This window comes from Osmerus mordax, chromosome 12, assembly GCF_038355195.1.
Source record: "Osmerus mordax isolate fOsmMor3 chromosome 12, fOsmMor3.pri, whole genome shotgun sequence".
NCBI classification, from domain to species: domain Eukaryota; kingdom Metazoa; phylum Chordata; class Actinopteri; order Osmeriformes; family Osmeridae; genus Osmerus; species Osmerus mordax.
The window spans coordinates 11973989-12045322 of NC_090061.1; the positions used below are offsets into that span (position 1 = coordinate 11973989).

The window sequence follows — 71334 nt, forward strand, 5'->3', positions numbered from 1 at the left end:
GGTCCACTGAATAGATGTTAAAGATAACATCTCATCATTTGCTTAAAGCTAACATCCATCAAGCAAACATGTCTTGTTAAACTACTCTGTGATCTAAGGTTAAAACTCAGGGGAAGAGATCAATTATCGTGTTTATAGAAACAGTTTTCTGGGGGGGCTTAATGTACATGGAATCACACAGGAAACCATCTGGATAAGATATAAACGTACAGATGAAAAACAATAAAGCAAATCCTGCTGAGGTCTTGGAGGCTCAGAATCCAAACAGCTCTTTGGAGTAACCTTTTAGAGTGAAATGTTATTCCTAACGTGGCCCTAACGGCAGGAAGCTGCTTTACATGGACCCCCTCCTCATCGGCGTTGCTGAGTTATGGTCGTCCAAGATAAAGAGGGGATCATTTTCTGGAAAAGAAAAATAATCTGTGGGAGAGCGATTGCACTGTCGTCAACAGACATGTTTTGGTGTCTCGCATAAGAAAAGAAAAGAGGAAGAGAAACGTCTGGGTAGGAAAGAGAGAGAGAGAGAGAGAGGGAGAGCAAGAGCGAGAGAGAGAGACAGAGAAAGAGAGAGAGAGAGAGAGAGAGAGACAGAGAGAGACAGAGAAACAGAGAAAGAGAGAGAGAGAGAGAGAGAGAGAGAGAGAGAGAGAGAGAGAGAGAGAGAGAGAGAGAGAGAGAGAGAGAGAGAGAGAGAGAGAGAGAGAGAGAGAGAGAAAGAAAGTGATAGATACAGATAGAAAGCTAGATGGTTTTGAGTTCGCTTTTCTGCTAGATTCACAGAAAAGCACATCCCAATTGTGAAATATATTTGGCCGCCGTCCATGGGAACTGGTCCAGGGTGCTCCAGCGCAGCGTCTCCTGGGAGGTCCCGTTAGATTGTGAAGAGCTCCGTGTGCGAGGAGAGAGCCCTCCTCTGTTGAGGACCTGCAGGAGAACACTTCCAGGGATTACTGCAGAACGGAGCTACGTGACTGGCGGCCGTCACCCGGGTCATCTGAGCTGCTCCCTCACGGCTTCCTGGTCGTGTGTTTGCTTTTCCTCTCCGTCGTCCTTGCTCTGTGTGCCAGAAAGGACTCGATCCTCCCTGCGCACTCTTAAACAGTGACCCTCCCTTGGAACGTACACAGCTAGAGAGGGCTTCATCTGACCAGGGAGGAGGGGACTGCTCCGGACCAGGACCGGACCACCTCAGCAGGACACAAGCTCTCCCTGAGAGCAGAGGCAGGATATTGGGACAGACATGGAGACTGAGAGGGGGCACATGTCTGTCAGGAGGGGGGTAAGCTGGAGCCCTGGGGGGCAGAGGAAACCTCTCCAGGTGGGGCAAGAAGCGGTCGACCTTGTCACAGAAAGCAATGCCTCCTGGGACAGGAGGGACTACACAGAGGTCAAAGGGCAGTCAGCTTTGGCCTCGAGCACCGATCAGATGCCTCGAAAAGCAAGTGAGTCTGATGTCTGTGTTCATTGTGTCTGTTTACATTTAGCCCAGGGCATGTACAGCAAACAGCAGTTGCGTGCATGTGCGTTTGCGGAATCTGTTGTTCAATGTGATGACATTACACTCATGAGACTTGTTGACTGGAATAAGTAACTCAATATGAATCCCATTTGTTCAGAAAGCAGTTTTGAAAAGATGACAGAGGCACTTCTGTAACGCAGCTCAGATGTGCAGTAGACTAAGTCATGGAGGAGAAAGGTCATTACTGAGGAGGAGAGCAGGAGGACGACAGTTACAGTGAGAACACAGCCAGGATTTCTAACTTCAGAGAAGTCTCACTCTCAATGAGACATCTGTTTCCTTGCCGTTAAAACAGCCTTCCCTAACTAGTAATGGAAATGCAATCAGCACACCACACTTACTGTAATGGGCTAAATCTTAAATCAGTACATACCCACTGACCCTAATGGACTAAGTTGTGGTAAAAGTACAGAATCCATAATTGATTCTAAAGATCGTTAGTCTCACAACAAAGATCTGAGCGTGTGTAGAAGAAAGGGCACAAACATGTTAGCCGAGTAGGATTGTTAGCTCGTAAAAACCTAATGGTGGGAACACCCCCCTCAGACAGCCATAGCCTGACAGGGTGATTACAGTACATGAAGGTTAGGACAATATTGTCAGAGCAGACCATTAATAGAACCCAACATAGCATTGTGTTTTGAGGAAACTCAGTTCAGACACACCATGGTGATCCCGTACACAGCCTCTGTCACAGGGCATCTATAGGTGGAGCAAAAAGCCCTTTCTCTTGATAAGATCAGGAAACATCTTTGGATTGTTCAATACTTGGCGTATAATTGAATGCTTAAGAAACAACAACAATAATGTTGTTGCAAGCTACTGCCATGGAGCAGTGGCCCTGGCAAATCAGATAGAGCCTCTGCAGTGTTGTTCCATTGTACTGAGGCAGCAGCATGAGCAAAGCTGGGGTTGAACCTCTCGGCTGGGGCTGTGTTCCCCCCGTGGGATTCAGGGGGAGGTGAAGTCACTCTCGGGCCAGTAACACCCCAGGACCTCTGTTAATCCCTGCCTCTCCACACTGCTCCACACATCATCAGGGCCCGCTGCCTTACCCTCTGCCCCCCCCTCCACCCCCTCCTCCTCTCCTCCCCTCCACCCCCTCCTCCTGCCCTCCTCCCCTCCTCCCCCCTCCGCCGTCCCCCAGCGAAAGATAACATCCGACAGACAGAGTAATCTGACCTTTGATACACAACTGCAGCCTCCCCCCCCTCCTCCCCCCCCCCTCCCTGTATGCCTGACTCTAATCCTTCTGCTCTGCTTGCTGAGGTTTGGGGGAGTTCTCCTGTCTGTCTTCATTCCGCCCCGGGGAGTGGAGGTATGGAGATCAGAGAGAGAGAAAGACAGGAAGAAATACAGGCACAGAAATGGAGAGGAAGAGAAGAAGAACAGCACTGATGAATGAGGTGAAAGTGTACAGACTAAGATGGAAAGACAGAGCAGAGAGAGAGAGAGACAGAGAGAGAGAGAGAGAGAGAGAGAGAGAGAGAGAGAGAGAGAGAGAGAGAGAGAGAGAGAGAGAGAGAGGGGGCAGCAGTACAGGGCTTTTGCATCACTGCCAAGGACCGAGTTATGTCTCTGCTGAAGAAAAGGAAATTCCTGTCCCTCCCCTGCATGTAGAGCTCTTGGGGTTCAGAGAGGGCACACACACACACAGACACACACATCAGCCTGACAGACATACTGCCCACTGAGGGCTAGTTCTCTCCCAGTGGTCTAATTCATATGCACGCATGACCCGTGGTCTCCTCTGGTACCTGGAGTTCCTCAGACCCAAAGCCTGGGTCAGGGGTGACATGGAACTGATAGGCTCTCCCACATGTCAACCCAAATACCTATGAGAGTGTAGGGCTTGTTTGACTTGTGTTGGTAAATCTGAGATTGGGCTGGTGTAGATCAAACTTCCTCCTCTACTGGCATCGGTTGATAGTTCAGTCATGGCTGTTTCACTGTCATGGAAATAACCTGAAACCATAGCTGCTAATGTTTATCCTACTAAGGCTCTCACTTTTGCTCTGTGTACATGTGCATCCAGTTTAGTCAGATGCAGATAAAGGCTATCAGTATGTGTGTACTGGCGCTGTACCACCACACCATAACAAGATCAAGGTCGAAAAGTCTGTACAACCTCTGATAAGCGTCCATAGTTCTTTTTAATGATTTTGCTATGGGGCATCATGGCCTGTTCTTGTTGATGCTTTGCTTCTTGGAATGAACGTTAGTTCTAGTTTGGAATTGCGAGGATCATGCGCGTGTGGAGTTGTTCAGTAGAGTGCGGTATTGAGAGCAAGACACTCACCCTCTCCGCGCGCAGTGTGCGCTGGACCAGAGTCGAGCTCGGGCGCACTGTGGACCAGCATTTGCAACGAAAACGAAATCCGATCCTAGCTCTAGATTCAGAAAGGGGGTGTGGAGGTCTCAGACACAGTTAAATTGGAAAAGCTTGTGGAACTGCACAAAAGCGCGGAGTTCTGAATTTTAAAGGTAAGACAAGAAAGCGAGGATGCTTTAATATAGCCCCATTTCCCGACGACCAAACTACTTTTCCGTAGACTGAACATTTTATCTGTATACTTATTTGACGTTTTCAACAATTAAAATGCCTAACGATAAAGTTTGCAATGCCTTGTGTGCACTTGTATTCAACAAGGGTAAAATGTATGGTTTACTAGCTAACTGTAGTGGTTTAGGGAGAGGGAATATTAAGCGACTGCTGTTATATACCCAAATGCGCGTTATTTCATCTGCATGCATACCATCTGTAATACACTTTTAGCGTCAGTATCAGACACATAATTGAAAGTTAATTCAATTCAGTTCGTTGCCAGAAAGGTGGGCACTGATAGCTGATGTCAATTTACTTGGCACTCCGCGAGATCCAATTTACGCACTGGATGACCTGGACCTTATCAAAGCATTTATTCTTACATGTATAACGTATTTATTGATACATCAAAATGTATAAAAACTATGTTTTGTCATTTTTATACTGCCTAATTTAATTGCTTTTAAGAGCAGCTCTCGGTTCCCAACGTCATCTGAACTTCATATCAGACTAATCAATCATAGGATCCGCACGCCAGTGTCATCTGATAGGTAGTCTGCTGTTCACCAGTGGCGGGGATTACCGAACATAACTAGTTCACTGGCAACATCCGTTAAGTGTTATAACAGGACAACATAAACCCCAGGCTATTTGCACTACAAACGCAGGACATCTTATAAAAACGACTTTATTGGGAATCTGGAGTCAGTTACCACCCACAGTGACAGCTAGGCTATCAACAGGTAGGCCTATTGGCGCATGTTGCATTCTGACCCGTGTTTTCGTCAGAATTTTGCAGAATTTCGCTTTTCAAAAATCTTGAAAGCCTATATGCCTTAAGATAGGTAATTGCGACTTTAATAGAAACGTAGCCGAATGTCAATACGTAAACATCTTAATGTTGCTCCATGTCAAACAATGTGATGCATATTTATGATGCAAGGGCATATATTCACATTTAGTTTTCACCGGTTTTTGACGTCTCTACAAAGATCAGTCATGCAGGCGGGAATGCATTCCAGGTGTTAATTGCACGGAGAGGTTTCTAATCCTGCTTTTTAACAAAGTCACCTTAAGATTTTATAAAACAAGAAGTAGTTTGAATAAGGTGTTGTAGTGTAAGAGCTTTTTTTTCAACCACAGACTTTCAACTGCCTTCTGTGGCTTAATTCAATTAAGTAGGCTGTAGATTTCTGTGTCCTAAATCAAAGACAGATGCACTTCATGCCTTCTTGGATAAAGCTATCGTTCTGCCTTTTAATGCAAGTCTGCTCTGAGGCTGCGCCAGGAAAACGATGGATAAACGTTACAGCGGGCATCATTGAGAGTAGGCAATTGATTGGCACATAATTGTTTCAAACTGTGTACCTGGATCCTCGCTCAAGAGAAAGATGAAATTATCGCTGCTGTGCATGCCCTTCTGGGCCGGTGATTGAATTCCATCACGAGGAAACGCAACCATCCACATTCCAACCAATTACAGTGATATGTTGTTTTGGTGCCACTCCTCCCAAATCATGTGCTTTTGAAATCACGGAATTTCACTGATGCGCAAACGGTCTTATCTTTAACGTTGATAAATGATACTGTCTGTTACACAATACATTTTGGAGGGATATGTTTCCCCGAATGATGCAGATGGGCAGACTGTAGTGGCACTTGATAGGAGCACACAGTTCAAGTGTTTAAGCACCAGTCCAGAGGCGTTTCCACTTAAAATCGTGAAGTGCTGAAATGGTTTATTATGCACGAGTGTTTGAGCGATAGCCTTGAAGAAATTACCAAAGGCATGTTGGAAACTCACGCAGGGTATTTTCTCGGCAGTTGAGGAATGCTCAGGGAGGGACTACCGCAGATGGCAGAGGAAATAGTCGAGGAGCGCGGAATGGAGCTCTTAAGCCCAGACAATAAACTACAGACACTTTCAACAAAAGTGTGTTGTTCTTTCACATTTTCAGCATAAGCGCCAAGTCAGTGTTGGTTCACTACTGATAGGGGTAGTTGTTGTTGTTTTAAAGGGCTCTGACTCATGCTTTATTTTCTCAGCTTTACTCAAACAGCTTCTCACATCTTTCTTGAGAAAATGTTTATTTGACAACTGTCCTCGGTCCGGTGTATCCATTTCCGATGCCCCAAATCAGTTTATAAAAGTGCAAAGTGCAGACTGTTCTTGCTATATGCAACATGAGTCATATTCAAATGTACAGCAAAGAGCAATACAAGCCATATGCAGAAGAAACTATTATGTGGTTTTTTAAATTGCATATTCCTCCCCAGACTTGTAAAGACTTTGTTCTTGTTGGTTCATGCTTCTCGAAAATTTACAAGCATTGTTTGAGGAATTATTTTTAGGAAAGCTGCCGAAAGAGCTCGCTATGTTTCAGAGAAGCTAAAGCAGTCCCTGTCTGATTATGAAGTAGTTTTTATCCATTTACCTGGAATCTTAAAGTTTAAATTGAATTCAAGTTCTAATGCTGTTCTCTGTTTACTCCTCTCATTTCGGTCTCTCTCTCTCTCTCTCTCTCTCTCTCTCTCTCTCTCTCTCTCTCTCTCTCTCTCTCTCTCTCTCTCTCTCTCTCTCTCTCTCACACTCTCTCTCTCTCTCTCTCTCTCTTCTTTCTTTCCTTGGGTCCTTCTTTTCTCTGTCTTTCCTCTCCAGACCTGACCAGAAGTGCCAGTCTGTCAGATAAGGATCTGAAGGAGGCTCGTGTGAGGAGTCAGATCATCGCGGCCCAGCTCACCGTTCCCTCCAACTCCAACTCCAGAGGAGTTCAGCTCTTCAATCGACGCAAGAAGCGAGTCAACGCCTTCACGCTAGAGAGTGGCATCGAGGGTGGGACAGGGCGAGGCGCCGCGGAGGATGATAAGCACATTGGGCCTCCTAGGAACAATCTGACATGGGCAGAGAGAGCCAGTGAGGGGAAGGACCGTGAACGAAACTTGAAGAACATTGCCTCCAAACCACCCTGGTCTCCCACTAGGCTAGCATTCAGAGGAAGTGACATCATGGAGGAGCCAAGTGAACCTGTCCACGAGGTGGAGGATGTGGCGGACAGTGTCATACAGGAGAGGCACTTCCTGCCTGTGAACGAGAAGGAGGAGGACGGGGAGGTGAAGATGAAGGAGGAGGAGGAGCTGAGGCAGGAGGTACCTGTGGAGCAGGAGAGTGAAGTCAAGAATGATCTTCCCTCTGCTAGCGACCACAGTGGTGCAGTCCAGTGTGAGCCAGAGCTGGGTGAACCAGAGGTGAACGGAGCAATCCCAGAGCCCGAATCCCCTGGAGATCTCCATAATGGTTGCCATAGTGCCCCTGAGAAAGTGTCCGTGTCCCTATCCAAACAACCGTCTACCATCATCAACAGAACAGCCAGACCTTTCTTCTCTCCAACCACGGTCCAGTCCCCAGACACCCGGAGCCCAGTCATGGACATCCCCCCTGCTCCCTCTTACTCCACCCCCCCTCTCCCTCGGCCCGTGGCCTTCTCCCCTCCCCCTCCTCCCCCATCCTACCCCACCCCCCCTCTCCCAGCCTACACCTGTCAGTCTCCGCAGGCCTTCTCCAGCCCCCTCTGCATGTCTCCCGCCATGTCCCCGTTGCCCCCCCCAGTGTGCCAGTATGCCCCCCCCTCGGCTCCCCAGGTGTCTCAGTATGTCCCGCCCACCCCTCCGGTGACCCAGTACGCCCCTCCCACAGCCCCTCGCCCCTCCACCTTTGTCCCAAAGCCCGCTGCGGATTGGAAGCCGCATGTGCAAATCAAATCGGGCATCCTGGAGGAAGGCGCGGCCAGACGGGGAACCAGGAAGTCCATGTTTACGTTCAAGGAGAAGCCGGTGATGGCTCCCAACCCGGAGCTGCTGTCCCTCGTTCAGGGGGCTGATGAGAGGAAGAAACACGGACCCAGGTGTGTGGTTGAGCCCGCCTCCGAGGAGGAGCTACTGGCCCTGGGGGCGGAGGCCTCCAACTTTCTGGCAAAGGAGGAAGTGAAGCTGGAGGAAGCCGCAATGCCAGAGTGGTCCACCACCCTGAAGAGCTCCAGGACCCGAGCCCGGACGGAGCACAAGCCTGAGCAGACCCTCACCAACGCCACAGGGAAGGGGGCGGAGCTGTTCGCCAAGCGCCAGTCCAGGATGGAGAAATATGTGTTGGAGAAACAGAACGCAGGCCAGCGTAGATCTCCCTCCCCCACCATGTCTCTGCCACCATCTTGGGTGTATCCGTCTAACATGCCGGGGCGGGTCAAAGCCATCGCTACCAACTCCAACATCAGCGATCAGCTTTCACGGACCCTCAAGGCCCAGCAGCCTGTCCAGAGGAAGCCCAGCATTAAGGCCCCGCCCCCCAAGCCTGAGAGCCCCCCTCTGGAGAACGGCTGTACCAAGATAGAGATGGACCTATCCAGGCACCAGCCCTACCAGCTCAACTCCTCCCTTTTCATCTTCAACCCCATCAAAGATCCAAGGAGCTCTCTGCCCAGGGGAGCTCCGCCTCCCAAGCCTGTGGTCATGTCTTACTCCCGGCAGACCTCCCTGCCCACCAGCCCCTCTTCCCACTTCAGCTTAAGGCCTGCCCACTGCCTGTACCCCCAGCACCCTCTCAGCCCCGTCGGAGGGATGGGACCTGTGGACCAGTCTCACCACTATGGGGGGGCTCCCCGCTCCAGGCAGCCCAGGATCACCTCCCCTGTGTCGGCCTTCTCTCCCGAGCGAGTGGCCTCCCCTCGGTCAGGGGCCCAGGCACCAAGGCCCACCTTCTCTGCAAAGAAGGCAGGGATTGAACCACAGGTGTGGAGGCCTTCTATCTACTTCTGATTCTCTGTTTACATGACCAAGGCACAGCAAAGTGAAGGAGTGGTACAATACTGTAGATATTGCACACAGGATAAGCTTTGCATTGATTATTTTTGCACACTAATAGATGGATGTGTCTTTTTTGTGTTTTTGTAGATTTAACAAGTAGATTTGTAGTTGTTGAAGGATTTTTTTGTATATTTTAGGATAATCATGTTAATGTATGAGAAGGCTGTCATGCAGCTGATCCCAAACAGCGATATCCCAAAGTAGTAATGAATCACTTTAAGACTAAATATGTGCTTTCAGACGGGTAAGTCACTGTATCCATAGTCACTAAGTGCACTTCAACAGTCAGGTCTGAATAACTTTGAGATGAGAAATGGCTTCACACATTTTCCAGTGTTTTTCTGCCTCAAGTCTCCAGGCATCCAAGTGACACTGCCTTACAAAGCACTTTAGCAGATGGTCTGGCGTCTGTTTTATGATCTATGATTTGCAGTTTAATATGGACTCACAGACATGAAAGTAGTGGTGAGGAAACTCCCTTAATGTCTTCATTTCTTTAAGGGAATCAGCCTGTTTTAGCTTTTCGATGCTCTCTACCAAATTATATGGTGTGTGTGTGTGTTTCAAATCTATTGATGTTTTTAATTGTCAGGCCGCATGCTATTTGACGTAATGTGCACTGTTTTATGACTCGACAGAGCAGTAATTCCAGGTGGACTGTTTAGTCATGAAATAATATACAGCTAGGAACATGAAGGAAGGCATCAAGACGTAAATCTTGATCTGATTGGAAGGAGAAGGCCAGAATAATACTTTCTCACATGAAAGACATTTTTTCTTCTTCCCGGATCTCTTGTGTACTTCTGCTGTCTTCCTGTCTCCTTAATGGAAGTCTTCTGTTTCCTTGTTTCTTTCCTGATTAAAGCTTTCTTCTAACCTCTTCCTGTGAACTGTCTGTACTTGATGTGCCTCAGCTTTGTTTCCTCCTTTCCCACTTGTACTTTCCCACTTGTACTTTCCCACTCTGTATTCACAGTTTAAGAACCACACGGCGCTCCTTTCTCTAATAACTCAAACTAGTTACTGGACAACACAAGGGACTTTGTGTTCTCTTGATATATTCAGAGAAATATCATTTCCAGCACTAAAAGGGTGCTGTTGTTGATAGGGAAACCCCCACTGAGAGCTTGAGCAATCACATCACAGACCTCTGACCCGTTCCTTTGAATATGGGGATTGGCTCCAGGGTTTCACACCTTTCGAGAGATGGGCTGACCCTAGCCTGACCCTTGCAGTTCTGCTGTGAATGCTGCTCGCTCTACCCTGAGGCATACGTCTAGGCTCCAAACACACCTTTTGTGTCCTAAACTGTCGTTGTCTGGATCCGAGAGGCCCCTGTGTCTCAGGGAGCAAACAGTTGCTGAAGGTGCAAAGCTTGGCAACAGCACCAGGAGAGTAACGGCACACCCCTCTTAAAGGTTAGTCACCTCGGCCAGGCCAGCTGACAGAAACCTGAGAGACAAACAGGAGACCTGTATCGTCTCTGATATCCTGTCTTGAGGGAGGAGTACCCTGAGACAGTAGGTGTTGTGACCTCTTTGTCGTCTTGGCAACGAAGTTGTACTAAATGGAGCAGGGGTCATTCGGCCAAACTTTTGAAAAGGCTTTCATGGACTGTGTGGACAAACTTCTTCTCAAACGTATATTATGTTAGTCATCTCACAATACACTGTTCAAATAATTCCCTGATCTGACACTGTTGTCTTGAGTTTTGTTGCTGTGTATATAAACAGTACTTCTTCACATTAATAGCACCTTGAGGCAAGCATGGCCGGAGTCTAAAACTACATTCTCTTTCCTTTTTATGCAGGCAATAAAGGAGTCCCCTACAACCCCAACCCAGACCCCCACTCCCACCAGAACCCCCCAGTTCACCAGACGTTTCAGCAGCCCAGAAGGACCCAACAGTGGGACCTGGTCCCCCAGCCTCCAGACCAGCCAACTCCCCTCCTCCACCCCCTCCAGAGCCCCCCACACACCTATATCCAGCTCCCCTGTCTGCCCACCCTGGGAAACCCGCTGCCAATCCCCCATGGTGTACCAGACCAGCCAGCCCTCCTCCACCCCCATCTCCAGACCCCAGCATCCATCTAAGGCCACCTCCCCTGTCTCCCTGGTCAGGGAGAACCGCTGCCTCTCTCCCAATGTCAGCAGCCTCGACTCCAAGGCCAACCACCGCATCCTGGCCAAGAACATCATCAACGCCGCCAAGCGCAAGAACAGCCCATCGCCTGGCGCGCTGAGCAACCACAACCTCCCCATCTCGCCACTAGGGGGCCCTCACCATCAGGCCTACGAACACAGCAAGTCTCCCTTCAGCCCCTTCCAGTCCCGGGCTCTGGGGGCCCAGTCGCCCCCCTTCACCAGCCCTCCTCCCACTCCCACCCAGCTGATACGCTCCCCAGTCAGGCTCTACAACACCCGCTCGCTGACCGACTCGGACGCCTCTGTGGAGTCGGAGGACTCTGGGCTGAGGTCGCCTGGCCTGCGTAGCTACAACACCTGCCCTCGCGGCTGGGGAGGCAGCCTGAGGGTGAAGAGGGGCAGTGTCTCTACCGACCTGTAGGGGGAGCCTCTCTCAGTGAGCATCTTCACCTTTCTGAGGAAATTTGCAGAGGGGAAGGCGAGGGAGTGGGAGATGTACAGGATGTGGAGATCATATACGCGACTCAAAAAAACTTAATGGGCCAAATCGTTCAGGGTTCAATCGTTAGGAATAGGAACTGACAGGAACTTGAAGGGACTGATGTTTGGTGGTGGTTTTACCAAATGTGGACTTAGAGGAATGTTCAGGTCTCCATTTACAAGACCAGCAGAGGCATCGACAATGAGGACTTTAAAGGGATACTTTCCTTATATTTTCTCAACTCTGACCCCTAGTTTAATAAAGCGAAAGAGAGACATGTTTTACATTAAGGGAAAATTAAGGGATCTTTATAAACCCAAAGTCGCTCATCATCTGTAACTTTTAATATGGACCATGTAAATTAAATAAATAAATATGCATACAGGAAGTAATGAAATATAAAAACAGCATGAATTTGACTAGGAAAAGCATTCAATTGTAATGTAATTACTGTAGTTAATTTAACCAAAATGTAATAGCTGAAGTATACCAAAGACTATGATCTGGGTTCTGCACATTGGAACAGTGTTACATCATTTCCTCCCATCACAATTAGATTGTAATGCTTCAAAGTAGAACATTTTTTGGCTTTGTAGATATAGCTCAGCAGAAACATTGAGTAGGAAGGCATGTAGTGCTGCCTTGAACTGACATTTTATTTGTAGTTTGTATTTGTAATTTGTAGAGACAAGTCAAACTTGAGGGAAGTTACACACGAACACATAAAGTAGAGATCGCAGGGAGTCAAGAATGTGTAAATATAACACATATTGACAATGCTTTCATAAAAAAAAAAAAAATTGAAAGTTGATGTAATAGTACATTCTTAGAACAGACTATAACAAGCACATTAAGGTTGGAGGTAGACTCGATGAGATTAACTTCCTTCTAACATTCCATAACCTTGCTCATGCAATAGTATGGGTACATTCATTATGGTATATTGTTAGAACAGTATCACAAGGCCAAAACACACATTGCTGTATATCATGTTTTTCACCCAGTAGGAGAAAAAAGCTTCACATGCATAATCAGCACAGTGCAATAATTCATTTATCACCTCTGTGTACTGCGTGTATGTTGCTTTATGTACTCCATTTTTTTTTTTTTTATGAATGTATCGTTCTACAGATAGACTGGTAGAGAGAAGTGTTGAAAGATAAGACGTATGTAGGTATTTGAGTTTGGGACCAAAACACCTATTCAATAAAACCCATGTTATGTTTACAATGAGATATAAGGAAACCAACTGGTTTGAGATATTCTCACAGGATATGGTGTGTTGATCCTCGTGCTTATACTGTCAGCAGTGTTTGGCTGAATAGGGCAGAGGAAACTGTACCTGTACTGTAACTGTCGTGCACCAACAGGAAACGAACTCATTTGTGGACAACAAAGACATTGCTAGGAAATCTATTGTTACTAGTTGTAGAGACAATTGTGAGTGTCTCATGCCTGAGGATGACTCTATTGAAAGCGTTTGACAAAGAATCATAAGGTGGAGGATAAGATGATGTTGCTGTACAATAACTGACTGAATTGAGTTGGGATAAATGGATCCAGTGAGTAAGGATGGGTGGTATTTCACTTACAATACTTTAATGCACACACACTCATCTAGTCTCTCTAGATGTTTTGTTTTTACAATTTTCACTTGATTTTGCACTTCTACTCATTCAGCTCTGATGGCACCGTTTGGTCTGACTTCCAATATCTCAAACAGGTGTCATTCACAGTAAAAGTAATTCTGCCCGCCTCACACCCTCTGTAAAGGGTGACACCGACCACACACTGAACACATTGTCCCATAATGGCCTATCAATGTTTTCAAAGCAATTATAGCAGGAAATGTGACCGACGTTCTTCAACTTCCAGCAGGCTAAGGGGTCACATATGTTGCTCTGCCCCCGCCCCCCTCCCTCCTAGGGGACAGGGGGACTAGCGCACACACAGGAGTGATCGCTGTCAAGCTCCTCCGACACGTACACAGGCGCATCAGCAGATTTCTGAGTGTTTAAACGTATGCGTCTTTGGAGTGACAGGGACACCTGTCCTGTTGCATGGTGACTTGGCACCTTACATCACAGAGGGTTTCCAACTAACCCTGACTCCTGCACTCCCATCACCCCTAGCATAGCTAAATCTATGGAAAAATAAACATCAGGGTTCTTTGATTTTGTTTAGAATGTTTTTTTTTTTACAGGGGGCACCTAAAAAATGGGTTGTCAACCATTAACGTCTCCTTACTGTAAATAAGTCTTCCCATCCTTGACCCTGTGTTGTTTAAATTAATGAACACAAACAAAATAAAAGTGATGACACTCTAATTACAATTATTTTGTGTCTGAGGTGTGTTTTCTCCTGACTCCCAACCGATCATTAAATAAAAACCTTATTCTTAGTATCTTATAATGCTCAAGACATGGTGGTATGAGTTTCAGTGCCTATGCAGCTTTAATGATCAGAATGAACATACAAACACATATTACAGCATGCTGCGCCCTGGAGCAAGGAGGGAACCTATAGGCCAACCAGTTGTGATAAGAGAAGACCATTTCATAAAAGTTGTTTTTGCTGAAACTGTAGCCTAAGCTACCGTAGCTTCAAAATGCTTCATAGAAGCATAACGTGCCGGTTCCCCACTGCTGCTGAGTCCTGCACTATTGGAGTATTACATGGGCATCGCCTGCCACCTGTAGGACTATACTGTAGATCGGTTCCAATTTAATCTGATTTTGTGAGCCTCTATCGTGAATGTTTTAATTGTCCATTAAACTCATAATTGACTTAACAAGTATTAAAGTCTAATTACGTCGCATTATCAGACATAATAACATTACACTTACTGTTATTGCGTTGGCACTGGACATACTATAGTATGTCCAACGCAATAACAGGCTACACGACATGTCAGATCGTTGAGTGAATATGAATACAGTTTCCGTACATATTGCTGAATAGGCTAGTTTAATAATCTCATCCCTTCCCCAACGAGGTGTTATAAGTTTTGTTAAAACTCGTGCATGCTGCATTTACCTGTATTCACACACCAGAGGGACTATTCGACGGGGCAAACGAGACATTAAACCTTGTCCGTGTTCAATCTTAGCTATATAATTAATACTTTTGATACACAAGTTTTAATGCGTGATTTCTAACCCCTTTGCACCTCAAGATTGAGCGTTTTTTGTTTAATTTCTCTTACAAATATATTGAATGTTCCATTTGGTCCAGACAGTAACATCGACACTGCTTCAGAGTTCACTGTTCCAACCTTCCAGCACACAGTGGCTGGGGATGCGTTTCCTTATTTGACAGCGAGGGTTGTTGTCAGAACATTCACAACAAGGTAGATGCTGAAAGAATAAATGAAGCAATCGAAAGGAATTCACGGCAACTCTACAGAAGAAAAAGTGTTTTGATCTCATTTAGCGTTAATATTTTTGCCGCAAGAGTATTGATTCAACGCCGAATACATGTTTTTGTCGCTACCTTTCAAAGCGCCTAAGGATTTGTTTTCAGCCAGCAATACCTACAGTAAGCTGTCTAGCTAACTAGCTAGCTAGCTGGGTACCTCAATGGCCAAGTGTCTCTGATTTTAATAAACTGGCTGGCTGGCTAGCTTGCAAGTTAGCTGGCTAGCTGGCTAGCTAATGTTTCCGACTGAGTGTAATGGAAACCGGTAACACCGTTAGCTTTTTAGCTTAAATGCTACACAAGTGCATCAAAATAAGTTGAAAGTGTATTAATTAGCCTAGCTAGTTTACTAGCCTCGACGCTTGGAAGAATGAGTAGAAAACATCATCATTTCAAAGGAGCAGAAGTAAGCTGCTGTGTGAAATACTTTTTGTTTGCATTTAACATCCTATTTTGGGTAAGTTGACTTTCCGTTGATAAGTTGTCTAATAATAATGGACTTTTTGTAGTTATCCCTTTTATAACACTGTTGTTACATTGTGACTGGGATGAATGACAGTGTAGTGGGTTGACCAAGTCGGTGTGACCATGGTACCAGAAAGGTACCGTCACTGACACCTAGTATGCCGCAGTGAGATGATGAAACAAGGATAAATCACGGTTAAATAATTTATCAGGAAATATAGCTGCGATGGTTTTGGCCTGTGCATTTGCATACTGCAATCTAATGTGGATTTGCCGAGACATATCTCACCATTCTAACATGATAGTAATGTTGGGCTTTGGAAGGTCAATTGGCAATACATCCCTTGTGTGTGTGTGTGTGTTGGAGGAGTCTGTGTCAGAGAGAGACAGAGAGAGACAGAGAGCATGAAGAGATAAAGTCGACAGTGACAGAGAGAGTAAGAGGCAGAGATAGTTGTGTTCCCTCTCAGTCCTTGTAAATAATAGTCCTTGTAAATCTTTTTAAACCAGGGGAGCCTATGTGTGTTGTTGTCGGTAGCTAACGGCCCCTACACATCCTTTTAGTCTCAGCCTTGACTATTAACCTGTTGTAATGACTCCTTGGGGCTTATCTCATCGTAGTTCAACCTCCAACAGCCACCCTAATGACAGTGAGCTATGGGCCACTGGAGCCCCTGGATTGTGGGCATCAACACAAGCCGTGTTATGGAGGCTCACTGCAGGCCTGACTAATCATCTCCTGTGCTCCTAAGAGGCCCCTGCCCTCCTGCTCCTCCTCATCCACCTCCCACTCATCCCTCTTTTTCACAACGAGCCTATAACTCTCCCCAGAGAAGTCACAGATCTCAAAGAGAGAGTTGTGATTGTGAGAAACACAATCACAACTCGCATTCCTCCAGTGCATCGCAAACCTTTCTCCATTTCTCAAGGGGAACTGCATCACACGCCACCCCATACCCACAGGTGTCTTCCAGAGGACTGGCTTGTGTTCCCACATTGTTCACGGTCTGTCTCCTGTACCCTCCAGCCTCCAGCTAGCCACCCTCCTCAGCGCTGGGGTTAGCAAGCCCCCTCCACCGAGGGGGCTTGCTGTTCCCACCACACCCCCACGTCCCGGTTCTCCATCTCTGAAAAGCATCTCTGTTCACACAGCCTCCCCCCCCCCCCGCCCTCCACGACCATGTTTCTTCTGCTCTGCATCAATATATCATGTGTGGGTGATGGAATGGCGTGTCTGGGTGGGTCTTCCCACACAGTGTCTGGGAGGGAAAAGGCCACACAGACTCCAGCGTCATCAGGCTCTCCTTTCCTCAAACAGTCCTTTCAGTGCCTGGGCTGCTATTGTGCTCAGACGCAGCGTGACAGTATTGTTTGTCACACACAAACACACTGAATGTGTGAGAACAAAGGATGGGTGTGTGTGTGTGTGTGTGGGGTGGAGGTGGGGGCTCTGGGTGTGTGTTTTCCTCTGATACATTAGATCCCACCAAGCTCATCAAGCAGCTGGGAGCCTCATGCCCCACTCCTCCATCTCCGCCTCCTTAACCACCACCTCATTCTCCTCCTCCTCCTTTCCCACCTTTAACACTTACTGCTTCTACTTTCTTCCTGGACCACCTCCTCCATCTCCACCTCCTCCATCTCCACTACCTGCTCCTCCATCTCCACCTCCTCCATCTCCACCACCTCCTCCATCTCCACCACCTCCATCTCCACCACCTCCTCCTCCATCTCCACTTCCTCCATCTCCACCACCACCTCCTCCATCTCCACCTCCTCCTCCATCTCCACCTCCTCCATCTCCACCTCCTCCATCTCCACCACCTGCTCCTCCATCTCCACCTCCTCCATCTCCACCACCTCCTCCATCTCCACCACCTCCATCTCCACCACCTCCTCCTCCATCTCCACTTCCTCCATCTCCACCACCACCTCCTCCATCTCCACCTCCTCCTCCATCTCCACCACCTCCTCCTCCATCTCCACTTCCTCCATCTCCACCACCACCTCCTCCATCTCCACCACCTCCTCCATCTCCACCACCTCCATCTCCACCACCTCCTCCTCCATCTCCACCTCCTCCATCTCCACCTCCTCCATCTCCACCACCTCCTCCATCTCCACCACCTCCATCTCCACCACCTCCATCTCCATCTCCACCACCTCCTCCATCTCCACCACCTCCATCTCCACCACCTCCTCCTCCATCTCCACTTCCTCCATCTCCACCACCACCTCCTCCATCTCCACCTCCTCCTCCATCTCCACCACCTCCTCCTCCATCTCCACTTCCTCCATCTCCACCACCACCTCCTCCATCTCCACCACCTCCTCCATCTCCACCACCTCCATCTCCACCACCTCCTCCTCCATCTCCACCTCCTCCATCTCCACCTCCTCCATCTCCACCACCTCCTCCATCTCCACCACCTCCATCTCCACCACCTCCTCCTCCATCTCCACCACCTCCTCCTCCACCTCCTCCATCTCCACCACCTCCTCCTCCGTGTTGTCTAGCAGAACAGTATCATCCCGCAGAGAGAGGGAATCTCAGCCACACACAATGATCTGTGGGCTAGCAGCATCCCAGAACTTTGCCTTGCATCGCAGCAAAGCCCCGTCGACTCTTCCTGGAGGGCTGTGACTCTCCTTATGGGAAGTTCACTGTGTTGTCATTTGGCGCTCATTGTCCTGGAATGACTGAATCACATGTCTGACTCATCTCAGCCCTCCAGTTCTCCTGCAGCTCAGAGACAGAGCAGCGTGTTCCGGCACGTTCTGCGTTTCCGTTGGCCGACGACGAGCTGTGCCTCGTGTGTGTGTGTGGGGGGGTGCTGGGGGTAAAAAAAACTGGATCGGTTAGGTAAACCACAGGCAATATGGCAAAATGTAGGTTACAGTTGAAGCCTTTATGCCGACATCACATCTTCTATTTTACTTGCAAACAATGCTGGTGAACCCCACACAGTCGTTTGTGAAGAGGTTGCATAGTGTAGGCTGGGCTGTATCTCAGAGACCACAATGGGGGATTGAAAGTGGTCCAAAAGGGTGACCACTTTCCAACCCTAGAATAATATCCAGCCCAGACTAATTGTGCAGTTACTGTATTAGCAGCAGACTAATGAGAGCTGTGTACTGAGTGTGTTCCAGTTCCTCTTACTGGAGCTTGTCACTGACACGCACACTCTCGCTCCCATGAAATAACACCTAGCCCCGTGCCCAGAATAGGCCCGTTCCTCCAACGAGTAATTAAGCGTGTTCTCCACTCGGGTTGGTGAGGTGTTTAGGAGCTCAGCACACTGTAATCAAGAGCTTGTTAAGCTCAAACCAAGTGGCCCAGCTAACTCATTTAGATTCAAGCTGTCTTATCAGCCATGGATGGTTCGTTCCTGGCCTGGGTTGTACTGACTGTCTGGGATGTTACTGCTTGGTGTACGCACTAGACCTAGACCTCCATGAACGGATAGGCAGGTATTGTGGCCCTGGGAAGGTAGCAGGGTTACGTAAGCAGCTTGCTGCCCCCTGGTAAATGCATCAGCCGACACAGTCACGGTGTGTGGAATGTGTGGAAATGCAGAATTTCACGAGTTGTTCTGGGGTTTGTTCCATGTTGATTGTCTCTGTGCCAGGGAGGTGTTCTGTGTCACAGAAACACCAGTGTGGCCGTGTTAAAGGACCAGTATTAGCTGTGTGGAAACGGGGGCTTGGAGAGGGCTGTTGTTTATAATTGTGTGTGTGTGTGTGTGTGTGTGTGTGTGTGTGTGTGTGTGTGTGTGTGTGTGTGTGTGTGTGTGAAGTATCACTCATCCTTGGGCAGGGATTGTCCACAGTTCAGTCGAGGTTAATAAGATGGTCTGTCTCAGAAGGACATCACATCGAGTATCAGTAATCCCAGCGGCACCCTTCGCCCAGCAGCCATTACCATCGCTGTAAACACACCTGCACACTCTCACTGTGGTCCTTCAGCCTGCACCTGCGCACACACACACACACACACTGTCATGCACAGCATTTTAAAATTGAATACCCCCAGCTACATACCGCTACACACACATATTCATACACACACACGCACACACATGCATAGCATCCTGATGAGGGACAGACAACACAGTGTGTAGTAGCTGGGACCTCTGTTCTCCTTCTCCCAGGGCTCTTGCCAGGCTTCCTAATCAGCGTGGATTACTTTGAGCTCGCGGAAAATGGGATTACGCCACTGGGTGACCTGCCCTATCTGATCTCTGATTGCCTGATTTACCCCGGCTTTCTCTGGAGCCCCTCAGTCCTAGTACAGACTCCCTGCACACTACCAGTCCTAGTACAGACTCCCTTCACACTACCAGTCCTAGTACAGACTCCCTGCACACTACCAGTCCTAGTACAGACTCCCTGCATACTACCAGTCCTAGTACAGACTCCCTGCACACTACCAGTCCTAGTACAGACTCCCTGCATACTACCAGTACTAGTACAGACTCCCTGCATACTACCAGTCCTAGTACAGACTCCCTGCACACTACCAGTCCTAGTACAGACTCCCTGCATACTACCAGTCCTAGTACAGACTCCCTGCACACTACCAGTCCTAGTACAGACTCCCTGCACACTACCCTGGCTTAAACATTCCATGGAGAGTGACTAGCCTATATGGATAGCAGTGTGTTGTTGTTAGGTATAGTATAGGGCTGTTTATTGTAGGCCCTTGGGTGGCGGTTGCATCATTCTGTTGGGCTGTATGGGACAACGCAAATTGAATTTCTAGGCCTGTGGCTTGAGTTAATTTAGCTCTAACAATGAAGGCCTAATGCATCTTAATTTAAAGATAGGCCTTTGTGTTAGGCTATATCAGGCTATTGTAACACGATTATACAATTCCAACGATCCTCTGCTATGAATCACAGTAAGAAACAAAGAAGTCTGCATTGGCTATTAAATTAGGCTTGTTGAATTGGAACAATTCGTTAAGGTCCATCCATGTGAATGGTAGAAGTGGACCATTAGATTATCTTCATAATGAACCGTCTCATAACGGAGCACACATCAGGATGACTGGACGTGTGTCTGCATGTTTGTGCTTAGGTGTGCTCGCGTGTGTTGAGAGGTGGATTTCATACATCTTGGAAGTGCCTGATTCCCACGCAGGTTAGCTGTGACGCAACAGCCTGAGTCCCAGGCATGTGTCTGGGGCTGGCTGCTGCTGGTTGTGCTAGAGCCTGCAGTCCACCCAGAGACACATGGCACTGGCAAAGACAGGCCTAGCCTACAGGAACTCCGGAAATCACAGTCTTTTGGACGGGAACCTTGAAATTAGGCCAAGAAATCTGTTCAAAGTCCTGACTGGAACCACAAGGCCATCATTAGTCTATTTCTGGGGTCTGTTTGTAGCTCTGTGTGGGTGTATCACTTATAAAATGAGTAGTGTTGGTTTTGTACAGTTTGACATCTAACCAGAGTCTTTTCAACATGATGTGATTGTTTTTCAGTTACTTGGAGCTTCGTTCCTTGCAATAGGACTGTGGGCATGGGCGGAAAAGGTAAACACACACACACACACACACACACACACACACACACACACACACACACACACACACACAGACAGACACACAGGCTGAAATGGGAACAGCCTACAGTAGAATACCTCACATTCCATTGCTTATTATTCTGGCTGTTACCTAAGTAACAAACCAAACTTCTTTGCACAGTGAGTTGAGCTAGAGCCGAGAGAAGCCACTGTACGCCACGGTGAATCTGGGCTGGATCTAATAAACCAGTCAGGAAAGGTCAGGATGGCCCCAGAGATAGCCCACTGTGAGCTCCAGTCAGATAGCATTGTGACAGCAGCAGTAGCATGCCGTTGCAGAAGCGTAGGACAGGGCTGCTGGCAGGATGGGTCCAGGCATGCTCTGAGGTAAAGGTATACTTTATGACCAACGTTTTTTTTCTTCCGAGGCTGTAAACATCTTGTTGTGTTAAGGTAGCAAGCTTACACGGACTTCCACCCCTCTCCGAGTGGGAATGCTCTTGGTACGCTCCGAAGCCTGACATGGGAACACACTCATTTTGGTTGTGGGGCCTTCAGCCTCCCCGCGTAACCAAGGCCCTGTTTACAGTACGGCCGAAAATAAGCAGCCTTAATAAGGAAACACATGCTTGTCATTATACATCATCATTTTCACGCACGCAGACATAGTCGTTAATGTCTGCGTATCTGAGAGCGCCAGTCTGGAAACGGAGATGACATCGCAGTTATATTTGTCTGGAAGTCCTAGTGGTGTGGCGGCTCGCCTTATCTCTTTATCTCACTAGAAACCAGAAGGTCAGACTCTGCCTCAGCCCAGCCCTGCATGAAAGATGAGCCCTTTCAGGCCTCATTCCAACTGATTTAATGATTCCTGAATGGTCAATCAGCTCATTAATTAGCTGGAAATTAAACCAAGTCGGAGCGTGATTGCAGAAAAGGTGTCGCCAATCTGTAATCGAAGGTAATTACCTGTCTGGTACAGAGTCCATCTGTGTATGACTGTAAATGATTCGCAGGGTTTTAACGATCAATCACAATATATTAATTTTCTTGGATCCTTGGGATTAAATTAGTGGAACCCACCCTTGTTGAAACTAGAAGGATTGTGAGATAATGAATTGCCGTATCTATTCCAATCGGCCCAGACCGTCCAACATCAGCCTGCTTTAAACAAGAGAATTTTCAGTAAGTTGTAAGAGAACCTTTTATTTGTCTGGAATCAGCACGGCCAGGCTCTGTCACAACACAGCCAGTGTTGTGGGCAGCAGCAGGGTTCCAGTCCACCTGGGGAGGAGGGCGCCCCAGGTGGAGCCTGTGGCCGGACAGCCCGGCCCAGGCCAGCCTGGCCCGGCATGGAGACCTTGACTGGCACGGCCGGGGGTGCTGGGCACTCGCAAGGAAATGTCAAAAGAAGGTTGTCTTTAGGAAGTGTTGGAATAGGGCCCAAGCCCAGGAGAGTTGAGTGCCAGACACAGTGGCAGGAAGATCACTTCTAGGAAGGGTGTGTGTGAAGGATGGGGGGTTGGCGTGTTGGGAACACGGCCAACGTCTGTTCACGTGAGTGAGAAACAGTGGCTATTTAGAGGAAATGCCAAAGGAAGGATGGCTTGTTTATGTTGGATCCAGGCCCATGTAACAATATGCTAACTCTCTCTCTCTCTCTCTCTCTCTCTCTCTCTCTCTCTCTCCCATCCTCTAGGGGGTGCTGTCCAACCTGTCGTCCATCACAGACCTGGGGGGTTTCGACCCCGTGTGGCTCTTCATGGTGGTGGGTGCGGTCATGTTCGTCCTGGGCTTCGCTGGGTGCATCGGAGCGCTCCGGGAGAACACCTTCCTGCTCAAGTTTGTGAGTCACCTCTCCGCCTCGCTCCCCCGCCTCGCCTCGCTCCGCCGCCTCGCCCCGCTCACGCCTTCTGTCGCTCCCACCTCGGCTCCGCAGCTGTCACCGCCTCCGTAGGTTTATTGATAGCCGTGTGAGGAAGACTCTTTTAAAGAGGGGCTTAATAGCTTCTGGCAGGCCTGTCTTCTTGGCCATTACCCCCCCTCCACCCCACCTTCCAGTCCCCAAGCCTATTAGCGTCCCTGTAGCCCAGCTGTTAGGAGGGGAGGGGGGGGCAGGGTGAACACAGGGAGCTGATAGTGTGCTTTGTGGGCTTGGGGATGTTGTTATAACCCCCCCCCCCCCCCCCCCCCCCCCCCCACCCATACTGTTCAGCAGTGCAACTGTCTCCCCCAGCGTTTACAGTAAGTGATGGCATAACGGTGCGTGCGGGGCCTCGGGGCTGCAGCCATGTTCTCATTCAGTCACACAGGAAGCCCCCCGAGACGGCCCTCCCAAGCCTGCACCCCCATCTGTCAGAGACAAGCTGCGGGCTCCTCGCCTCACAGACACCACAGCCGTGCTATTAGAGTCAGGTGGAGGTGGGAGTGTGTTTGAGGATTCAGGTTGCTGTCTGGGAGAGTGGGTGTGAGTGTGTGTGAGTGTGTGTGTGCTGACCGTTCCCCCCGTCCTCCAGTTCTCCGTGTTCCTGGGCCTGATCTTCTTCCTGGAGCTGACGGCCGGCATCCTGGCCTTCGTCTTCAAGGACTGGATCAAGGACCAGCTCAACCTCTTCATCAACAACAACGTCAAGGCCTACCGGGACGACATCGACCTGCAGAACCTCATCGACTTCGCCCAGGAATACGTACGAACCCACCTCCATATACAGAACCTCTATTAAACATCCCTCTCTTATCTCTGCCTAAGTCGTGGTAGGATCTGGCTCCGTTCCTGGAGCACTGCTGATTGGCTCCTGGTCCAACCAAGCCAATCTCTCACCTGTCCCTCCTGTGTCTGCAGTGGTCCTGCTGTGGAGCTCACGGGCCCAACGACTGGAACCTGAACATCTACTTCAACTGTACTGAGCTCAACCCCAGCAGGGAACGCTGTGGAGTGCCCTTCTCCTGCTGCCTGAAGGATCCGGCTGTGAGTGACCCACACACACACACACACACATACACACCTTCAGTCATAACCTGACAGACATGCGTCCACGTTAACCGCGGAGGCCTGGTCGTGATTGCTCTCCCTGTTCTGTTCCAGGAGGACGTCCTGAACACACAGTGTGGCTATGACGTCAGGCTTCAAGGGGTGGGTATCTGTTCCTTCCCCTGTTACCCGCCATGACGCTCTGTACCGGACCACTTCCTGTCTGTTATCGGACCACTTCCTCTCTGTTACCCGACCACTTCCTCTTTGCTGTCCCTGTCTTCTCCTACATGGCTCAGGGAGGTGGAGAGGGTGAAGGGTTAACTAGCTTTCCCTGGCTCCTATTCCTCAACCCTGCTCCTCCGCTCCACTCCATGCCTCAATAACAGTTTGTTTCTCTGGCAGGGATAATTGGTCTCCCGTTATAGCCCTGAGAACAGCCTTACTACTCTCTTTAATTGGGGACTCCAGTTGGTTATGCCAGTTCTGTCCCTCTCGTTCTTGCTTTCCTTCCTCCTTTCTGTCTATTCTGTGTATTTTCCTCCCTCCCTCCCTCCCTCCCTCCCTCCCTCCCTCCCTCCCTCCCTCCCTCCCTCCCTCCCTCCCTCCCTCCCTCCCTCCCTCCCTCCCTCCCTCCCTCCCTCCCTCCCTCCCTCCCTCCCTCCCTCCCTCCCTGTCTCTCTCTCTATGTCTCTCTCTCTCTCTCTCTCTCTCTCTGTCTCTCTCTGTCTGTCTCTCTCTCTGTCTCTCTCTCAATCTTCTGTGTATGTGGGTGTGGTGCTGACAGCTCCCAGCCCTGCAGTCAGCCTCCATTCAGCCAGTAGAATGCCATGTAAACACTCCCTTCTGTCATTGAACCAGTCTCCACAGCCTCCATGGGAACTCTATCTGGGAGTAGCAGTGAGTTCCTGAGGCAGATGTGTTTGTGGAGGGTTGGGTCTGGTGGGGTAGGGGGCAGGAAAGGAGACAAACAGAGGCAGAGAATAGCACGACAAAGGTTAAAACAGCTCCAGGGGAAGTCGGAACAACACGCAGACTTCCTAGCCTTTCGATTGGCTGCCTGGGGAACTCGGCTGCCCTTTGATTGGCAGAGAGCGAGTTCTCATTATTATTATTTTTTTTTCCTGGGAAACAAAGGCTTCCTTGGTGGAGTGTCCTGGGGGCCAACAAAGACAGCATTGTTAGGAGGTCCCTTTCTCCTCCACCGATCTTAGTGTCAGTGACACTGGCTCTTCTAAAGGCCACCTTGCTGCCGGGGCACGGGGCATGTTCTCCTGCGGCGCTCTCTGGGGGCATCGAGGACGGAGAGAGAGCCTTCCTCCTCAAGTCACCCCCCCGTAAAGATGATTCGATTTGTTCTACAACGCTGTGAAGTGTAGGCTTTGAGTTCGGACTGTCTCTCCGATATGATGCCCTCGTCACTAGCGGTGAAACCAGCAAGCATTGTGTATACACCATGACAGGTGGGGTGTGGGTTTCCTGCTGTAGTGATCACACAGTCGCAGGTTTAGGGAAGGTGTTTGCTCTGACTCGACTGTAGTCCAAAGGGCACTCTCGACTGGGTTGATTTTCTCCCTGATGCTCTCAAATCTCTTTCTCACGCTTTTTCTATTTGTTATTATATCCTGAACAGGAGCTGGATCAGCAGAAGTATATCTACACAAAGGGCTGCGTGGGCCAGTTTGAAAAGTGGCTTCAGGATAACCTCATTGTGGTGGCTGGAATGTTTGTGGGCGTTGCACTTTTACAGGTAAATATCATCCTCCTTCCAGGGCAATGATCGTGGATGGATGTGGGTGTAATCGCTGCCACCTGCTGGTGGAAAAACTCACATCCACCCATTGTCACCGATACCACTTCCTGTAGAGGTTCACAGTGAGTGAGGTGTGATTAACATCACTTCCTGTCTCCCTGCGTGCAGATCTTCGGGATCTGCCTGGCCCAGAACCTGGTGAGCGACGTCAAAGCCGTCAAGGCCAACTGGTGATGTGGTCAGGCTGAGGAGATGGAACCCCATGCTGCCAAGCCCCCCCCCCCATCCATCCCTCCCTCCCTCTAATAGTTCATAGACTCCTAAGAGCACTTGTTTACTGTCTTGCCAGGCAAGGGTTTACACAAACACACACAGAACCACAGGAGCCCTGTGGATGTCTTATTAAGCCAACTGGAGAATCAGACTCCATTTCTAGATCTTTCTTTGATTCCCGTCTTCAGTGAGGTGTGTTGTTGGACAGCTACCAGACCAGAAGAAAATGGATCAGGCCTCTCATCTGAGTTCATGAGTAGCATAGCAGCTTCATTCTTCTCTAAGGTACTTAACACGCCGTTCTGAAATGCCTTTAAGGTCTGGTTCTTAAGGTCTACCCCACTCCAGGATGTAGAGAGATGGGTTCTGGCTGCCTAGCTTGCTCACTGAGTCGTTTGATGTCGTATTGACCTTGTATGATGTATACACCACTAAGAAACAATCTGGTAGGCATGAAGCCACTTCTGCTAAACCCCCTTGCCAGAAAACAGGAGCCCGCTATTGTACATCTCTTCTACCAGACCAGGAGGGAACAGTCCTATTTAAGAATTTCAGATGTGTGTTGATTTCCTTTTTTTTTTGTTTTTTGTTGACTTGGAAATGTTTTTAGCCGAGGGCCCCATTGTTGTCTCACGTCAGAGAGGTGTCGCACTATGATGACATCATGGTATCACCTGGGTGGGCGGGCGCGGGGTGGGAGGGGAGGGGTCCAGTCTGTGTCCTCTCCTGGCCTGAGAAGGTCAAGCGGTCATTTTCATGTCTCTCCCCAGGCCTCTGTACCACATCAGAACCACACACACACACACACAGAAGGAGGACCGCGTCTCCAGTTCCACTCTGTTCTCCATGCTAGGTTCCTGCTGGTTCCCATCGGGACTCAGCAGCACTAGCTGTGCTCTCTACTGTGCCAGGTTCTGGTCGTGGCTAGGGAACTATGTGGGAGAGCACATTGGGGAGGTCCACCTCTGGTTGTTCTCAGAACATCTCTACAGCACAGGGTGGGGCAGATATGGGGGCCTGAATACTTGACCTACTGATCCAACTCTCATGGTGCCCTGTGTCCTCCAGCACCATTTGAAAGCTCGGGGACAAGCCAGTTATCCGTAATCTACTCTTTTTTTAAACTTTTATGTTTGCCTTGGTGTTTTACTTACTCGTGTCTGTACCTAACCTTTCTACTAAAGGTATCTCGTAGATAACTGCTCTTATTTTTTGTAATTAATAACACAGATAGATTATTCTCTTTATGATAGCAAGATATCTCAAATATAACATGAATGCTGCTTTGATGTTGACTTACATACTTTATATATAGTCCAGTAACCAGACTAATCTAACATGGTGATGGTAAAAAAAGAAAAGAAAAACAATGCCATATTATGATAATAGTTACTATGCATAAAGCTGAGGTATCATGTAGTACTTTCTACTCGTTTGTACTCTGTCAGTACAAAGTTGACACTTTGTGTTCCCTGTGTAAATGTCCTCTCTGGGAACCCTCTCCAGCTGGGTCATGTCTGCGTACCTCGCAGGCCAGTGAGGGCAGCTGCAGGCATGGCCACTGTAGAGCCAGGCTGGCTCATTGGTGACCCAGACCCAGAGTCCATGTATGACCACTAAACCCGTAGCTGTTCGTGTTCTGGAGCCGATGTGTAGCTGTTCAGGGATGAGTCGGAGAGAGCTGTGTCGCCCCCCCCACCCCCCCCCCACACACACACACACCCCACACACACACAGACACACACACACACCCCACACATGCACACACCCCACACATGCACACACACGCACACACCCCACACACACGCATGCACACACACACACCCCACACGAACGCACTCCCCACACACGCATGCACACACACACACACCCCACACGCACGCACACACACACACACAGATCCTGGCGCTCGTCTAGTCTGATTGAGCTCTTCACACAGGAGTCCTCACCCAGCCTGATTTCTCTCCTCAGATCAGGTCGGTGCTAGAATGTGGACATACTTACTAGTGGTCACTGACAGCCATGTCTGTGCACTCCACTAACTACAGGAAGGACTGGGACTAGGGCTAGGGCTGGGTGTGACGTAGTGCAAGGCTTGCTCCCACACCGGGGCTGGGTGTGACCTCGTGCAAGGCTTGCTCCCACACCAGGGCTGGGTGTGACCTCGTGCAAGGCTTGCTCCCGCACCAGGGCTGGGTGTGACCTCGTGCAAGGCTTGCTCCCACGCCAGGGCTGGATGTGACCTCGTGCAAGGCTTGCTCCCGCACCGGGGCTGGGTGTGACCTCGTGCAAGGCTTGCTCCTACACCAGGGCTGGGTGTGACCTTGTGCAAGGCTTGCTCCTGCACCAGGGCTGGGTGTGACCTCGTGCAAGGCTTGCTCCCGCACCGGGGCTGGGTGTGACCTCGTGCAAGGCTTGCTCCTACACCAGGTTTCCCCCAGTTCTGAGGAAGCTGTGTTTACAGGCCTTCGCCCAGAGCTCATATCATTGATCCGACTGAAGTTCCTCTCAGAGAGAACCAGAGGCTTCGCTAGGATTTGTTTGTTGAGATCCAGACTTAGCCACACTACCAGACGAAACCACAGACGCCATATTAGTCTGTCTTTGGGGAGACAGATTGTCTGGGTGTGTCCAGGGCCCAGGTGTTGAGCTTCTGCTGCGGTCGAACAAAGTAGACATGGATATGGTCCCAGTGGGGCCTCCACTTTGCTTGATTACGATAAAGACCAAACCGTAGCCATGGTAACAAATCACAAAACGGGTTCCCACACCGCTTATGTGAAACACTACCTGTCAGGGCCTGTATGCTGTATGTCTGCAGGCGGGAGAGATATGGCTCGTTCATTAGAAGGCCATATTGTTGTAGCACCATTCGACATGATCTTATTGTTTCTCTTGAGGAAAGGTTGGGGAGTGGGGGCTGTGGGGGGGGGGGTTGTGGGATAGCTGAATTATTTGTGTCCTTGATGGTGATATTGGCCTTGCAACATGATAGCCCTCGATGGGCTCTCCTCCCCTAGGACCTTCTATTCATTCCTGCGCAGGGGCGTCTTGCATATCATGAATGTATTTGTGTGATCAGGTCAGGACCTGTTTCTGCCCCCTCTCGGCCATGCTCTTCATCCTGGTGTCGTTCAACACACATCACCTGTTACACTTAAGGAATGTGAATCAATAAACGATGACTTTTTGTTACGTGATTACAATTCTTTCAGTTCGATATTTCTTTTCTTGGTGAAAGCAAATGGTACAGTAATCAGACTTTCTGGTTGAAGTGTGTGAGTGAGTGTGCGAGTGAGTGTGCGAGCGTGAGCTCGTAGTGTTTTAAACTTCATGATTATGGACCATCGTTTGCGTGTCTCGTGCATGTCACTTCCATCCTATGCATTCCATCTGTTATCTACACTAATTCGTTTAGAACCAGTGGATTCTCATAAACTGATACATATCCAGCATGAATGTTTTCACAGTTTCATTTGGTTCCCGATGTGCATTTATGAATGATTCATACCAGTTTTACCTTGAACGTGTGTGACATATGGGCTGTCTTGTATAATAAGAGCATGGCTGGTAGCAGCATTGCCCCCCCCCCCCCGTCTACCTCATTGCTAATGCTGGGCTACTTCGGTTGTGATAAAGGAAAGTATTCAGAATGATCTCTGACTTTGGGAGCAGCTCACAGCATCATCACATTTAAGATGGCACTTTTGAAAAGGTAAAAATAAGAAAACAAATATTTTGCATATTCCATTGTCAATCTAGATAAATCCAGTAGCGGTTGATGAGGTTTAAACAGGTGCACAAGACAGCAGCATGTTTGGCACTTTACCAGCTGACAGACTCAGTGGACCTAACCAGACCAAGCATTCCTCTTTAATGTCATATAATAATAGATTCATATTAAAATGTTAAATGAGTGGGGTGATTTTTTTTGTCATTGCTTAATCCCATTTTCTGCCTGAGTCCATGTGTTATATATTCAGTAGAGCAGAATGTAAAAAGATACTATTACCCTTCAGTTGATAAATGTTCTCAGTATTTAGAATTCATTTTCAAGGGTTGCCTTGCGAACTGTTGTGAACTGTCCTGAAAATGCTTTCTGAGATGGAATGGTCTATTACACAACCTATTGTGTTACGAATTTGCTTTTTCATATTGAATAAAGATATGATGCGTGCATTTCATATTTCTGTCTTCTGTTTGGCTTTTCTTCCAAAGTATAAAAATGAGACCTGACACATAGAGATGTAAACACCTATTCACCAAGGAGATATCTGGAGTTCTAGATTGAAGGCTATGAATACACTTCTGTCAAAGTAGAAAATGCAGAGAATTTAATAAAGCAACTATGCTGGAGGAGCCAGGTCCTCTAATACCCCTCCGTTTCAAATGAGCCTATATTGCTGTGTGAACTGAGCATGTGCACCATAATAATCATCCACTAGACGGAGACAAATCGTCACAATCCCTCATCCTACAGGAATTGACCAGTGGAAGCCTCACAACCAATGCTTCTGATCTTCCTGGCAATCACAGTCCTTCTACAAAGATGTCCAGTTTTTTTAACCAATTATGAGTCTCCTTGACCTGTATTTTGGACCGACACCACAACGTGTAGGCCTGATAGGCCACATCCAAGGGCTACTGAAACCTGACTGACTGTCAGTTGTGTTACCCATTTTCCCTGAGATTTTGTGTGGACATAAATTGCCCAACGTGTTTTAAGCAAATAACCAACTCATTTTCATGGGATTCTGTTTTAAGTGTTTTTGAGCTGTTCATGCAGACTACAACCGAGTTAGTTAGCTAAGCCGGCCATCTCATATCCGCATGATATCCTTTCATAATTCAAAACCAGAGATATTAAATACCACTTAAAAACATCATTCACTGACATCCCTTCAAGACACGATTACATTTCCTTCATGTTGTAAGTAAAGCAATTGAATCAACAGATGATTATCGGGGCTTTATGTTATTTTAAAGAAGACCTCACCATAAACAATCCCCCCCCCCCACACACACACACACACACCAGAATATTTTGTGGTGTTTTCAGGCAGTGAGAGACTTAGTGCATGAGCAGAGAGATCATCACTCTGTTCCTCCTAAGCTTCCTTGTGGGCCACGTTCTGCCCTCTGAACCCTCGAGCAGACCGATCATCTCCAGTAACCTTATTCCTGGGCTCACAGCGGTACCACTGACATTTCCCTGAGGTTTACAGGGAATCTGTAGTTGTCCATAATCCAACCCGGGTGGACGTATAGCCTTATACCTTGATTAAAACCACAACGAGAGGAGCGATGAGACAAGACCGAGAAGTCCCACCACATGGATGTGGGCTCAAATGCTGTAGCTTGAGAAAGGGTAGATCATTGCTTTGACAGATAACCTGGTGGGGGAGAGAGAGAGTCTGAATGTCAAAGAGGACCATACAGTTTATCTCTGGACCAGTATAGAGTTTCCTGGTTGGAAAAAAAAAGGAAGTCCGATTAGATTTCGACTGAAACAGTCGTCCTCATGTTGTTTCACATCACAGAGATGATATAAACTGATGTTAAACAGACACGTCCTTATAATGACCTCTTAAACAGACCGCGCTGAGCTGTTTGTGATGTTTCAAACGTAAGTCGGGACATGTCAAGTCTACTCTAAGATTACTCCAAATAATTATCCACCCGCCCTTCTGCCTTACCCTGGCATTTACCTGAGAGGAACAGCAGTTTGTCTGGAGGAGAGGTAAAGAGGTTGAGGTACAGCTAAGGTACGTTCGATAGTCTGAAGAGAACTCAGCAGAGACTTGAGCTATGATCATTTATGCAACGTTCCCAATCCTAACTGGATGCACATGTGCATGCCATCATTGGTGTGTAATATTTATTATGGTGTTGAGCTATGAGTCTGTATCGAGCCAGGAATGTCCTGTCAGAAGAAATTATTTTTTTCTTCCTATTCTTTTATCTTGTGAAGTGTCACCATAAACTGTCTGATAGCCTTAGCCATGTGCACAGATCCTTTTTATTTTCAAAGAGAGGCTAATTATTCAATTCGTTGTTGTTTTATAGCCATATAAGCCATGGTAATATGGTTTATATGATAATAGTCATAAGGTGATATGGATGTGTTTCAAACTTCCACAACAGGTTTTCCCTAGAAATATCAATCGGGACTTATATCAGACGCCTAATGTCTGGAAATTAGTAATAAAAGCAGAAAATATGGCATCTTTGCCATTTCAAATCTCATCCATCCACGTAATAAAATGAGCGGCAGTTTTCGTTTCTTTTTTTCATGTGCGTAAAATGGCAGCTAGGTGACCTGGGAGAGACAGGGGAGGGGATCGAGCAGATTGTCTGATTATGTCTGTCGCTCTTGAAAAGCGATTGATTTTATTTATGAGTCTGAACCGTCCTTGGTGAGGAGCTTGAAAGGCTTCCATTCAGCCTGCTATGTCGTCACATCTGCGTCATTTAACTTGGAGAAACAGCCATCACATGACCGGGCTCATCTTTTCCTTTTCATGTGGTGTGATAACTGAGGAACTCTTTCAGACTGGGGGAGGGAGAGCAAGGAAGAGAGGGAGGGAAAGAGATGTAGAGCGAGAGAGACAGAGATAAAGACAAGAGAGGGAGGGGGGCATGTGTGAGAGAGAAATGGGCTTCTAGGTGTTCAAGTGGCAAGTATCACGATACCAAAATGATATTTCCCTGCCCTAACCCAGCCTGAAGACCTATGGTTGATAGGAAAACAAGAAAGAAAACGGAAAAGCTTGAAACATATTGTTTTTGACAGGTGTGAGAGGACCCAGAGATGAGACGTAGGAGTGAGGTGCTGGGTCTGACACAGGGGGGTGTAACTGTGTCTTCCAGACATGACTGACAGTGCGGCAGGGACGCTCCCCTCCCCAAGACTCCTGGAGGAGGGCAGGGGGAGGCCACAAAATCAGACTCCTGTAGGAGCCCGAGGGGAGGCCCCGACATCAGACTCCTCATGTAGAGCAACAACTGCTGGCCTCCTGCAGAGTGACAGATGGTAAAACAGTACTGACACTGTTGGTGAGGGAGTTCTGTGTACAACCACAAAGCCTGTTCTGACACTTCTTCTTCTAAAGTCTGTTGTAATTGTACCGAAGGAGCATTCCTCTGCAGGATTCTTGAATGGAAGGCAGTGATGCCACATTCATTTTTACGTCACTGAACCTGTTTTGGATCTTTACCCCAGTAACGCTGGCAAGGGAGACCTCCCGAGCAGCTGATGGCCTTAGTGGTGTTGGCCGGACGGGGGAGTGAGATGATGACAGGAGAGACCCAGAGTTCATGGCATTCATTTTGGCCTAATGGGCCTGATTGGATGATTGTGTAATTGAATTGGACTTTCAGTGGTTACCAGGAAGCAGAAATCAATTGAATCAGAGCTGTATTCGATTAATGACAAGGAGGGGGATCAGGGGGTGGGATAGGTTGATGGGGGAGGGTGTGTGTGTGTGTGTGTGTGTGAGGGGTGGATGAGGGTGGGGGTAAGTGAATCCCATTCCTCCAGACTGCAGGCCCATGCCTGTTCTCGCCTTCCCTCCACCTCAATCACAAGGACGTTTCATTGGCTGATGAGCCCACTCAACGGTTAAAGGAGCCTTTAGATAGTTAAGTGTGAGCAAGTGGAGGAAAGTAGCTTTCCACAGGAGACATCATTCACTCTGATGGGCTCTGTTTTAAATAGACCCCAATCACATCGGATGCACAACACGGTCACTGGCAAGAATGTGTTCAAAAGTTTTTAATTTGGATTGGAAAAAATGACTCCAAAGCCAGTGAAGATTCTTCCCACAAAAATTATTATACTAGGCTGCTAAGCAACGGCAACTTGGCAAGGCTTGTTAGCGAATGTTTTGAAACCTGGGTAGCGGAATGCGATATTTTTAGCCATTTCCAGGTGTCCCATCTGACCTCTTAATTGGCTGGAGTGAGAATACGAGCCCTGTGGCTCAAAAAGAGAGGCTCCAGTGTAGTAATAATCTCTCTTCAGAATGACCCCCCTCAAACACACTCCAAAAACTCGCAGGCACCATGAACTCAGGGTTAGACACAAAACACTTGTATGGAAGTGGCCATATTCGTAACAATGTGTAAAGCTGGTTCCTCTAACCTGTCCTTGGGTCTTTCACCTTCGTCACTGAATACAAACAACAGAAGAGGGAAATGAAGGCCTTTCTTCAAAGCGTCCTCCGTTAAGCCTGTTACTTTGACACGGGTGTCGTCAATGACGTGCTACCACTCTGTGACACTATAAGCCAATTATGAAATACTACTTCAATGAACTCTTGGTACGTACTGTGCCGGAGTGTTCCCATGGAAACGTCATAACAACAGACTCTTGCCAAGAAGGTTACCGTCTATGTCAGACAGCTATCAGCTCGCCTGCAGGGCTTCACTGCAGGACTAGCACCCCTTACCAGGGAAGTTTCTCCCAGCTGTGTGTATGAAAGCGGAAAGGTGTTTTTCAGTGCTGAAATTGAATGTGGAAGTCGATGCGCAGGTTTGGTTTTGATGCAGCTCCGAGGTTGTCATATCACATTAAGATGGATGCCTGGTGGGAGGCGTTGCCAGGAACGAGGATGAAGAAGATCCCTGCCTCCCTGGAAGTTGGATCAATATGGCTCTCTCTGTATATCCAACACAGTCTCTCTCTCTCTTTCTCTCTCTCTCTGTGTCTTTCTGTGTCTCTTTCTCTCTCTCTCTGTGTCTCTCTGTCTCTGTCTCTCTTCCTCGCTCTCTGGCCTTCTCTCTGTATGTCATTCTCTCTTGTGCTTTTTTCTCTCTCCCTTGGCTTTTTCCCTCTCTCTCTTTATCTGACTTTCTGTCATCTTCTCTCTCTTTACCTCTCTACCATTTTCTCTCTCTGTCTCTGTGTCTCTGTCTCTCTCTGTCATGAGTTTCAATTCAATCAATACTGTGGTTAATGAATTAGTTTTTAAAAATCAGCTTGACGACTAGATGATACACGAGAGTCCCTTTCCATTGTATCAACACATTCCAACATTGTATGAATTACCCTTGTTTTGCATCTCATACACCATGATAAGCATTGATCCCAATGACAGCAGCAAAACTGCCACTTTCACTCCCTTGGCAAGTGTTCAACAAGCAGAACTCCTGTTTGTTTGACGAACACCCTGTCCATGTCCTCCACTCAGATCATTCACACAGGTTCTCACCAGAGGGTGGGGAGGGGAGGTTGGGCGTCAGGTGACGGACAGAGTAAGGGCCGTGAGGTGCCGAAAGGGTTGTTCTCGGGAGCCTGATCAATATCCCATCGTCTATACATCACCTCGCATTATCGTCCTCCGCCGGTCAGGTCAGAAGCTGGAGGAGGCTCAGCCAGGAGCTGTTTACTGAGGCGGAGACACCAGCTAATCACATCATATGAACTAGATGCATAGTACAAATGAGAGCGCACTAGGCTGGAGTCTCTGAATGCTGTTGTGAGTTATGAGTCGTTTGGGGTGAATCTGTTATGTGACCAACCTAAAAATCGAAGCGTGTCGAACAAGGGGTTTGGACAAGTATCCAACATGTGATGAGTGATTTCATCTATTGTATCTGATACTGTTTGGATGGATTAGGTTGCACAATGAACAACTGTTCTTCTCCGCAGACTGTATTGCTGTTTGGTATGAGGGAATGTGAAGGAGACGGCAAACAGACAAATGTTCTGTGTGTAGGCACCAGACTGTTATCACGAAACACCTCACTGGTCCGTTTCAAACTCTCTGACGAGAGAAGAAATCACACACGGATTCCTGAGACCTTCACCCTTGGAGCTGTTTATTAACAATGGTGTTTCTGGGAAGGAATGGCATGAGGCAGGAATGTACAGGCTTTCTTTGTGTCTTCGTATTCGTCCTCAGTAATTAGGCCTGAAGGAAGGTGTCCAGTGGTACAAAGCCACGTATTATGTTTCACAAGGACAACAAACTGGGTGCACTTCACTTGTTGCCTCATAATACAATGGCCAAAACGCCCGTATGGGATACCGAATAAATATGCTCTCTTCTGGAATAAAACAATTCGGTGTTTTCTATAGCATAATTGGAGAAAAGTAATATTGAAAGTCCATGCTGTTCAAAACAGAGCACATAGGCAATGCCTGTCGTACCACAGAAATCCACACAAAACGGGAAAAACACTTGTAACTATGCAAACGTGGAACACCAAAATAGACATGGTGTGTACACCACAACCCAGCCTGCGTGTGTTCCGCACCTCGTGGCCACATCGTTTGGAGTGTTTTGGCTTTGGGGGGCAAGATGGTGGGCTGGAATCCCCCTAACCCTTCCAGGCTTCTCATCTTCTTCACATAACGTCTCAAAGCAGACACGTTGACATGACTCTCTCACTCAACAAACACGAGTTGTTCTTCTGTTCAAATTCTGTATTACTATTATGACGCATACACTTAAATATAAATATTTATATGGAAAAAAAAAAGTATTCTCCCCTTGTAAAACAGTGGACTTTCTAAACAGCATGGAGACACTTGGATGACTTGGGAGTCCTTCTGAAGGGCAAAACAAGTGATTAATTGGTAAAACTGCTTTTTAGCTTGTTTGTTCAGTTCATGTTTAAGGCAGTCTGCCATATAATTACTTTAGCATAACATTTGGCACAGGCTTTGTGTTATAAATATATGTAAACATTCACTATCATCTATATCAGTGTTCTCCAAATCTGGTCCTTGAGGGGCGCTGTCCTGCATGTTTTAGATGTTTCCCTGCTCCAGCACACCTGATTCAAATGAATGGTCATTACCCGGCTTCCACATAGCTTGATAACAACCCATTCATTTGAAACAGGTGTGCTGGAGCAGGGAAACGTCTAAAACATGCAGGACAGCGGCCCTTGAGGACCAGGATTGTAAAACCCTGATCTATATTATAATGCAAGGAATCTGTGTGTGTGTGTCTGTATGAGTGTCTGTGTGCAATTGTTGTGGAAAAACTATCTCAAGAACCGGGCACAATGAATATGGCTTCAGCTATGGAGCTGGCCCTTTGATATAAATATAATATAATTGAGCTGAGCTGCACTACCGTAAGCGATTGTAATCTTGCGAGCCGCAAACAGGCATGTGACAAGAAACCCCATCTGAATTTAATTGTCAGTGGCAAAACAATTCATACAAACACCTAAAATGGATTACCTGCAAGAAAACCCCTAACCTGCTCAAAATCCATCGTTCATCTCTCAAAGATGTATGTCAATAAACATGTCAGCCCCATTAAAAATGATTAATTGTGAACAAACGAAATTGTCAAAATTAACCATGTCGTCAATATGCCATCACATAGTACTGTAAGTATTTTCTGATGTTCAATATAGATAAGCTTTTGATGACAATGATTGGGTAAGACTATTCAACAGAAAACATATCATGATGTCATGTTGATCAACATGACATCAGCAATTGGTAATGCAGGAAACAGCAGACAATTGTAGGCTAGATTAGTTTGCATGAATGTACAAAAGCATTGTAAATTTGTTCACAAGACTGAGTCAATACTTTTATGATATGCATACATTTCTAGATGGTGTGGAGGTTGAAAAAGTAGTTTTGAGAATTGTAACTACCTGAGAAATATAGGTACAAAAACTGACATAAACTGCAGCTGCATAACACTCACAAAAATCCAGAGTACTGCACTAGTTACTCTAGTACACTAGTAAATCTATAATTCCAGTCTGTTTGTGTGTCGCTGATGTCTTCATCGTTGACTGCATCACTGGCACTGGGGTGTGAGGTGTGGATAACATGAAAGATAACCTAATACATCCTACAGCTGTAGCTTGCCAGACTATGATGTGTGTTATGTATGTGTGAGTGTGTATGAGTATGAGAGTGTGCATGCGAGCGTGAGTGTATGCGTGTGCATGTGTGTGTTTGGTGTCTTTCACTGCGGATGGAATCAGGGGGAGAATGTCAAAGGAGAGCTGCCACTGGTTGAGAACTGTACAAACGACATACCGCTGCTATGAAGAGCCAGGGCTATAGAAGAGGTTTCTAAAAACTTTTTCTTTCACACTCTACTCTGTCAACAGACAGATTACTCATCGAATTTACAATGATAGGTACATGGGGAGTCAGGTGGCTGAGCGGTGAGGTAAGCGGGCTAGTAATCTGAAGGTTGCCAGTTCGATTCCCGGCCATGCCAAATGACGTTGTGTCCTTGGGCAAGGCACTTCACCCTACTTGCCTCGGGGAGAATGTCCCTGTACTTACTGTAAGTTCTGGATAAGAGCGTCTGCTAAATGTAAATGATACTTGAATGTGAGAGAGTTACTGTCTAAAAGGGTTCGTCAAAGTGGTTTGATATATCTGTGAAAGATAAACAAGCAAGGACAAGATACTCCTTCTCCCGGGATAGAAACCCTTTAGTATCCTTCACTCTCTCCAAGGTAGAACACACACAAAGAAATATTGTAGCATACAGAGGTTCCAGTATCTGCTGGTTCCTATGCCAACATTGTCATCCTTGGCCTGTTCTGCCCCAGACTATTCTGATGATGGGCTTTTGTGGAGAGGATTGTGTTTCGGGGCGGTTCCGTCCCAGGAACGCCAGACAGCGTCCTCACCTGATCCTCATCACTCTCACTTGGACAACACTTGGCAGCACTTTAAACTGTATTCTGGTGTCCAGACTTGGCAGAGCTGCTCTGATCATACCCCTTTGTTGAGTAACTCCACCAGTGTTTTCAAAACTCTCAGTCTCCCTGCAGACACCCCCGCTGCAGTGTGATCTAAATAAACTCAAGGAGTGCTAACCAACCGGAGAGCAGAAAATTGCTGGAATGCTACACTTTCATGTTTTCTTTTATCCGGCTTTGTACACACAGCACCCCTGGCATTCAGTCAGCACACGTGCGTGCGAAGCCCGGCACACCGTGTACAGATGTGTGCTTTCAAAATATTGCTCTTGCATGGGTATTTCTAATGCTGCGGGTATCAGATCTGAGTCTGCAATGACCTTGAGGTGACTGGTTGAAGCCACACACCTTGACTGGAGGGTTATTCAAACCAAAACAAGCATATTATCACCCCCTCTGGCTCCTGACCTCTCCAACACTTTCCTTGTGAACTCTCGTCTCTTCCCGGCGACGGCCGTCCACAGAGGCTGAAGGGTTTCCTGAAACCGGAGAAGGTGACATGGAAGGAGACAACCGTCATGTGTTTATCACCAGCACACAATGGGTTGATTCATACTAGCTGGAGGAGAGTCCTACTGGTCACACATTAGTAATGTATCACACGTTCTCTCCCAAAATAACTGTCTGACCATCTCCCTCTGGCAAACTCTCCCCCGACCTGCCAGGGAAGCTAGCTAAAGTGGAATGTCATTTTTGAACAGACAATATTCTGCATTGGAGAACCATGGCAACATATTTTAACTATGACAAATGCTGTGTAATCAGCCAGTTAGACATAAAGTTGAGACATATTCATTTTGTCTCATTTTGTCTTATTTTATTGTATATTTAATTATATTCTAATCCCACTTAGTACTGCTAGTTTATGTACCCTTAGTATAGTTAGTCCACATATTTAAATTTTAGGTATATGTTTATTGTATGCACCTTCCTGCCAAAGCAAATTCCTTGTCTGTGCAAACTTTCATGGCGAATAAATCCCATTCTGATTCTGATTCTGATTCTGATTTTCCAAACTGTCTGACAAAGGGATGAATAAAACACTTTCCTCGCTTGTTTTTCAGTATTTTTATGAATGGTTACAAACACAGTGCCTACACAGCTGCTTTAGGACAGTGAATACTAAGGTCTACCACTCAGTGATACCACCTGAAGAAGTGTGAAATATGATACAATATTTCCAAAACATTATCATTTAAAACATCATGTATACAATAACTATATATACTCCTAATATAGCAGAATGTGGTACAGAATACACATAAGTACAATAACCAAGTGGACTTGTGGATATGGGAAACGTGAACACATTGATTAGTGTATGAAACAATCCTGCATCATTTTACGATACCTTTTAATGAGTGCTACAGTCAGACATCTATTCTGTTTCTTTCTGTCCACTTCACAATACGAACAAAAAAATGCACAGTTGTCCCACTTTCGTTTACAGCTCTTAATTGGTACACAGAAAATCTGACTATCAGTATTCTAACATATTCACACTTTCCCTCGTTAAAGATCTCCTTGCTCCATCATCCTTGTTCAACAAATCAGTCTCCATAGAAGTTCTTCACATATAAAAGACATGAGAACCCAGGGGCAGAAAGTACCACGTGAGTCCATCCATCACCCAGCGATGCAGCGCTCACCTCCACATGCAGCTCCTCCGTGTCATGGTGTGGGTCACAGTAACAACACAACATGTTTTCATTCTGATTTTCCCAAGTGTGGTGCATGATGAACGCCTTCCCCGACTACAAATTTTGGAGTGTTTTCTCCAACGTCAATCTTAATACTGTCCGTCTTCCCAAGGAGTTTGTCCTTGCTGCTTGACACACAGCGGCGTAACAGAAACCCTGGCACCCTGTGTCCAACAATCAAGGCTACGACAATCTCTGACCCCCTGGTGATGTGGACACACACAGGGCTCAGAGATGAGCTGGGCTTGCTGTACAGAATGCTACACAACCCTGGCAGAGAGAGGGAAGGGTGATCTGTCAGGTGTCAGAGGGCTAAAGTTCTGGGTGGATAAAGAGAGGAGGGCTGTCAGAGAGATGGAGAGAGAGAGAGAGAGAGAGAGAGAGACAGAGAGAGAGACAGGAAGAGAGACAGAAAGAGAGACAAAAAGAGAGACAGAAAGAGAGAGAGAAAGAGAAAGAGAGAAAGAAAAAAAAGAGAAAAAGAGATGAGAAAGGAATACAACATCCCTGTTATTATTAGACTTGTATGCAGCAGTGCATACAGCACATACTTCAAAATTATATTAATATCAAAGTTGACCAGTGAGATTCTGCCCATTCACTCATTAGTCCCACTGTTGTCTCAATGTAAAAGCACTGAATGTTCAGCAGTTCATTAGGGCGGCTCTCTATGAGCTAACATACAGTTGGAATTCAGTTGTCAGTCAAATCCTTTTTTGTGGTGGAGGGAGGGGTGGTGGAAAGTGGGGGGAGAGAGGGGGAGAGAGGGGGAGAGAGGGGGAAAGAGGGGGAAAGAGGGGGAGAGAGGGGGGGGAAGAGGGGGAGAGAGGGGGAGAGAGGGGGGAAAGAGGGGGGGAAAGAGGGGGAGAGAGGGGGAAAGAGGGGGAGAGAGGGGGAAAGAGGGGGAGAGAGAGGGAGAGAGGGGGAAAGAGGGGGAAAGAGGGGGAGAGAGGGGGAGAGAGGGGGAGAGAGGGGGAGAGAGAGGGAGAGAGGGGGAAAGAGGGGGAAAGAGGGGGAGAGAGGGGGAGAGAGGGGGAGAGAGGGGGAAAGAGGGGGAAAGAGGGGGAGAGAGGGGGAGAGAGGGGGAGAGAGGGGGAGAGAGAGGGAGAGAGGGGGAAAGAGGGGGAAAGAGGGGGAGAGAGGGGGAGAGAGGGGGAGAGAGGGGGACGGGGGTTGGCAGCCTAGATGACGGTGCAGCCATAGTTGGGGTCGTTGGCGACGCTCGGCCCGTCGGTCTTGACCACGGTGGTCTTGGAGGAGCTCTGCTGGGAGCTGCGCAGCTCCGTCCTGCGACAGAGGCGCTCGCGGTAGTTCTGGGCAAACACCAGCAGCATGAGGGGGTTGATGCAGCTGTGCGAGTAGCTCAGGCAGATGCTGATGTTGTAGGCGTAAATGAAGGCGTTGGTGGGCTTGTTGTTGCTCAGATTGATCACCTGGATCACGTGATAGGGCGACCAGCAGACCAGGAAGAGGGCGATGACCATGAGGACGGTCTTGGTGGCCCGCTTGGCCCAGACGGACTGTTTGCGCTTGACTCGCCGTATGGAGCGGAACACGTGGTACAGGGTGAGGGAGTAGAAGGTGATGATGATGATGAGAGGCAGGATGAAGCCCAGGATGGACTGGTACAGGGTGTACCAGTACATGTCCTCGGGCCCGTCCAGGAACATCATACACATCTCCAGCTGGCGCTTGCGGATCACCTTGGCATACATCATCACGGGCACGGTGAGGAGGAAGCTGCCCAGCCACACCAGGATGTTGATGATGATCGTCCACTGGATGGTTCTCTTCTCAGAGGTGGGGTGGACGATGGCAATGTACCTGGGAAAGAGAGAGAGAGAGAGAGAGAGAGAGAGAGAGAGAGAGAGAGAGAGAGAGAGAGAGAGAGAGAGAGAGAGAGAGAGAGAGAGAGAGAGAGAGAGAGAGAGAGAGAAAATTAGATCAAATCAACCTTATGAGATGAATTATGGAGGAGCAGGGCTTCGACATTAAGAGAACACATATTGATTGCATATAATGGCTCTGGAGTGGGGCTGTGGAGATTTAGTCATCATCCTATTTTATGTTTTTACTCTCTGAAAACGTGATCTGAAAAATGTATCTGCTGGTGAGAACTGGAAAAAGCCAACCAACTTTGGACGAAACAGCTTTCTAATGATCTAGATCCACAGATGACAGTGTTTCTGTCCAAATCGAGGACGAAATTTGGTATTACAGTCAATTTAAATCTGTGTGATTGTGACAGATGTGTTATGATACAGAGAGAGAAGAGAGAGCGAGTGCCCACGCACACACAAATGATATTAATGTGGTTAAAATCTCCTAGCTATTTTGTCGTCAAAGTATAGCAACCCAGTGATGTATCTCAAGCTGAACCTTCCAGTAGATGTAGCCTGTGTAGTGTAATCAGAGATATCTACACATTTCCGCTACACATTACATTTCATTCAAACACAAAGTTATCTCTAGTATTCATACACACGGCACTGTGCCGTATAGCGTATTGTTGAGTCTTACTTCTCACACGTGTGTGTATGTGTGTGTGTGTGTGTGTGTGTGTGGGGGGGGGTGTATGTATGTGTGTGTGTGTGTGTGGGTGTAGTATTTGAGAATCAGAGTCATTGTCAATACAGGTTTCGACAAATGTGTCCTTGTCAAGATCTACCCTCAACTTAATAAAACACTTTCTTTTCATCCCCATTAGCTCAATATTCATCCTGTTTCCACTGTACATGTAATAACCCCAGTTTGGTGACGGCCGAAGCAATGGTCCCTTTATCAAGCAGAAATCAATACTCAGGTCCAGGAGAAAGCTGTTATCTTCAGAGGTACACACTGTAGGTGACCACCCTCCCAGAACCAAACCTATGATCCAGTCAGCTGTCATATGTCATGTACTGATTAGGAATCTCCATGTTAGCCGGGCTTCCTCTCCCAGCTAGCGCTGACATCATCACCACAGGGACTTCTCTTCTTGGTAGCTCTCACCTGACAAGGCACCTATCAGCTCTCCTGAGAAAAGCACAAATGATCCTGTGCAGTACAGACCACGTTCTGAAGCACGTGTAATACAGATATTGTAGATACAGACGACAGATTGCATTATCTTTTGGCTTCGTATGACCATATGTCCATATGACCCTGAGGTGGCTGGGAGGATCACAGGGCTACAGCTGCACTTTGCCTTAAAGGCTAGCCTAATGAAATCTATAGGAAGCGATGTTGGATAAGGTGATGCTGAGAGACTTTAGCATAGGAGGAGCACTCTTTATGGCTTTGTTGACTTAGGTACTTAGAGAGATACATCTCCATTATAAAGCGACTTGAGTTGCTTTATAATAACACACACACATATACACTGCATGTGTGTGTGTGTGTGTGTGTGTGTGTGTGTGTGTGTGTGTGTTTGTGTGTGTGTGTGTGTATGTGTGTGTGTGTGTGTGTGCGTGTGTGTATGTTTGTGTGTGTGAGTTTGTGTGTGCTTGTATTTGTGGGTGTGTATGTGTGCATGTATGTGTACATGTGTGAGGGAGGGTGTTTGAGTGGACACATGTTTTCCTGAGCCAGGAGCCAGGAGCTCCAGGAGCTCAGCATCATGTCAATAAAACTATTTGTCATTTTAATCACCTGTAGGATACATTATCCTTATAGGGCAGTACGACTACCAGTCTACTTCTATGGCTAATTAGAGTATTGACCAAGCTATATTCACTTTGGTATCTAAAAACGATTTGTCTTTGTAGATGAAAGCATGAAAAAACGTTGTATGTGGAGTTTATAGCACAAATGTCCAGCATCTGAACAACTAAGATGTTTTTTATATTTTTTAAATCGGTGTCCTACTTCAAAGATTGGCATCTCATTATCTGAATAAACATAATCAAAAATACGTGTATTTGTTCATTATAATTGTCATAGTTCCGTACAAAATGGAAACACTTTATAACACCTAATAACAGCTAAATCCCACCAGCCATGGTCAAGCATGCAGATAGATATGGAGTTACCTGTCAATACAGAGAACAGTGACGATCCCCACGGTTGTGAATTGGTTGCTCACATCCACAACAACCACAGCCTTGCACATGAAGTTTCCAAAGACCCACTGTCTGTCTCTGACAAGTTGATGGATGTTGAAGGGCATCACTAGCAAGAAAAGCATGTCGGCAATGGCTAAATTCAGCACATAAATGTCTGAAACCATTTTTTTCTTGCAGGTTGCCACCGCATAAATGACCAAGCCATTGGCAATAACTCCAATCGTACAAAGTATACCATATATCGTAGGAAATATATGCATAAAAGTTGCTATGTCGATAATGCTGTACGGCGAAGTTCTGTTCAAACACGACGAGTTTGTCAAGTTGCTGATTTCATCGTTCTGTGTGTGCACAGATATGCACATCTCCGTGTTATTCATCTTCAGATCTTCAGATGTGTGACTAGAGGTACCCTAATTAATAACATATAGGCCAGGATTAGCCTAGATACGCACGCCAGCCCTGCCAGGCGCGCGAGTCATTTCCAAACTTTGAACAGCAGCAAACTTAAGAACAGGGTGTATCCTTTGTAGAGTGTCCCTTTACAGATTAGAAAAAACTTAAATTAGAGTTGCAGATGTGTCGATGTAGACTCAACAGCATCAACCTTGGAAGCAGGCAGATGCCTGTTGTAGCGCACATTTATCTATATAGAGCGGTCATACACCCCCTGTGCGGTCCCGCTGTGCTCCTTGACTCACTTGCGTCGACTCAGTGAACAATATCCGATAGTCCCCTCCCTTCGAAGATCACTTGCTGTGTTGTTTCACACTTGATAGAGCCTTAAAAACTTAGACTATAATGGATTAATGCATCCCTTGCAATCTTCAGCACATGATTTTCGACAGGCAGCTCAATAGCCGGACAAACCACTAGGCTGCATACTTCAGAGCGCACAAATATACATCAAATCTATAGCGCTGTGGTGAGCTTCTTTTGAGATAATATGTCAATAATTGATTTGGATTTGTTTGTGACTGGGTTGCCAGTCACAAACATATAGTGGCACTAAAAACCTTGGGGTGGCGCACCAAAATCACCGAAATCAAAAGCCAAACTTAATTTCAGGAATTTCATTGTGATGTTGTATTATCTAGGCTAGTTGAAAACTTTGATGGTTAAGGAATAGCATAGTGACTTTGGGTTCTTATTTGACAATTAATGTCACTGATTATCAAATGTGCATAGACTAACATGTTGATCAAATAAAAAAAATCCAGACAATATGTGACTCGAGAGGGTGGGGGGTGGCAGTGTGGACTCTAGTGATTGTAACAGGATGACCGTGCCCCCCCTCCCCCGCCCCCCCATGACGCCACACTACCCCCCCCACACACACACACACACACCACCACCAATCACACAAACACACACACCATGTTTCCTTCTTCTCTCTCTCTCTCTCTCTCTCTTTCTGCTTTTTTGTAATAGGACAATGGAGTAATCACAGTTTTATGATTCTGCAAAATTCACATGTTGTCATTATCCTAACACATGTCTATCTCATGTTGTTTATAAAGCAGAATTTTTGGTATGGGATCATGGAACTGGAACTGTAAGATACGCTCCGACATACTGATGTGAAGCACTCATATTATTGAGTAGGAAATATATATCTTGAATGAATCTCCGTAAACCCTCCGTTCAACCTTCAACTGCTTGCACTGCAATCATGTGCTTTCAACAATGCCGACGTAACTGTAGTTACAGTAATAGTTGTATAATCCTTTTCACGTGAACCTTAACAGGAAATACACAAGGTTGCCCCTGTTGGTGTGACCTCTGACCTCCCTGTGGTGCCTCCTTGGTTCTGTTCCACTATGTGGCCTTCACCCTTCTGATGGCTATAGGCCTTTGGGAAATGCAGCACCGCAGAGAACTGCCTTCAATCACAATGTATGTTGACAAAATTCATGTTTTCACATTCTCCGAATTCGAGGTGAGAGGCCTTGGATGAATTCCACCATGTCACCCTCTGCTATTTAGCATTTTCAATTCATGCCAATTATTTGAGCCATAGCCTCATTGTGATACATGAGTCTCAGTGCCCCCCTCCAGTGTTCGTCTAAATACTGACATGTGGACACGGTGCAGATGGTTCCTCTCCATACGGAGCAGCTCAGATTGTGTGCCCTCCCTTACTGTCAGTCTTAGAGCAGCTTTGGCAGGTCAGCTATAGGGTGCATGATAGACAGCTCGATGTTTCACAGCTCGATGTTTCACACGGCTCAGAAAGGAGAGGCAGTCTGGGAATTCTCCTCTTGGAACGTAGGAGGCACGATACCACCTGTGATGGACTTGCATGTGCATATGTATTATTATTATTATTATTATGCTGTACAAATGAATTCATATTTATGATATGGATAAACATGTGACTATTGAGACTGACAATTAAACAATGGGATTCATCCATTGTTTCTACTACTGTTAATGTCAACATTAGTTCAATGCATAGGTGGTCTGTTAAAAGTATATGATGTTAACCAACATGGCTAAAGTTCATTGCTACTCTTTATTGTTTATTGTATAAATACAGTAAATGGTTTTCTCAACAATCATAATACCAACTTATGATGATAATACTGTAAACATTTTTTACATTGACAATACATATGAAAACACAGAAACAATTAATTTAATCAGAATTAAAGTCAGACATTATCCAAGCAATATTATGCTGCCATAACAAAAGCCTTTGAGAGATCCCTCTGAGTCTTTGGAAGTATAATTTCTAAATAAGGGCTGTTATGTGTTTGAAATAGAAATCACAGATCTAGGAACTATATCTCTTAGTGAGAGATATAGGCAGTATCTCTCTTAGTGTACACTTGATCTCGTGTCAGTCCTCTCACAGTAACTGTGTCTCTTCAGGTGGGGTTTTCTTTGTCCCTTTGTGACAAGAGTTCAAGAATGTATGGTTCTAGAATGTATGATTCAACAATGTATGGTTTTAAAATATTTGATTAGAAGGCATGGTTCTACAATTGTGTAGTTTTCAGAATATGTGGTTTCCGACTAACAGATTGAGTTATTTTTGTTCTAGACTGCTTTTCATTTTATAGTCCTAAATTTGTTACATTTACATTTAGTCATTTAGCAGACGCTCTTATCCAGAGCGACTTACAGTAAGTACAGGGACATTCCCCCGAGGCAAGTAGGGTGAAGTGCCTTGCCCAAGGACACAACATCAGTTGGCATGACCGGGAATCGAACTGTCAACCTTCGGATTACTAGCCCGATTCCCTCACCGCTCAGCCACCTGACTCCCCATGTACCTTTTTATTTGTCGCCTGTTTTCCTGGAAGTCTTGCCGATCCAACATTATGGACTTCACTGAGTAGACAGAGTCTGTGTACAATGATATGTAATAGACTGTGGTATGACCACTGATTGAATCATATAAAGTACATGATTAATAGCATGAGTATAGATACAAATAACTGGCTTTTCTCACATTTAGAGAGTCTCAGTGGAACTTTAACAAAAGGAGCATTCTCTAAGGTCTAAACCGCATGTGGGCTAGAGAGAGAGAGAGAAAGAGAGAGAGAGAGATTGAGTAAAAGAGAAAAAAGAGAGCGAGTGGGAAAAAGAGAGGGAGAAAACAGAGAGAAAAAGAGAGCTAGAAAACAAACCCATTAAACAGTAGTGCTGTCTGCTGTCTGGCCCGTGGCAGCTTGGATCCCATGCCAAACTGTCATATGATGTCTCTACATCCAGAAGCATTTCACTTGTTATTTCACATGTAAGTGCAAAAATGTTTGTACTTGAGGCCCTAACTTTCTTAGCCTCCATTGTGCACGCCCACTCTGTCCTCTGGGTTATATGTAGATGACGTTTAAGGGGTTAAGATGTGATCAATTGAAAATCTGCATACTTTCAGAACAGTCAATGGAAAGAAAGGAATGTGTCTTTAAAACTGTCAGTTTCAATTGAAAGTAAACTTTGTTGTAATTTGTACAGCATTTTTTATGTAATGATATTTATTTATGTCATGTAGCAGACGCTCTTATCCAGAGCGACTTAAAGTGACTACAGGGACATACTCCCCGAGACAAGTAGGGTGAATCCATGTAGGGTGCATCGGAATTGAACCGGCATCCTTCTGATTAATAGCCCGACTACCTGACCCCCCATGATAAATGATATAATATCAACAATATCTGTTGATCTAATATCCAACATGAGACATTTAGAGCTGTTGTTTTATTGATTAACAGATTGACCAAATGACCTTGGGCCATATACCTTCGGTCTTTCTGATGTAGGCAACAGTCCTCAGGAAACAATGTACTCTAGAGTTTTGAATGTTTTCTGTTTGAAGGGAGCGTAAAGAGCCGAGGCTAATGTACAGCAGAAAATGTGGATCATAAAATGACAGATGTTTTTTTTTTGTTTCTTGTACATTAAAAGCTTTTGTTTGTCTAGTCAACCATTTGAAATGCATTCCATTTTTATTAACTTCAGAAATGTTACATAACTACATGATTAATCCAGGGCAAGTCATTTCCTTGTTATTCTTTTAGTTTTTAAATGACATTTCCTGAACATCAGTCAGCTTACAATCATATGATTAGCCTGAAACAATTAAATATTTAAATAGAACTGGTCCATGGCCCAGGGAAAATGGCCGCCACTGTCATGACATGATTACAATTATCATTAATCTTGATTGCGATAAAAGCAGTATAAATCTGAGATTAGGCTATGGGCGACATAAAGAAGCTTTGCTGTGGTGATGGAGCCCGTGCATTAGGGATATTGCTCAGTGCACTTGAGTGTGTGGAACCTTCTGGATGGAAGGGATCTGATTAAATGGTGCATCTTGTGATGACTCATGTCCCCCTCGTCTCTTGATATGGATTGTACACAGGTCAGCAGAGGTCACACTTTCTCAATAGGACTCTGAAACCTTCACACAGCTTTCCTGATCACAACCGTTGAAAGCCTTGGTCAAGTCAAATCAATCTGCTGCTGCAGCATTTGGAAATACATCAAATAATGAGTCTTGACAGTCATTTCCCCTCCCCAAGCAAGGAAATAAATCCAATCGTGGGGGAACACTTTGGGTTAACTTGCTTCTGGTTGTTTGGAGTCTGTACGATACGTATCTCTGAACAGACCTCCTCCCTCACGTCCTCTCTACCACAGCTCTATAGGGGATCAAATACAGTGTAATTTGTTATGACAAGATAACATTGCTCCCACTCAAAAAGCCCAAGTCTTTAAAAAGCAAATAGACTTTCAGTCTGAATTTTAATATAGTTGGCCCAGTTCAATATCCACAGGTTTACATTGTATCTTAGTTAAGTCAAAAATAACAAACAGCCTAAGCTTCCGAAAAAGCAGCATTAGACGGGGTTACATGGGATTTTACACTCCAAACAGCAATGTAAAAGTGAGTTATCAAGGGCTAAGAAGGATGTTGTTTTGAACTCATGCCAGGATACATCATGGGCCTGGCTACTGGGATTGTCAGGTCACTAGGAGATCGGCTTTTGTCTTTGTGAGATAACTGCACATGCACTTTAAATGCACAATGTATGAATAATTATGTGTGATTCGTTTCAGTGTTGTCTAAGACATTGTTCCTTCAGGAGAAAAGTTTGGTACATTTAAAAATAATAGATGGGCCTATTATCTTATTTTTCAAATTCAAATTATTGTCTCAGCAATAAGAAACCAACTTAATTTGGGTTCCAGTGATTGCAAACGCAGATAAAACATGAGTTTGCAATACAATAAGGGGAGTATGAGCACAGCATCTAGATTGTGACGAGGGCAGACATTCTGTAACGCTGTTAAAGACAGAGTCCGTTTTATTTATGAGAGATCATCTATCAATTAAATGAAAAGTGGATTTCTTAATTTATCACAACTCATAAAACCAGGTCGATGTGTACGGAATGTTACACAGTTACATAGATAAGACTTTTCCCATGAGACGAAAAAACAACCACCATTTTTATTACCAACTGATGATGTAGATTTGACTATACATGGCCAACTTGTCAGACGGCTCATGTTGTTTTGTCCATATTGATATATGAAGCACTAAAGGAAAATAAATGCTTTCTGTGCCTCCCAGTACTATTTCAGGTCACTGCTATTTGGAATGTGCCTTTACATGGACAAAGAGGCACATATATTTATCTTATTGAGGTGCAAATATTATCTAAACAGAGCTACAGCAAGGCCGGCCTGAAGCATCATGGGACAATGCTTCCTTTTTGTCTTGCTCCCCCTGACCTCTGTCACACATATGAACACTGACCTGTGCTTCACACAGTCATAAAAAGGGGAGTACTAGGCACATCACATGAGAAACAGATTTGTATTTTATGTCCACTCCATTCTAAGTTATGACATCTCTATGTTTAACACATACTGTAAAGGCCACATGACCTTCATAATAATTTCAATTCATGAACTTCTTAATAACTTTAATAAGTGCATCCAGGTCACAGGATGTGAACAAACTCATACATAAAGGATGGTATTATGAAGTGTCAGCACCTACACAGTGAATGATGATGGTCCACAGTTTATAGCTTACAGGAAGACCTCAGTGAGATTCAGTTCCCCTTTCTGCATGATAACTACCAGAGCTGCTCTACGAGGCCCCACAGATCTCCTAAGCTGTAGATCACAGGTCACTGTGGCAGATGACGCCTCACATGGGGACTGTGCCGTGGGACTTGCTGCACCCAAACCCCTGGGCCAACACAAACACATCCACCTCAGATCGTCTCATTTCCACAACTCTGCCTCACCTGATTGGTGTAGAGCCATAGGGGTCATCGAGGAGAGAGAGAGGAGACAAGGAGAGGAGGCATTGAGAGGGGGTGAGATGAGGCAGTCTGGACAGCAGATGTACTGTAAATCCCAGGTTGGGTTTTTATCTCTCTCCACATGGTACTGTGACAAACGTGGCCTGCAACAACCTCTTTACAGTGTTTCTGCATCTGTCCACATGGTGGACCGTCTCCAATAAACATAAAAGAAAAACGCTCTCAGAGGTTAATGTTTGTCAGCCATGAAAAAGGTGACATCGGGCGAAGAAGGAATGTTTCGATGTCGTACATGGGATGTTGTTTTGCAATTTTGAATCCATGCCATTGTTGCAGTGAGGTCCATATTCTGGTCATTACAAACAGTCTGCTTGGCTTTCCATGACTGCTCTGAACAGTACAGATACCTGTGTCTGTGTCCTTCTTTTAAATACTGTTATAGAAACACAATGTTTCTATTATTTCTAACCTTGTTTTGCTTCTGCTTTTAAAAATGATTTCTGATTACCAGAGTCGGGGATCCTGTTAATGCGTTAGTTTTCAAAGTCCATGAAGATTAAATCAGACCTCACATGTTAATAAATTTGCTTCATCCGCTTACATAATTCTTTTTTTGTTTGCTACATGTGTTTTCTGGGATTATGATCCTTGATGACCCATGTGATGTGACTCCACCTGCTAGTAGGGCTAGCAGTCAGTAGGCACAGGGACACAATATGTGCGTGTGTGTGGGTGGGGGTGTGGGGGAGAGTTGTGTGTGCGTGGGTCTGTGTAGGACAGCATGTTCAGTTGTGTTCTTATTCTGTCACATATTCACAGTGCTGTTACTGTCTGCACATAATTGAACATGAGTGGGTCACCACCTGGTGGTGAAGGCATGTTACTGCACTTGTTTCTCCCAGACATGTTCGTTTTATTTTGTAGCTGTTGATACAGATCTAGATTACTGTGGCAATATAGAGATTGAGGAAGATAGACGATATGCATATTAAATTTGAGCATATTTGTATAATGGATTCCAGTCAGTAGAGCGTATCATTGGAAGCCTTGGGCTTTATGGCTGCTATAATAAAACAGGCGTAGTCACACACTGTTTGAACAGAGGCCTGTGGTACTTTGTGCCTGTGGTCGACATTTACCGTGTCATTTTTATGTTTTTCATGAGTCATGCAGCATAACTTGTAATATAGTGTTGGACACAGAACATGAGGCCTCTTCCGGCCAACATCCATTTCAACTTGCACGTTTCACCTCATGTCTGCATTGCTTCTGATAACATAACAGGTTGCGCTTTCCCTCTTGTGGTTTGATGCATTATTGCACAGGTCCGCAGAACCTCTGTTACTGACTCAGGCATCCATCCAGCTTTTACAGTTTCTTGGGGAACCACCTTTGATGCGGCAAGTATTGATAACTCCTTCTATAATGTAATGATTTGTGATTAACTCCACACCTAGTGTTACAGGAGGCTCCGCAACTATCTCTTTGTGTCCAAGAAGGTCTGAGGGAGCAGGGTTTTATGTGTGTGTGTCTGTGTGTTTGTGTATGGTTGTGGGTTTGTGTGGATGTGTGTGTGGGTGTGTGTGTGTCTATGTTTGTGTGTGCAGGATGGGGGGAATCAATGTCAGGAGTGAGTTGGTTGCTTTATTTCCTTCAGAATACAGGCTATTGATGATTGTGCATTCAGGCCCATTCACAACCAAGATTGCCTCTCTCTTTTACAGAGATAGCTGCAGACGGAATTGACTCCCTGGCCTCATGGTGCTGGTAAAAATAGCTGCATTCTCAACAGACCAGATTTAATTTAGCCGACTTGTGTGTCTCCAAAAGATGGTTGATGGAGTAGAGTCCATGGAGTAGAGTCATGTGCCTCAGTGGGCATACAGAGAGAGCCTGGAGGAAGTTGTGTAGGGAATATTGTGGGATTCATTTTTTTACAGTTAAATGCAGATTTCCTGAAAACATTACGAGGACAACCGTGGAAAATAAGTGGAGTCTCGAGTCAGTGGGTTACATTTGAAGTCCTGTTTCACCTGCTTGTCAGAAAATATGTTTCGATGTTCATGTGTGCCTATGTGCTGTGCATGTGTGTGGGTGTTAATGCGTGTGCGAGTGTGTATGTGTGTGTCCCTGTAAAAGTGTAGACAAGTCAACAGAATAGTGAATGCCTCCCCAAGCGTTCGGCATTCTCTTCCTTAATCTCCTGCAAAGAAGCTCCTGGGCTCGGCTGCAAAGCATGACTGGCTGTGTGAGTTATGGTGTGCCAGTACTTAAGGGGCCGGGGATAGAGGAAGAGGGAGAAGATCTCACCCAAGAGTAGACTAATAATGAAAACTCATATCACCCTTGCTAAGGCCAAGAGAACTCTCCTGAAGATTCTTCTTGTGCCAGATTTAAGTGGAGCAACGCAGGACAGACACAATAACATGTCCAGCAGGGAATACTTTTCTTCTGGGACCTATTTGCAGAGATAAGAAGCTGTGAAAACCTTGTGATAGAGTGTTCTCATTGGCAATGACTGTTAAATAGTGGGCAAAGGTCCCAGGAAGTGTTCTCCTTCACTTAAATAAGAGCAAAGAGAAGAAGGCTGGGCTTGGTGCGAGTGTCTTTTGGAAGGGAAAGCAGTTACCTCGTGCTCTCTCCCATCCACACTCACTCTGGGCAGTGCATGTGTGCATTGAAGTGTGTGTGTGCACATTTGCATGTGGGTTTGCAAGTTTTTATGGAACATTTTGCGCCACTATAGAGTAGCGGACTGACTAAGGTTAGTCAAGCATAATGATTGAAGCCTTGAGCAGAATCCTCATCGTACCCTCACTAAACCCATCAAAACTTTCCATTTAGTCACAAATACAATTCTAAATTCAGCCTCTTTGGGGTCATTGAATAGAAATATTACATAGGGTTAGATAACATAAATGTAAATGTAAATACAGTTTTGACCTTTTAACGTTTATTCAATTAAAAATGTGTTTTAAAATTGGATGTTTGAAATATTGCCTTTAAAGAAATGAGCATGTTACTTAGCATTCCGAGCACTTGATCAGAAATCTACTTGCCATGCCCCTCCAGACACTTCCTCCAAATTCAATTTGTATTTGTTCATTCATTTGATCCATTCTCTACGTGAAAACTGACTGAGTCTGCATCTCCATACTCCATGAACGCCCCATAATTTTCCCTAGCAGCGTCAGGAGAGAGATAATAAAGAGTGAGAACGAGTGTTGAATGAAGTATAGTCGATACAGCAGCACAACAACCCGCAGAGACTCCACTCTTAATATTATTGGGGATTAAAAGCAATCTATTAGAGGGAATCAGGATAAATATCCCTTAGTGTGTGTGTGTGTGTATAAGTGAGCAAGTGTGCGTGAGTGTGGGCACGTGCGCCTGTTTTTCCACATTTATGTGTGCTTGTGTGTGTTCCCCAGTGAGTGGCGAGTCTGCATATCCAAGGACAATCATTTGGTTCCAGTTACTATACATTTTTCACCAGAAAATGAACACCAGCTCTGAAGTTTTCAGAATCTCTCCCCTGGTTGAACTGTGAACACGGCTCATTTCCTATGCATTAGCACCTCCAGGTACAACACATGATATACACTTGGCATTAACTCAGTGCTCTGCAAATGGACCACACTAAACACATTTATGAGTATATTGAAGCGGCCAGTGCAACATGATACATTTTATTGTGCTCTTCATGATCAGTCACCTGAAGTAAAATGGACATGACCCAAAGGCTATCTTTAGGTTATAGGAGACTTAGCAAAGCAGTTGATGTTTGTTTCTTTGATACCTTATGGTCCCTCTCTAACCTATGACAATAAAGGGGCTTCCAAGCAACTGATACTTTCAGATCCAGAAACAGTATGAACTGAACTTATTGAATATATTTTCTTCCTAGTAACACATAAATGTCTTATGAAATGTGACACCACTATTAAATCCTTCTCCATGTGTGGGTGACACTTGTCCTTGCTCATCACACACACACACATCCACCCCCCCCCCCCCCACACACACACACACACACACACATATACACACACAGAGAAAGGCACATTGTAATCTCACCTTGGTGTCATTAGTGAGTTATTATCGACCCTGCGCCAACCGGCTCCTTTGTCACAGCAGGTGTCGACTGTCATGAAAATACCCAAATTACCTCACGGCTGGCGCTCCAGAAGAACCTGACGCATTAAATGATTGTGATCAAATGGAGACAGTGAATGCAAACTGGTCCTTGAGCTTGTGTCTATCTATCACACAGTCCAAACAAATGCAGCATCGTGCAAATTGTCTCTCCTTTTTGTGGAGTTGACTTATTAATCAATTCCCCTCTTTCCTTTGAAATGTGCCGTACGGCCATGAGGGAGAGGACGAGACATCTGTATGTTTGAATGTTTCATGAGGAAGCCACCCTCCAGTGCATGCCACATCCAACTGTACATGAAACATTTACCATGACCAGTGAAAACCGGCTTAGCAATCACTGCCTGCTGGATGGCTGGGGTGGGTGCTGGCCCCGAGGCCAGAGGGAAGCTGACCAACTCAGGCTGGAGCCCACTGCAGACCCTGAGGTCAGGTTCTCTGTGTGGAAATGTATATATGACATATCATATCTATCTCCTTAATGTGTAGAATTCTTCGGTGTGGTTCTTGTGGCTGCCCTTCTCGTCCCCCCCTCCCCTCTATCTGTCTCTCACTCTATCACTCTGTGTCCTCTCTCACTCTTTTTTGCCCCCTCTCTCTATCTTTATCTCTGTCTCAATCTCTATCTCACTTTATCTCTGGGATCTTTACAGATGCCAGAACTGGGTCACCCATCTATGTCCTTGTTACCCACACAAGACATAATTTATATTCCCTTCCTCTTCTAGTAATTAATTAGCAGTGTGAAATGAACAAATACAGTTTCAGAATGCTTTAAATGATATGACATCAACACAGACAGCGTATTACTCTTGCAGAAAGGAGACATTTTGTTGGGACAGCTCTTACAATGAAATAATCTTGCAGGTGTCAATATGAGTTGAGGATGGTTCTCTGGGAAATGAAACTGTTGATCTATACTGAATATTTCCGTATTGCTTTGGCTCGTTAGTAATTCAATGATGTCCTCACTAATCACTTCGCATTGCTTTCGTCCTGGAGCTATGTCAATGGTGCATATTCAACCACCTGATTAGTTCCAGCGGCCATCTTGTGCTCCATGGCCATGCTGGTAATGATTGGACAACAAGTCTGTCTCAGCAAATGAATACAGACAGGTTTGAATCAATTTTCCTGGACACGGAGCCCAGTGTTTCATTTTGGGTAATTTGTACACATCCAAGTGTAATTAGGTGACTGTTCAATCGACGGGGACCTAATGAAAGCATGTCATTTGCATCACATCTCATTATTGAGCAGATAATTTCAGATCTCAGCCATTTGATCGGGCCGTGGTGAGTCAGTGTCAGGTACGTAGCTTGAGTTCTTGTTCACACCAAAGTAGCAGGGTGAGAAAGGTGTCACCATTCTAAATGTCAAATACTGGATGTGGCCTTATCACAACTCCCTGTTAACATGTGTTATCTTGGTCTTTCAAAAACCTGGTTACATGTTGAGAAACTGACAGGACTGGGAACAATGAAGGGGCTTGAAGAGAGAACTCAGTCCATGTTTATGCCCATCACGGCTGAGGCAGTTCACCACAACCAAGTCCCACCGGTGCTCCATCCTCATGTTGCTACTACACATACCTCTGCCTTCTCATCTTGAGGCTTTCAAGTGAATAATGAATTATGAGGAAAAAGTTCAATTTTACACAGCCTTGCGGATGCCCTGGAGCAGCCCTTGCCCTCCCATACCTCAATAAATTTGAGAGTGAAATGGAAAAGTAAATCACCTAGGTGCCTATCTGATCATACCGGAGTTGCAGGGATAAGCACATAACATTCACCTCCCTTCACCCTGCAATTCAATCTCAAAAGTGGACTCAGGTACCAAACACCAAATAGTATCGTGTTTGTAGTACATTTTGGACAGAAAAGGTACAGTACATGCTTTTGATTAAACAGAAACTTTGAAATCCAGTTATGAAAATAAGATCCCTCTAGGTTTATACAGCGTCTCAACTCAATCCCCTTTGGGAAATCCGAACATTGGTTTCCACAATATCTGGTTTCACCCCTTTCTCATAGAATACCCAGAACTTCAGATAATAGACATGGGGGATTCCATCGTATTGGTAACATTGATAGGTCAAAATAAAAACCCATAAACCACTCCTGACAGTACATTAAAGTGGTCGCACCCGTGTGATTGAGGATGCACCTTCCCGACAGATACTCCAGGATTGTTTACAGTGGAGCGCCAGGGCAATGACGGGACATTTATGGCTGTCTGCTCTAGCAGTATTTCAACATTGTATCTCACTCCTATAGAGCTGTCAGACAGCAGACCTACAGTACATGAACCGGAGAGACTTCTCAGCATGGTTTGCTGCCGTGTAATGGTCCACTGGTGCTAGAATATGACCTTTTCAGTGTTATACTTCATTATTATTATGCATACACAAGAGAAAGATCAATGTTTTCTTTTCAAAAGCATTAGTGTGGTTACATGATAATAATGAGAGGGGCCATTTAATTAGCATTTTTCTTTTTAGTTGTTTGTTTGCAGTTAGCATGGACATGTGTTTTCTCAGTAACATCCTTGTGTTGCATCTGTCAGAAAGCAGCAATGATACAAGTGTTGTAAACACTGAAAAAGGACCTCCGATATCCACAGCACAATTAACATCTCTCTTGTGGAGTTGAACTGTTGAATATTTAGCAAAAATATTTTCCTCATGAATGATTTCTTCCCCTCAATCCAAAATTAATTATTCAGAACGTGGCTATTTATGTTGGGAATGTTGTTTAGAGTTGCCATAGACTTTTGCTTTTAAGTTGCTTTTGCTTCTATAAGGCATAGCTAAAAACATGCTCACTTTACATCTTGTTATGCTGTCAAAACACAGCCAGTGTGAGGTCCCCACAGAGCAGGTGAGGATGACTGGCAGCACACTCCAGGCGGGTTGAGAGAGAGGAAGAAACTGCCAATATACTATGAGGGAGATACTGGTGGCTCACCTCCCACCAGAAGCTCCAACATCAGAAAGAATGATTGTCAAAGCGCTGAAGCATTTCTTCTCTTCGCTGCGTTTTCTGCAATGTGTGAGATTCTGATGCTGCCAATGACCCGTGTTTCACACTGTGTCTGAGATATGAGCATAGTTGAATACACTCAGAGAAAAACCAAAACTTCCGATTTCACTGCCTTTATGTCATGCTTTGAGGCTTGTCTCCTTGTGCGCCCTGTGGCTGACGAGGATATTTGGTGTGATGGGTTAAATTGATAGCTCATTATATTGTGTAACTTGGCACTTAAGCAAACACGTAAACAAATAAATGTTTTGAGCTTTCAGTTCTGCTTGGGTAGCTGTGGGACTGTAACAGTGCAGCGGGGGGGGGGGAAGAAAAATGTCCGCCTCTCAACGAGGCATCATCTAACTTACTGTCAGCTGGGTCGAGAGTGGGAGGAGGTGCTGCTTGCTGAATTACCGCACTTCTGCTGTTGGATTCGATAAAGACTGTCTCATGCTTAGAGAGCAGCAGTTGGTCTGATGGATTCTTATTAAAGTAAAGATGGTCTGAAGGGGGGCCATGGGTGAGCTTGTATTCCCATACATTCACACCCATTCATCTCCCATTGATCTTGAGGGCCCAGTCAGAACACGGTGATGTCATTGCTCCAAGCGTCATTATTATTGAAAGGTCATTTCCTCTCTAGGAAGCCCTTGTCTATCATGTCCATGGTTCAATTTCCAATTTCCCCGAAGAATGCTTGAATCACCTTTTCTATTTATTCAGGTTTAGAAACGCCCTATAATCAGTTAGAAACGGAGCCACTGCGTTCTGTCTATGATCCTTTCTAATGAGAGCTGCTGGCTAGAAGCAGGCACTTCCCGAAAGTACTGAATTCAACCTTGGTCAATGTCACCACACAGATGTGTGTCTGTCACAATTCCCAGAGAGCACTGAACGGTTAGTGATGTGCAGTGTGCTGCTTGTTTAGTGTTGGTCCAACAGTGCTGTACTATGCCCTGAATTTTCTATGTTTTTATTTAAAATACAAAAATCTTCAGTAAGGTAATCCCTGTGCTGTATGTATAATTCATTTAAAAAAACTTCTACTCACCAATTACACCATAAATACATTAGCATTTTTGTCATTTATTTCACTTCATTTGCACCTCTAAGCAGTGTTCCCAACAAAAACCCTATTTTTGGAATAGATGAAACAAACTCTTTTTGTCATTCAAAAAATTCACAGTTTCTGTCTCACTTTCTCTACCAAAGTTAGCAAATGTTCCTCACAAAGGCATTGAGGTTACATGGAACTCAGGAGAAGCCTGAGGACAGCCTCGGGCCATGGACAGTTGATGCCTTTCATGGTAATTCATAATTAAGATGACCGACAGCTGAGCGGACAGATGAAAATGAACATCTGACACTGAGGAAAGAACAGGACAATGATCTCCGCCCTGAAAAAAGAAGGACATTATGAGTGGACAGCAAGGCACTACTATGCCCCTCATCACACTATCTCCAGGGCCTTTCTGTGTGGAGTCTGAATGCTCTCCCCATGCTCAGATGGGTTTCCCCCACTAAAAACCCCAATATAACTCAGTTCACTCCTCCTCATGGCCAGGACATGGGTGAATACTTGGACTTGGCCCGTGGCGTGGTTACGCTGACATGGCTGCCCATTGCTCCTGCCTACCCCGGGAAGAATGACATATCAAGATGGGACAAAACCAGGCACATTTCTCTGGTAGACACCCTAACATGTTTGTGTGTGTGTTCCACTCGTCCCTGCACGGGTTTTTCTCTTCTCTTCTAAACAACTCTGTGTCATTCTACCTATAAGAAGCCAACAAAATGAAGACAGTGTCTTAGGAAGACTGGTGCACTGGTGCACTGTATAAATCCCTTTGTGAGCTCAACAAGAGGCCGGTTGGGCAGGGAGAGGAGTGGAATGGAGAGGAGGAAGTGAGCGACTAGCCTGCTGGGTGCTCAGTGGTGTTTAAATGTCCCATGGTGCATCACAGTACGGAGAGGTGTTAGTGTTCATATTTGTTCAGGGCCATCCTTGTGTACTTAACCTGCCTGTCTCTACCTAGATCCCTTGTGAAGTGCATACAGAGGAACAAATATGTGTTTCCTATGATTGGCTGGGTATGAAATGATGTTTGTTGCAGGTGGACAGCAGGCTTAGGCAGGTGTTTTCACTGGTTGCTGTCGATTGCTATTGATCATGGAAAAACACGTTCAACACATGGAACATTTCCATCAGGGACACGAGACTCAACGAAAGAGTGATGTCACAAAACAAGACTGTAGATAAGCAAAACACACTCATTTCAGCACCGTGCTTGCTGCGGAAAGTCTATTTTGCAGAGTGTTTTAACAGCCAATCCGATCGGTCAAACTCCTTCGCATTCAAGAGGGGCTCCTGCTGATGTAATGAAACACGATGTGAAGATTGGTGAATTGACTTTTAGATCAAAGAGATCCAACAAAAAAACGCCTTCCTTTGCTGTCTGTCCCCTAGCAGCTATTTGGTGCTTGCTATAGTGTCGGTACTGTGAGCCAGTGGCGTAGAAAGCAGACTGTGCTTTGAGCCAGCAGATGGAGCTCAGCAAACTGCTAACAAGTGGTTCCCAGAAAGACTCTCAACGGTGAGCTGCTCTGCAATCAAATCATCACCAGTGCTCTGAAAAGAGAGCAGATACCATGACAACCATGTTCCTGACACGTACCGTACGAAATGATAGATTTACTACATGACTTCCACTGTATAACAAACATGGAGATATTTTTCACAACATATAGGAAATAGGAAAGATTTAACTTAAGTAACTGCATGAGTAGTATAGCATGTATTTCTATATTCTCTGTAATGTGCTTATTAAAGTGATGGTGGTGACTGGTGGGTTGTGAATAGGTTTGGAACAGGTTTAATTCAGTTAGGACCCTCAGGTGTTGCCGTGGGCGACTGACACCCAAATTAAACCATGTTCATAACTAATCACTCTGCAGATGCAACCAGTGTGTTGCCGTAGTGATGCAAATGATTTTGCCACAGTGAGGAGGGCCTGCGGGTGATGACATCACAGAAATCTGGACTGCTGCAGGAATGACTCAGGTGGGTGTGGCGGACAGAAGGTGAGTTTCCTATAATACTGAGGAACAATTTGTGGTTCATTATTATTTTATTTATGTAATCAATATAGCCTGGGAACCAAACCAATCTGCAAGATCATGATTTATTTGTTCTGGCAAATATTTTAGGCTCTGATTTTCCTCCAGCATGACAAGTGGCGTGCCAATCACAATAGTTCATCTGATATGTGGTGAGTTTAATATGATGACTGTACAGAGGGCCACCATTGACGCATTTTTGTGAATAGGTATTCTGGTCTGCCGTATTGATAGCGCCCTATTGGATATCGAATATTAACGTTCCAGAATAATACCATTTGCCGATTGGCCTAGCGATGATAACATCACAGTAAAACATAGAGTACCTAGCCATAGTGTACATTCTGGGGATTCTAATTAATTACAGATTATTATAGTTTAGCGTTACCTTTTATTATTGAAGTAAAACATGGAATGGGGGAGAAGCAGCTGTCCATTGGAATCTATACATTTTGATCTAGCTTGAGCTCAGATCAGTTCTCAAGGATGCATGAACCTATCCTCTTAACAAGCTGTTACTTGGATGAGCATTTATCCTTCAAGACCACAATTCCAGAACATCTAATCGATTTCTACAAAATCCCCCCTATTTGGAATCACAAATCCGAGCTGGACGACATTTTACGACCCCAAACTCTGTTATCAAAATGTTCAAATGTAAGCTTCAATCAACCCGAGTATGACACAGCTCAAAGTCTCTGGCTTTCAGGAGAAATATTACCATTGAGATATCATCCTCATATCAAGGGTCATTAGAGCTTTTTAGGTCAAAGTTATCATTCTGCAACCATATTTGTGTAGTGGTTTATATACTAGAACTATGTCTAGTAAGAGTAGCGAGCCCTTCTGGGAGAACAAATTATTTTTCAAATTACTCATGCACATGAACTCTTTCAGGAACCCTATTCCAACACATAATCATACTCTGAGGCCTAAATTAAGAAGAAACTGCATATGGTTTTGTAAGCACATTCTATTTGGGGTTGTAATTCGTAATGAGCTGCTGGAGATTCTTAATTAACACCTACTCTCGCCAACTAATGGAATTGTATGTTTTTTCACTTGCCTGCAGAACAAGAAGCCATTGTTGTTAGCTAATGTTCTCCTTGGCCCACCAGCCGTATGTCCAGATGATTGTCTCTATGGTTTCTTACAGCAATTTCCTTCCCATATGTAATTGGTGTTACGGCACTTTGGCTTGCGCTGCTTTGTCAAATGTAATTATTTATTAGAATTTTTTTTCCAGTGGATGAGCTCAGGCATTTCCAATAGACAGGTTTATTTAACAGAACACAGGGATGCTAACCAGCTAAAATGATGCACTCATATAGAGCTTAATTGCAACTGTCAATTACCTTTCTGGTTTTTATGTGTTTGAAAAGAAAGAATGAGGCAACGCCATATGATGCTATAAAAGAGAGACAGTGTTGTTGCAAAATCAACATATTGAGGGGGAAGACAGATTTACTGTAATTCTTGTGCGCTGTCATCTTTTTGCGATAGCTTTAATGTGTGTGTGTTCATCTTTAATGCATCTGGTCCCTAAAATATATATTTTTTTATGGCTTTTCTACTTCAATAAGCTCAAACAAAAACACTTAACTCAACACATTTGACATCGGTATTCAGTTATTTGACAACATGGTACATGCAGCTGTAACATTGTGTTCCCTATCAAACACATTTTCCTGAGCAATATATAGTAAAGTTGCTTATTTAGCAGACAAGCAAAGACAACAAATTACAATGTACCAATAGCATTGTTCCCATCATTATGCTATTTATTTTGTCAACCTAGGGAAACAACAACACAATTAAGTTTCCCTCACTTCCTGTGTATAGTAGTCTATACAATAAACCTCTTTGGAAGATAAATGAAATGATTCACGAGTGAAAATCTGCATTTATTAACAAAGTCCATTTAAGGTCACAGTTTCTGTTCTTCCAGCACCACGCCCTACACACCTGATCATTTGTAGATTGCGTTGCACTGCCCTGCCCGTACTAGCCTGCCCTCCCACTAGTCCAGGAAACCGCCCAGCTGACCCCCCTCCGTCTACTCCATTGTTAAATCCAAAGGGAAACATCGAAACCTTCTTTACAGAAACTTTCAGGCTTCGTAGACTTTCGCAGAGGTTTATCTTTATTCACTGGCCTCTTACTTTAACTTGACTCATAACCAACTTTACAAACTACTGGAACTTGTACTACTTCCGAAGCCAAAGGAGTGCCCCTTGTTGAGAAAAAGACAAACTTTACTAGGAGGCATAGCAGGAATTCACGATTCCATTCCACCATTTTGAGGCGTTTTTTCAGGAAGTTTTCAGGTGGGCTGCTTTTTGGTAAGTTTGTTTAATTAGCTACGTTAATTTAGTAATAACTGTCAATGTTTATGTATACAATTTAATCTTTGGAGCCGTACGAAATGTGACGGCCACATAATTGTTTGTCAACATCTCTCATCATGCTAAATACTCAACTGGGCCACTTGTCTTGCTAACGACCGTACAACGCAGCTAGCTAAAGCTAGCACTAACTTCTTAGCTGCTAACTAGCTAGCTGTGGGATGAATAGCTAGTGCTAGCTACATAGCTAGCTAGTGATGTTGGACCAGCTATCTTTTATTTAAGTTATAATAAATGTTAATATTATTTCATTACAATCTGAAGGCATATGCAGCAAGATAGGTAGCTAGCTAGCCGCACTAGTTGTTTCAGAAGTAAGGAAGTGTATGAGTGACGACATTTGGCTTTGAATTTTGTTGTTGACTGAATCAGGTGGTTGCAGGTCGTCACACGGCCTGACCAAATCAAAAGCGGAACAGCTAAACCAATTTGTAAAATGTATCGCATTCGTAGTAACCACATATTACGCCAACGTTGCCTTTTGGCCATCATATTTTAACGTTACACTTGTGAAATACAACGTGGCAACGGTAGTCTAACGTCCGACAGCTAACCACACTGCCCCATGCACGTTGTTTAAATTATTTAGTTTGTTGTTTATTAGTTTGTAAACTTTTCAAAAGTCTGTACTGTAGCTTTCGTTGTAGACTGTATCATACGAGGGGGCGAATACGTCTTCTAGCGCGCTGCAATCCACCTTCAGCTACATATTAAATCTAAACCGGTGTTCCATCCGATTTATTCCATTATGAAGGATATGACGTGCCTTTTATCGAGCAAGTAATCTGATTTAGGCAATACGGCAGGGTCCAGGCAAACTAAACTAATATTAGGCCTTCACGCGTTTCAGTGGTTTGGCTTGGGTTTCTGTTTAACGAACTACTGAACATCTCACCTCTCCACAGCTGAGATTACCAACTTTTCAGTCTAGCCGCTTAGCTGGGCCTCAGGGCCTGCTGATTATCCCTGCCTCTCTATGCTTGATGGCTAATCAATAAAGCTGCAGTCACTGCCTGAAAAGGAAAATCGAAATTTGGCCACAAAGTTACTGTGCTCCGCTTATGGTTGTCAATCATAGTGATGGAGAGAACCTTGTCTATAAAGATCTGAATATTTATGTTAAAATCTGTATTCTGGTCAGAGAAACATGGTTAAAAACTTTGGCTTGGTGCTTGGCCGAACTAATACTCATAGAAGTTAAACTTTTAGTTAGCACATTGCATTGAAATTCCTCACTTGCATGCATTTCATAGATAAGTACGTATAAATGCATGCACAATAGCTAAATAAAAGAATGAGCTGAGGTCCAAGCATCTATTTGTTTAATCGGACAAATCTGTGTCTCTTGTCCCCAGACTCTGTGTGAACATGACGACCATTAACACTGCCAACATCAACTTTAAATGGGACCCCAAGAGCCTGGAGATCCGTACTCTGGCTGTGGAGAGGCTGCTGGAGCCCCTGGTCACCCAGGTAACAAGCACAGCCTCAACTATTTAGTTTAGCATTATATATTTAGTAACAGTCGTCAGTGGATGAACCTCACCAACATATGAGATGAGTGATCTGTAAGTGTAAGCATCCTGAGTTTCCAAGTTCAGCTTTATTCTGAAAAAAAGCTTTAAACTGTAAACACGTCTCTGTGGTGTGCTGTAGGTCACGACCTTGGTGAACTCGAGCAACAAAGGCCCATCCAACAAAAAGAAAGGACGCTCCAAGAAGGCCCATGTTCTGGCTGCGTCGGTAGAGACGGCCACAATGAATTTTCTTGATAAAGGAGAGAAGATTGCCAAAGAGAGCCAGTTCCTGAAAGAAGAGCTGACAGCTGCTGTGGAGGATGTCCGTAAGCAAGGTCAGGCTACGTTCAGGCTTGTAGAGTGTTTGTGTGTGGGGTTGCTTTTAAAATGTTTATGGTAATAATATTATTATTTATTTTTTAACACCAATCAATGTTTTTACTCTGACCACAGCTGTCTGGGCAGTCTCCAACTTCACAATTGAAACTATTAGATGATGTCGGGCAGAGCTAGTCTAGACCTCTCCCAGTTAAGGGAAATGACTGCTGTTAGCTTAGATAAGAGTCGGTCTTGTTGTTTGTGTTCTTTAAGTCGAGACTTCAAGGATGTTTGTATTTTGTAGATATCTCGTTTTATTTGTGTCTCGCATGCTTCCTAAGAGGCAGCAAACCGCATCGTTCTTCCATGATGGAACATGTGGCGCTATAGTCGGTATAGGGCCGCCCAAAGGCATCTGGTGCTGTGCCTTACCAACCACAATCTTTTTAGTCGAGTTGTTAAATCTCATTACTCCTCACTGAGTCCTTTCCTCAGCGTTTCCCCCTGGGAGGAAAGTGAGAGAAGACAGGTTAATAGAGAGGTTTAACCCTGTCAAGTTGTTCTGCTCCTCATTTCTCAATTACTTGTTTTGCTATGAATTTTTAAAAAGCATGTTGATCTTGATGCATGCAGAATGAGACTCTGCTTGGGAATGTCTTCTTTAACCATTTTATTCAAATAGCGTGCATGTGTCTACCTCTATTATTCCGGAGTTTGTTGCCCCGTAGGTAAACATGCAGGGATAGCAGTTCCACAGATTTGCAGATCTTTTTTGGGGGGGAGGGAGGGTGAAGTGGATTTGGATGGCGTTCTGTCTGTCGGGTTGCTAATCTTGGGTATATTGCTTGCTTATTCTTTGGCTAAAGTGAGAATTTCACACCTGTTTGCGAACAGCTTGTAGCTATTCTTTGCCCCTCTGCTTCGCCATAAAGATGTTTCTATTTCCTGCTGTTGCCAAGGAAATTACAATGGAGACATGACTCCTGAGTACAGACTGTACAGATGTCATTGAAGATCTCTGACGTATTTAGATGGCGATATCCACCTGCCTGGTGAGAGTCACATGACACGTACTCCATGTCTAATTTAATTTCATGCCTCCCACAGCTCTTAGTCTGGAATCTGCCATCAAATCACCATCAAATGAAATCTCCATTTGTCTTTCGACAGTAGCTGTTCTGCTCTCCGCTCCCCCCGTCCCCCCCCCCGTCCCCTCAGCATGAATCCTTCACCTCCTCTGCGCTCCTGATATCAGGGTGACGTTTGCCACACAGATCGACCTGCAAGCTTGAGGAACCTTGACTGGAGACTGGTTGTTATCACTTGCTAAAGTGATATCTCTGTCACTGTCTTGTGTCTTCAGTTCTTACCCTGACTCCCAGCCCTGCTGTCATCCCCCGCATGTGTTCTGGGGTTCAGTTTAGGGGGAGGGGGGGGGGGGGGGTTGTAGGACGGGTGTGTCAGGAGAGGGCCAGCAGTGTTCTCAGTGCCCGGGAATGTCAGAGAAGCTGTGGTATGCTGTCATTGGGCAGGAATTCAGAGACTGTTGTTCGCTGGTGCCTCGGCCTGGCTGTCAGTTATGCCACGCTGCTCGGCCGAGCGTGCCCAGACTGATAATGCTGCCATTGAGTGGGGCTAAACCCTCCCTCGGATTCAAAAGGCATTTTCCAGCCAGCTGTGGCTTACCAGCTGTTTAAATGGGCAAGGAAAAAAGGCAGATATAATCGTTTTGGGAGGGCCATGCCTGCATACAACAGGCTGCATGTTAAAGAGTGTCCAAAAAAATAAAATAATAATTCTCTCTCCCAGTTCTGTTTTCTCTCTTGAAAGGATTCGTCTTCGTCCTCAAGTCAACATCTCAGCCATGGTAGCTGTCAGAACATTACATTTTATTCTGCAGTCATGCCTCTGACTGAAACATCACGCACTAGACTATTTCTGTATTGTTGGCCAGGCTTTCTCTTTAAAGATTTCTCTCTCCTTCCCCCCTCCCCCCTTTCCCCCCAGCACCAACCCCCCCCCCCCCCCCCCCCCCGCCCCCTCGTCCTTGCTCCCTCCATCATCCGGCTTCTTGTGGCTCATTGTGCGTTTTACATTTGAATCATTTCATCATGCGCTTGCCGAGCTGCAGGTGAGCGTGAGTCCAGCAGAGATGGATGAGACTTTATTAAAGGAGCTGTGATCTGTATCTGCCCCCCCCCCCCCCTCTCTCCCCCCCCCCCAGAAGGGCCTTATTGATCTGGCCCACCAGGGGGAAGACGGCCTGGTAGATCTGCAAGAGGTCTTATCATTCCCAGTCACTACTTTTCTCCCCCCGATGTGGGAGGTAAAGAGAGTCAGAATGCCTCATGTTGTATGTATGGATTGAAATGGTGAGCGTGCTGCGTTTGATCAACACCCACCTATTGAACGTTCACACCACCGTCTGAATTTTCCCCATTTGCTCCCGGAACATCGTCCACGGCTGCAGACGTGTTTCTGAGTTGCAACTCAGGCTGGCTTTTCTCCTGCAGAGATGTTGGACAGCGAAAAAGGCTGAATGGTTGGGGGGAAACCGCCTCTCAAAAATGTTCTAAATAAATGTGTAAAAGAATAAACCTTGGCCCTTGACCCCCCCCCCCCCCCCCCGCCCCCTGCTCGTTGATGCCAGGGATGAAATGTTTCACACAACCAACATCTGACATTTTCAATCTCTCCAAGACATTAGACCAACACCAAGCTACGGTTATGGGAGGGCATTACTGAGTTCACAGGCCTGCAGGGAATCTGAAGCCTTGTTTATAAGAGGAACAAGGGCGTGGAGGTCTCGACCTAGCTCTTAAACTCAACTGTCTAGTGTGAAGATTACGTACTGGCCTTGTTTCCTGTTTGGGGTTGAAGTGTGGGTGATGGCTGTAGGCTGATGGCTTGTTAAGTGTAGCTTGTTGGCAGAAAGGCTAATTCACGTGTTACACAAATAGCCTAGATAAGTTGGGTTGATTGTTAACAAAAACTGTGGATGTCTAGCGTCTAGGGTTAGGGCTGGAAACCTAATTTGTGTGCTCAGTCATCTGTGGAGGCCTATGTGGGACAAAGTGTGGTGCTGGACAATCACACAGAGAGCCTCTCATGGATTTGACCTCCTTTTTAAGTATGTGGGTGTGTGCGCGTCTGCCTTTTGTGTGCGGATGAAGTCTGAAGAGAAATGTATGTGTCACACACACTGACCAACCCTGCCCAGGCGAGGTAAATGCGTCAGACCGGCCCTCTTTCCTTACTCCTTTCAAATGAAGCCTAATGCAATTAACTTGTAGCTTGCATCCCGCCCTGGCAGCTCTCAGGCATTTGCTATCAGTCGTAGAAGTGAGCTCAAAGTAGCCCCGGCCAGAAGGGCAGGAATATGGAGATAAAGAAAAAGCCACAATTTTCTCTCTCAATGCAGTTCTGCCAGAGTTCAGAGTCAGACAAATTAACTGCAGCTTGGCTAGCCTGTGCTTGCATGCTGACACTTCCTAAGAGAGCAGGGATGTCATCCGGAATTATTCATGGTGTTTTTAGTTGGGCGGGTGGAAGGACACTGTCTGTTTTTAGGCCCAAAGGCCCCCCCCCCCTCTACATTCAGTGGAGAACTAGGGTACACCCAAACTGGAGAATCAGCAGGGAAGGAGGAGTGGGTAATGGTTTGCTGCTGCCTCCTACGCCAGGATCGTCTTGCAGCCTGGTCTACACATGCCATACCCTATAGTCTGATTGAAATGGTACGCACTGCTGCACTCAGAGAGGCCCTGATTTCCCCTCATCAGGTCAGGCTGTAACTGCTGAGTACAACACCTGCTGCCACGTCTCTGCTCCGCTGGCTGGCTTTTTTCCGTGCCATTTGACTCATTTTTCCCAAGCAGGGATCATCCAGGCTAATTCTTGAACATGTGAAATTCTCCATGTTTTCAGTTTGAATACTAGGGGTCGTTAAGTCTGCATTTGAGTCCAAAGAGAATCAATTACAAATAATGGGGTTCAGTGGATATCAAGGCACAGCTTGAAACGCATAACCCTGATGTTATGACGACCTAGCTCATTGCTAACTACCTGAGTCTCAGCGTCTTCCACAATGGTGATTATCATAACTCTGGCATTTAGCAGGTGATTGTTTTGTCTTGAAGAACGGCGCCAATTCAAGCTGACGTGTCTTGTCACCCCCCCCCTCTCTCTCTCCTCCGCCAGGCGAGTCCATGAAGCAGGCGTCCGGGGAGTTTGCAGAGGACCCGTGCTCCTCGGTGAAGAGGGGCAACATGGTGCGTGCAGCCCGGGCCCTGCTCTCTGCTGTCACTCACCTGCTCGTCCTGGCTGACATGTCGGACGTCTACAAGCTGCTCCTGCAACTCAAACTGGTGAGCCGGCCATCTAGCTCATTTCTCACATGAATATCTTGGAGGCCGGTTTTAATTCTTTATCTCCTTGGAAATGGAAGGCTCGGGTTATGATGAGGCAGGTTGGGGGATTAAGGTGTGGTTTGTCACGGGCCTTGGGGCCCTCTGGCTGGTTTTGTGGTCAAAATTCGAAATCACTTGCTCCTCACTGTATTGATGTAAAAGTATGGTACTGTTTTTAGCCTCAGAATTTGTGCTCGGTTATATAGACTTGGAACACATTTTGTGTTAAAATGCTGAAGGTCACAAGATAATTCTATAATCTTCTGACTTTCAGCATTCTAAAGATTATAGAATCTTTAGAATGATCTTTCTTGGCCTGCCATTCAGTGTTGTTGCAGAATTTAGTGATGGGGAAACAAGAATGTTGTTTAGCTAGAAGTATTCATTGAAAGTAGGAGTCAGGTGGCTGAGCGGTTAGGGAATTGGGCTAGTAATCTGAACGTTTCGTTTGTGTCCTTGGGCAAGGCATTTCACCCTACTTGCCTCGGGGTAATGTCCCTGTACCTACTGTAAGTCGCTCTGGATAAGAGCGTCTGCTAAATGACTAAATGTAAATGTAAAATGAAAGTACTAGTACATGCTGTTGTTACTTCAATTTGTTCCCTGTAGCTGTACCTTGGATATTAGTTTTTGTTTCATTGTGAAAATGCAACCTAAACCAAGATCACCTTGTCATTTCCTGTTCAGGGTAGTTCTTATCTTTGTGAGGATGTTGTGACGCAATCACACATTGAGAGACGGATGAGGTCATCAGCCCAATAAAGCTGACACAGAATGAGTCATTTCCTTAAAAACGGTTAGAAACCATCTGCAATAAGCAACAGGACAGACTTTGAGTTTAAAATAACCAGAACTACTCCCAGCAAGTCAGTGTTTGCGGTTAGAAAACATCCACAAATATGTGTGGTATAGTCCGCGCCCTGCTATCCACATATTTTCAAGTGGTTTCAGTCCAGCTCTTAACAGGGAGCCATTTCACTTTTGCCACCATCGCATCTTATCACAGTGCCGTTTATAGTTGTCCACTTCATTATCTCAGCCTCCTGCCGTTCCCTGGCCCTCTGACAGGAACACGGATGCCACAGGGTACCTACAGTCGCTGGCTGACGTCCAGTCGCTTGAGAGAAGCTTGCGGCCTCAAAGCCATGTAGCACCGCCTCGCTCTGGCTCAGGACGGGGCGCCGTGGCTAGCTCGGCCTCCGCTGTA

General features: G+C 45.7%; 4 protein-coding genes across 7 annotated transcripts in view; 3 read left to right on the forward strand and 1 right to left on the reverse strand.

The window, feature by feature from the left end:
* Positions 1-650: 650 nt before the first annotated feature.
* LOC136954102 (synaptopodin) lies at positions 651-9801 on the forward strand. 2 transcript variants are annotated; one of them, XM_067247641.1, is made up of 2 exons: positions 651-1442; positions 6724-9801. In XM_067247641.1, the coding sequence occupies exons 1-2, from the start codon at positions 1241-1243 to the stop codon at positions 8871-8873; spliced, it is 2352 nt and encodes a 783-aa protein (XP_067103742.1). In that variant the 5' UTR covers positions 651-1240; the 3' UTR covers positions 8874-9801. The 2 variants fall into 2 exon arrangements, 1 of the variants encoding a protein (XP_067103742.1); XR_010878072.1 differs by lacking the exon at positions 651-1442 and adding an exon at positions 3851-4003 and having other exon boundaries at positions 6724-6781.
* Positions 9802-14908: 5107 nt separating this feature from the next.
* tspan17 (tetraspanin 17) lies at positions 14909-26616 on the forward strand. 3 transcript variants are annotated; one of them, XM_067247454.1, is made up of 8 exons: positions 14909-15421; positions 20913-20963; positions 22653-22799; positions 23470-23640; positions 23796-23921; positions 24039-24086; positions 25558-25674; positions 25846-26616. In XM_067247454.1, exons 1-8 carry the CDS (start codon positions 15335-15337, stop codon positions 25909-25911), a joined length of 813 nt encoding a protein of 270 aa, XP_067103555.1. In that variant the 5' UTR covers positions 14909-15334; the 3' UTR covers positions 25912-26616. The 3 variants fall into 3 exon arrangements, with proteins under 3 accessions (XP_067103555.1, XP_067103556.1, XP_067103557.1); XM_067247455.1 differs by lacking the exon at positions 24039-24086; XM_067247456.1 differs by lacking the exons at positions 14909-15421; positions 20913-20963 and adding an exon at positions 21779-21914.
* A 14914-nt stretch (positions 26617-41530) lies between these two features.
* Positions 41531-44772, reverse strand: mchr2b (melanin concentrating hormone receptor 2b). Its single transcript, XM_067248308.1, has 2 exons — positions 44360-44772; positions 41531-42173 (listed from the first exon to the last, which is right to left on the reverse strand). The coding sequence occupies exons 1-2, from the start codon at positions 44770-44772 to the stop codon at positions 41531-41533; spliced, it is 1056 nt and encodes a 351-aa protein (XP_067104409.1).
* An 18790-nt stretch (positions 44773-63562) lies between these two features.
* The window catches only part of ctnna1 (catenin (cadherin-associated protein), alpha 1), an 81186-nt gene continuing 73414 nt past the window's right edge, over positions 63563-71334 (forward strand). The window contains 4 exon segments of the mRNA XM_067248071.1: positions 63563-63820; positions 65239-65356; positions 65540-65735; positions 69919-70085. Coding sequence (XP_067104172.1) covers positions 65252-65356; positions 65540-65735; positions 69919-70085 — 468 coding nt within the window. The 5' untranslated portion in view covers positions 63563-63820; positions 65239-65251.

Excerpts from the sequence above, each read along its gene's own strand:
- mchr2b (XM_067248308.1), bottom strand. The coding sequence starts at position 44,772 with ATGAATAACACGGAGATGTGCATATCTGTGCACACACAGAACGATGAA. Across the intron at positions 42,174-44,359 it reads ACTGTTCTCTGTATTGACAG|GTACATTGCCATCGTCCACC; the intron begins GTAACTCCATAT and ends TCTCTTTCCCAG.
- tspan17 (XM_067247454.1), top strand. The coding sequence starts at position 15,335 with ATGAGTAGAAAACATCATCATTTCAAAGGAGCAGAAGTAAGCTGCTGT. Across the intron at positions 20,964-22,652 it reads TGTGGGCATGGGCGGAAAAG|GGGGTGCTGTCCAACCTGTC; the intron begins GTAAACACACAC and ends CCCATCCTCTAG. Across the intron at positions 22,800-23,469 it reads ACACCTTCCTGCTCAAGTTT|TTCTCCGTGTTCCTGGGCCT; the intron begins GTGAGTCACCTC and ends CCCGTCCTCCAG.
- LOC136954102 (XM_067247641.1), top strand. The coding sequence starts at position 1,241 with ATGGAGACTGAGAGGGGGCACATGTCTGTCAGGAGGGGGGTAAGCTGG. Across the intron at positions 1,443-6,723 it reads TCAGATGCCTCGAAAAGCAA|ACCTGACCAGAAGTGCCAGT; the intron begins GTGAGTCTGATG and ends TTTCCTCTCCAG.